The sequence below is a fragment of the Pan troglodytes genome, chromosome 1 (genome assembly GCF_028858775.2).
Source record: "Pan troglodytes isolate AG18354 chromosome 1, NHGRI_mPanTro3-v2.0_pri, whole genome shotgun sequence".
In the NCBI taxonomy this organism is placed as follows: Eukaryota; Metazoa; Chordata; class Mammalia; order Primates; family Hominidae; genus Pan; species Pan troglodytes.
The window spans coordinates 199,513,792-199,567,518 of record NC_072398.2 but is presented as its reverse complement, the minus strand read 5'-3'; the positions used below and the strand labels follow the sequence as shown (position 1 = coordinate 199,567,518).

Here is a 53,727-nt window from a genome sequence, read left to right as displayed (position 1 = left end):
GAGGCCAAGGCAGGAGGATTGCTTAAGCCCAGGAGTTCGAGACTAGCCTGGACAACATAAGGAGACCTCATCTCTACACAAAATTTTTAAAAAATTAGCTGGGTGTGGTAGTACACACTGGTGGTCCCAGCTACTTGGGAGGCTGAGGTGGGAGGATCACTTGGGTCCAGGAGGTTGAAGCTGCAGTGAGCCATGATTGGGCCACTGTGTTCCAGCCTGGGTGACAGAGTGAGACCCTGTCTCAAAAAAAAAAAAAAAAAAAAAAAAGAGGAGGGCATTGTGTGGGCAAAAGTGCGGAGGAGGGAAAGTGTAAGGTGTGTTTGTGGAACAGTCCTGGTGCAATTAATGGCTAAGCCTGGCGCCCAGTGAATCAGCCAAGGATGCAGTCAACCAGCTCTTTGGCCCTGGGGCCAGCTTCGAGGCACAGAGACTTCTTTCCCTAACATTATCTTGTCCAGAGGTGGCTGAGGACAGGGCTAAGGGTGAAGGGAGACTAATTACAGAGCCCTACTTCTGGGTCTCTCACACCTACCCCTGGAAAGCCATCTGTCAGGAATGTGGCCGCCCCTCCCCGCCTTCTGACCTCCTTAGCTAGGGACCAGTTTGGGCATCCCTAGGGAGTGATAAGCCACCAAGCAGGGGTGGCTGTAGGGAGTGTGTAGCTCCCAGCAGGCTGTTGGGAGTCAGTGGAGTTTGAAGAACAGATGGAGAGAAGGGAGGATGGGTTTAGAGTGAGAGGCTGGGGTCTTAGAAGAAGCAGTAGGTGGGCATGGTGGCATGCACCTGTAGTCCCAGCTACTCAGGAGCCCGAAGCAGGAGGATCACTTGAGCCCAGGAGGTCGAGGCTGCAGTGAGCTATGTTTGCACCACTGCACTCCAGCCTGGGTGACAGAGCAAGACCCTGTCTCTTAAAAAGGAAGAAGAAAACAGTGACGATGGGGGCTTACATTTGTCAAGCACCTACCATGTGTTGTAACCACCCTGTGAGGTATGTATCCTCACTTTACAGACCGGGAAACTGAGGCTCATAGAGGTGCAGTGACTTGCCGAAGTTTCTTTATCCAGTCGTTCAGCATTCAACCTCAGCATCTACGTATTGAGCAGACGCCCTGCGCCAAGCACTGAGGAGTCAGCGGTGACCACCTCTTGGCTTCTGTTCCCAAGGGTGACAGTGTCCTGAGGTCACACGGGCTCAAACCGAGGTCGATTTCCGAACGCTCACTTTGGAGCAGGATGCGAGCCCGGGCCACGGTTGGGTCAGGTTGCGCCGCTCGCGTGGCCGCGGGAATCCCCGACCGCCCCCTTCCCTAGGGTCCCTCCTGGCGCACCTGCCCCAGGTGAGTCTGGGGAGGCCCCGAGCGCCGCCGGAAAGCGTCGAGCGGCTTCGGTAGGTGGGGCGGGGCCGGGGCGGGGCCGGGGCCGGGGAGGGGCCAGGCCTGGCACCCGGATCCCGAGGTCCGCTCCCCGCGCCCAGCGCCGGGCGCTCGAAGCCCGGAGCCGCCGCCATGGGGGCCTGCCTGGGAGCCTGCTCCCTGCTCAGCTGCGTGAGTCCCGACCCCGGCGCCCGCCCGCGCGCGCCGCCCGTTCCTGCTGCGGGCCCTCACTTTCTTCTGTTCTGCTCCGAGTAGTTTCTTCTTTTTCCTTCCTGCAAACTTGTCTTTCTGGGCCGGTGCCCCGCCTGCTCGCCCTCCCGGACCTTCACTCGGCACCCGGATCCCGCTGCCCCCGTCCCCCTGCTCAGTCCTGGCCGGCAGGCGCCGGGCAGCTGCGGTCCCGGCTCGGGTTTCCGCGGGCAGGAGGGGAGTGCCCTTGGCGGGCGCCCTCCTGGGACCTGGAGAGACTGAGCCTGGAGCCCGGGGTCGGGGCAGCTCTGTGGGCCCTCGTCGCCCCACTTGGGGCGGTCCTCGGGGTGGCCTCTGTCCCCGTCCCGGACGCCCTGGTTCTCTGTGTGGGTCGGCCGGGCCCCGTCCCTCCTGGCGAGTGCCCTGCCCTACCCCTCTGGCCGCCTGCCAGTCCGCCTGTTCCTGTCGCTCGGGCTCCGCCTGTCCGTTCGTATTTGTCTGGTTCCTGTCTGTGTCCGTCGTTCGTCCGACTATCTTTGTCCGTCTGCTGTCTTCTGTCCGTCTGCCCGTCCGCCCGTCCGTCCCTCAGTCTCTCTGCGGCCCCTTTACCGTCCTCAGTCTGGCTCGCGCTGCCTCTCAGGCACTTCCCCAGCTCGCCCCGGACCATCTGGGCCCCAGCGCGGAGACTGGGATGGGAGGGGAGGGAGCCCCGGACTTTCTTAGCTGCCCTCGAGTGAGGCGGGTGCGGGTCGTCACGGACCACCTGGCGGAACTCTGGGTTGGGAGAGCAGGAATCGAGGGAGGTTCGGGTGTGCGCGGGGAGTGCCCGGTCGCGGGTTCGGGACCTGTGGGGAGGCCAACCTCTGTTCTGTAGCTGCAGCCGCAGAGGGGAGGGGCTCCAGCAAGACCCCGGCTGGGAGGCCCGTTCTCCCTTCCCTTTCCCCAGCCCCCCTCTCCTTCCCTCTTCCCCTCATTAAATCTGAGGTTCATTCAGGCAGCCCCCTCCCCCTCTGGCCCCACACAAAGAGGCCCTGAGAGGGAGAAGGGGCTGCAGCGGCTGCTGAATCTCGGGACTCGCTTTCCTTTGTCCCTGACGGGTGTGTGTGTGTGTGTGTGTGTGTGTGTGTGTGTGTGTGTATGTGAGAGAGAGAGAGAGAGAGAGAGAGAGAGAGGAGGGGGTGTAGGGGAGAGCTGAGGGTCTAGAGATTTACTTTACAGCCATTTTCTGAGAATGAGATCAGCATAGACAGCACAGAGAGGCAAGAGAGTATCTCGCCTCATTAGGCCTCCATTTTTCGTGTGTGTGTGTGCGTGTGCATATGCGTGTGCAGGAGGAGGAATCAAGCTGGTGCCTGAAATCCCTCCCAGCCCAAAGAATTCAAGGTTTGGGCCAGGTCTCTGCCAACAAGGGTTTGCTTCCTGGTGAGGGAGGCAGAGCTTCCACAGTAGACCTGATTTCCATCGGTTGCACCTGGTGAGGCACAGGCCTTGCTGGGCTGGCCTGGGGGTGGAGATGTTGAGGGGCAGCCTGCCAGCCCTGTGTGCCTTGGTCACCCCATCTGGCAGTTGACAGTAACAGGGCCTTTCTCACAATGCTGTTGGGAGATGAGGCACAGCTCCTGGCATATCGTGAGTGCTCCTTGTGGGAATTATTGCTAACATCAAAGAAAGGTGGGTGGAGAATTCCATTTGGAGACAATGCAAAGCCAAGTGCTGGTCTCTGAGTTACAGCATTCTACAATGCTGAGAGCAGATAGGACTGCTCAAACCGTCTGTTTACAGATGAGAAGACTGCCGCCCGGAGAAGATAGCTGACTTGCCTAAGGTTGCACAGGGAAAGGATGAAGAACTGCATAGTTAGGATCAACATCTGATTCCTGGTCCAGGCTTCTGCCCACACCTTCCCTCCCTTCCCCACATCCTGGCTGCCTGAGGCACAGGGCTGGTCCAGGGAAGAATTGGGAGATAACTTAGTGAGTAATATCAGCAAGGGACCCGGCCCTCCCTTCAGTGCCATCCCCTTGGGGTTCTGGCCTCCGACATTTACTGAGGTTCTGGCCTCTGACATTTACTGAGCCAGGTACTGTTCCGAGCCCCTCACCATGCCATCGCATTGGCTCTCCCCACCTCCTCTACCCTATGACATCGTTAGCCCATTTTACAGATAACTATCCCAACACTCGCGGCGTGGAGCTGTCCAGGAGTGGCCTAGGCCCCATACAGTAGTGAGCAGTATGTGTATGTGTGTGTATATATATATATCTCCTTCCATTTAATCCTTACAAAGACCCCACTGGGGCAGTTAATATTGTTCCCATTTCACAGATGAGGAAACTGGCTCAGAGAGTGAAGGTGACTTCTCCACAGCCACACAACATTAAGTGGTGTAGTTGGGCACTACTGGACACCAGTACCATCCTGTTGCAGTGAAGAGTTGCTGCACAGGAGTGAAGTTCTATGTGGGGTTTCTGGGCAACTTCAGGAGGGATTTTTTTGCATGCATGGGTCAGTGGGGAAGATTTTTGTACCCTCCCAGGTGTGACTCATCTGCTGATTGTGCTTCTCAGCATTGGAACTGGGCTGAAGGTGAACTGGGCTGAAGGTGGGTCCTGCTTTGGATGGGGAGGTAAGATGGGTCCACAGGGGATGGGGCCACCAGGCAAGCCGCCGGCACATGATGACTTGGCTGTCTGCAAAGATTTCAGGAGGGTCTTGCACATCCTAGGGAGTGTGAAAGGCCTTTGGGTCAGACCACTGGACTCGGATCCTAGCTTTGCCTCTTCGCATCTCTGTGACTGTGGGCAGTCACTTTGCCCATCCCCTTGTCTGTAAAGTGGAGAAAACAACGGTGTCTGCCCCTTAGCCTGTTGTGAGGATTAAATGGGACTGAGGTTAGCACAGCTGCATATTTAGCACCAAGCTGGTGTGCAGTGGCCGGTCCATAAACACCCCACAGTAGTACATGACTCAAGACTACATGCAAGGAAGTGCTGAAGCCAGTGAGACCCAGGGCTGCCTAACTATAGAGCCTGGGCTCGGAGCCCCTGTACTCTCCTACCCCAGGAGACCATTTTACAGATGAGGAAACTGAGTCCCATGGAGGGGAGGAGAGACTTGCCTGAGGTCAGATTACAAGCTGTGGCAGAGCCAGCATTAGGACCTGCATTCTTGGCACTGCATGGGGGAAGTAAGTGCACCTTGGGACATTTCCGGCTGACCTCTTCTCTGCTGTTTTGACTAGCCCTGGGGCGGCTCAGCCAGTTACGGAGTTGTTCATGAAGGCGGCAAGGTGCATGCTTGCCTGGGCCAGTTTTGCATTTTTTAAACTGTGACGAAATATATGTTAAAAAATTTACTCTTTTAACCTTTTATTTTAGTCTTCAAGGAGTTTGTATGTTGTGTTATTTTATTTTATTTTACTTTATTTTTTTGAGATGAAGTCTTGCTCTGTTGTCCAGACTGGAGTGCAGTGGCACCATTCTGGCTCACTGCAACCTCTGCCTCCAGGTTCAAGTGATTCTCCTGCCTCAGCCTCCCGAGTAGCTGGGATTACAGGTGTGCGCCACCATGCCTGGCTAATTTTTGTGTTTTTAATAGAGACGGGGTTTCACCATGTTGGCCAGGCTGGTCTCGAACTCCTGATCTCAAGTTATCCACTGGCCTCGGCCTCCCAAAGTGCTGGGATTACAGGCATGAGCCACCACACCCAGCCTATAATTTATTTTAGAAGACAAGTATATTAAAATAGAGATCTAATAAATACAACCCTAATAAAAATGAATCCCAAATGAATGGCATTGTCAGAAGGAGTAGTGCCAACTAAGGCCCACGGTAACTCCAGAACATCTTCTTACTGTCAGCCCTCATCTGGATTACTGACAACAGCCCCTGACTCTCCTGCCTTACCCCAAAGATACCACACACTACCCCATGACCTGTCTTTTTGTGATCAAAGTGATATTTCTAAAATGCAAATCTGCTGTCATTCCTCTTCTTTCGCAATCATTCCCCATTGCTTTCAGGGTGAAGTCCAGACTCCCTGGCATGGCATACAGGGACATTTACCACCACTTCCGTGACCTCTGTAGCTTTTCTCACCCTTTCAGCTGCCCTGAAAATACAGTGTCCCTGTAGCTCTGCACGTGTCATTCTCTTTGCTGGGAATACCCTTCTCCCCTCTTCCTGCTCTTCTTTGAAAACTCCCTGCCCCCTCCCTTTTAAAAAAAATTGAGGTAAAAGATGCATAACATAAAATGTACCATTTTAACAACTTTTAAATGTAGCATTAAGTACATTGACACTGTTATGCAACCATCACCACCATCCTTCTCCAGAACTTTTTCATCTTCCCAGACTGAAACTCCCACTAAACAGTAACTCCCCAGCCCCTCGTAACCACCAATTCACTGCTTTTCTCTATGAGTTTGGCTACTCTCTCCATCTAAGTGGAGTCATACAATATTTGTTCTTTGGTGTCTGGCTTATTTCACTTAGCATAATGCCCTGAGGGTTCATGCATGTTATAGCATGTGTCAAAATTTCATTCTTTTTTTTTTTTTTTTTTTTTGAGACAGAGTCCTGCTCTGTTGCCCAGGCTGGAGTGCAATGGCACAATCTCGGCTCATTGCAACTTCCACCTCCCGGGTTCAAGCAATTCTCTTGCCTCAGCCTCCTGCGTAGCTGGGACTATAGGCACACACCACCATGCCCAGCTAATTTTTTTGTATTTTTAGTAGAGATAGGGTTTCACCATGTTGGCCAGGCCGGTCTCGAACCCCTGACCTCAGGTGATCCGCCCGCCTTGGCCTCCCAAAGTGCAGGGGTTACAGGCATGAGCCTCCGCACCTGGCCTCATTCCTTTTTAAGAACAAATAATATTCTATTGTATGGATATGGATATACCACATTTTGTTTATCCATTCATCTCGTCCACCAATGGACATTTAGCTTGTTTTCACCTTATGACTACTGTGAATAATTCTGCTATGAACATGGGTGTGTAAATATGTGAGTCCCTGCTTCATTTCTTTTGGATATATATCCAGAAGTGGAGGGCCACTTTGTTTTATTTTATTTTATTTTATTAAATTTTGAGACGAACTCATGCTCTGTCACCCAGGCTGGAGTGCAATGGCGCGATTCAGCTCACTGCAACTTCTGCCTCCCGGGTTCAAGCGAGTCTGCTGCCTCAACCTCCTGAGTAGCTGGGATTACAAATGCCTGCCTCCATGCCTGGCTAATTTTTGTATTTTTCATAGAGACGGGGTTTCGCCATGTTGGCAGGATGGTCTCAAACTCCTGATCTCAGGTAATCTGCCTGTGTTGGCTTCTCAAAGTGCTGGGATTACAGGCATGAACCACCACGCCCAGACAGCCAGTTTGTTTTAAATAGAAAAATTCATCCAGCCCTCAGCTACCTCCCTTACCCACCCAACACCCTATGAGTGGTTCTAAGAACTTCTGTCCCTGGCTCTGAGGACAACCAGGAGACAATGTAAATGACTCAGTGACAGCCTGTTCACATAATGCCAAACCACTCATGGCTCCAGAGCTATCTGCCTTGCCTTGGGAGGTAGTGAGCTCCTTGTCATTGGCAGTGTGCAAGCAGCAGAGGATGGCCAGATGCTTTCTGGGTGGTTCTTCATTGGAAAGAGAATGGATTGGTTGAATGCCAAGGAACCTTGCAGCTGTAAGGCTCTGAGGCCTGGGGCTTCTTAAATTCTGAGTTCTCCATTCTGAGAACCTGGGCTGGTCCTAAGATTCAGCCACTGTAAGTGTTCTGGGGCTTTTCTGTTGCTGCCCTTGAGTGCATCTGCAGGAAGAGGGGAGTGGTTGTAATCGTAGTGTGGGAACAGCTTTCCAGTCTGCCTTCCTTTCACACTGCATTACGAACATTATTCCATGTGGCTCTGTAGCCAGGGAATTCATCTTTCCGGCTCTGTAGCATTCCATGGAGTGAAAGGGCCACGGCTGTCCCCAGGTGTTAGACATTTAGGTTATTTGTAGTTTCTTGAGACTCCAATAGGCTCACAAAACCTAAAGCTTATTTAAGTTTTTTCTTTATATAAAAATCTTTATTTTTATATTTATAAATTTAACTTAATTGAAGTATTATTTATATACAATGAAATGTACCCAAGTTAAGTGTTACCTACATATTTGCCCCGTTCAGCAGAGAAATCCGTTTTATGGAGTACCATGATGTATTGATGGGCGTTTTGTTATTTTCAATTTTCCCCTAATGGCCAGGCATGGTGGCTCATGCCTATAATCCCAGCACTTTGGGAGGCCAAGGTGGGAGGATCCCTTGAGCCCAGGAGTTCAAGACCAGCCTGGCCAACATGAGAATACCCTGTCTCTACCAAAAAATACAAAAATTAGCTGGGTGTGGTGGTGCATGCCTGTGGTCCCAGCTACTTGGGAGGCTGAGGTAGGAGGATCGCTTGAGCCCAGGAGGTTGAGGCTTCAGTGAGCTGAGATCACACCACTGCACTCCAGCCTGGGTGACAGAGCCAGACCCTTTCTTGAAACAAAAACCAAGAAACCAAAAAGAAAAATTAGCTGGGCATTGTGGCTGGTGCCTGTGGTCCCAGCTACTCAGGAGGCTGAGGTGGGAGGATTGCTTGAGCCTCAGAGGTGGAGGTTGCAGTGAGCTGAGATGGTACCACTGCACTCTAGCTTGGGTGACAGAACGAGACCCTGTCTCAAAAAATTTTTTCCCCCTATTGTTTTCCTATTATGATCAGTGCCACAATGAATTTCCGTGTGTTTGTATATATGTGCACACATCTGCCCTTACTCCAATGGTCTGGCATTTCTGTAGGAAGAGATTTAAATATATATAAAATGACATTTTGGTCAAATGGAAGAGGTTCTTGTAGGAGCCATTCTGGGGTGGGGTGAATGGAGCAAGGTGGATAAACATTTCCAAGGATGCTCTGGAAGCAGTGTGTGTTTTTCTCTTTGACCTGGTCTCTCTGGCTGCTGATCAGGCCCTTGGAAATCCTGAGGTTTCAGGCATTAGGAACACCTGGATTTTGATGTTTAAGAACCAGAGCGAACTGAAAGGCCAAGCTCTCTGAAAGCGGAACAGCTTTCTTGTGTCTCAGATGTCTCAAATTGAAATTAAATGGTAACAAGCCAGCATCAGGACCTGACAGGGCACCTGGGAACCTGGCTCCTGAGATCAGTACCCACTGGCCTCCCTTGGTTTTCTGGTATTGGGTTTTTTGTTGTTTGTTTGTTTTTTCATCACTGGGATGTATTTAAATTAAATAAGATGACCATCAGTGAATTAGCGAGCTGGAACTAGTGTAGTCCTATAGGCAGAGCCTGGCCCTTGGTGCACACAGATCTGAATTTGCATCCCAGCTCCTCAGCTTACTTGCTGTGTGACCTTGGTCATGCCACTTCTCTGTCTCAGTTTTCCCATTTGAAAATGGAAAGTTACCACACAATTCATAGCATCAGTGAAGCTTAATGTAGATAAAGTGCTTATCACAGTGCCTGGGACTGAGTAACCCTTTGTAAATGGTAGCTGCCACTAATACTACTTGAATCTCAGTGCTGTTATCAACTTGCTGTGTGACCTCTGGTAAGTCTCTTAGTCCCTCTGGTCTCAATTTCCACATCTGTAAAATGGGACTAATAAGCTGCTCTAACTGATACCCAGAATGTTCTTTATAGCAGGGGTCCCCAACCCCTGGGCCATGGACCAGTATCTGTCCATGGCCTGTTAAGAACTGGGCCACACAGCAGGACGTGAACAGCAGGTGAACAAGCATTACCGCCTGAGCTCCACCTCCTGTCAGATCAGTGGCAGCATTAGATTCTCATAGGAGTGCGAACCCTATTGTGAACTGTGCATGCGAGGGATCCAAGTTGCGTGCTTCTTATGAGAATCTAATTCCTGATGATCAGAGGTGGAACAGTTTCATCCCAAAACCATATCTGCCCCCTGCCAGCACCCCTGCTGCCATCTGTGGAAAAAGTGTCTCCCTGAAATTGGCTCCTGGTGCCAGAAAGGTTTGGGACCACTGCTTTATGGCCTCTAAAACATTTTTCAGGCTTTTCTTATCCTCTCACCCACCAAGGACAGCCATGGATAGGAGGCAGGTCTTGGGGTGGCAGCTGCAAGATGTAACCAGAAGTTGCTGGACAGGTGGACTGTTTCGATTTAGATCATGAGGAATAGTTTCGTTTCCAAAGCATTTTGTTTAGCATCTATGTGAACGAGAGATAGGCGAGGAGCATTTCCAGTCTGGGGGAGAGTAAGAGGGGAGGCAGATACCCTCCAGCAGGGTGTGCTGTGTGCCTGGTGACCAGTCCAGAAAGAAGAGCAGAGGTCTCTGAGGAGCAAGGGACCCCTGCCAGCCTGCTCTTTTCAAAGCTCATCTTTCAATTCCTGACCCTTGGCTCCAGCCCCTCGAGTGGGTGCCCACCACTCTTAGGATGAAAACCAGTGTCCTGTTCCTGACTGCTGGTGCCTATGTGGTCTGGCCTTGCCAGCCTATCTGACCTCATACTCACCGCTGACTGTCTGCTCACCAAGCTTTGGCCACGAGGGCCTTCTTAAATTCCTCAAATGCCCAGCCCCTACCCACCCCAGAGCCACCTGTCTGGAGCTTTCTTTCCTCCCTTTGGTCTGGCAGTGTCTCCTCATCCCTCTGCTCTCAGCTTATTATTTTATTTTAAAATATTTCTTTTTAAAAGGCCAGGTGCAGTGGCTCACGCCTGTAATCCTAGCACTTTTGGAGGCTGAGGTGGGCAGATTGCGTGAGCCCAGGAGTTTGAGACCAGTCTGGGCAACGTGGTGAAACTCCGTCTCTACAAAAAATACAAAAATTAACCAGGCATGGTGGTGTGTGCTTGTAGTCCCAGCTACTCAGGAGGCTGAGGTGGGAGGATGGCTTGAGCCCAGGAGGCAGAGGTTGTAGTGAGCTGAGATTGCGCCACTGCACTCCAGCCTGGGTGACAGGGCAAGACCCTGTCTCAAAAAAGAAAAGAAAAGAAAAGAAAAGAATAGAAGAAAACCCTTCTTTTTAAAAGATACGGTCTCGCTATGCTGCCCAGGCTATTCTCTAACTCCTGTGCTCAAGCGATCCTCCTGCCTTGGCCTCCCAAAATGCTGGGATTACAGGTGTGAGCCACTGCACCTGGCCTGCTCTCAGCTTAAAAGTCACTTCTTCAAGGAGGGCTTCCCTGACATGCCACCCTCAATCAAACCTAGGCTGCATTAGCACTCTTCTGGCAGTGGGTACGTGTCCTTCTTAGCGCTTGTCACGATGTGAGTCATGATTTGTTTAGTGTTTTTCCTGCTTGTGTAAGCTCCAGGAAGGCAAGGCCTATGTCTCTTGCTCTCCAGGCTCTTAAATCCCTGGGTGAGGAGTAGGGGCTGTTTGGGGGAAGATAAAGTTTACCAGAGGTATCTGGATGTGGGGCCTGTTTCTTTAAAGGCTGGGCTGTGGACTGGGCTCCCAGGAGGGTGAGTCTCCTTTTCAGGTGTGGCATAGTGTGTCATCACCAGCCCCTGAATGATTTCAGCCAGGCCAGGGGAAGGGCTGACCGCAACTGGGGCAGAGGACCCTGGAGAGGGAAAGGGTTAGACCGCCACCTGCTGTCTAGTGCTGGTATAGCCTCAGAGCCGAAAATCATTCCGTTCATCCAACTGATGTTTATTCTGCACTTGCTGTTTTCTGAGGTCTTAACATGTGACTGGTACTATGCCAAACACTTCATATTCCTTCAACAGATAGCCTGTAAGCTCCTGCTGTGTGACAGGCACTGTTCCAATTTCTAGGAATACCACAATGAACAAAACGCAAAAATTCCTGCCCCGCTGGAAAGCGGAGGCCGACAAAACATAAAGCCTCGCTGATGGCAGAAGTCCCGCGGGGAAAAATTAAGTGGGGAAGGGGAAAGGGAGCCCAAGGGGGCTACAATGTGGAATTTCTATTTCACTCTCACAACTGCTTTGTGAGGAGTACATACCACTATGTTACAGAAGAGGACACTGAGGCACAGAGAGGTTGAGTGAGTTGTATAAGGTCACGAAGGTAATCGGTGACAGCTGGCCTTGTGATTTTTTTTTTTTTAAACTACTCTCCCTCCCTGTAAGAAAGAAACAGCGTGACCTCGGCTAGCTCTCGCATTCAAGCCACAGTATCACTGGAGATAGACCCAGGTTTGAATCTGGGTTCTGTGGTTACTGGCTGTGTAGCCCTATATGACCCAGCCTCCCTCTCGGACCTGAAAGTTCAATGGGCTGGTGTCTGGGGAACAGTGTGCTCCTGCCTAGCGCAGCACAGATGCGCCGACCTCTGGGCAGGTGGTGAGAGGTGCGCGCTTGGGCGGTGAAGGGGAGAGGGAAGAGTGACAGTGCCCTCCCGCAGGCGTCCTGCCTCTGCGGCTCTGCCCCCTGCATCCTGTGCAGCTGCTGCCCCGCCAGCCGCAACTCCACCGTGAGCCGCCTCATCTTCACGTTCTTCCTCTTCCTGGGGGTGCTGGTGTCCATCATTATGCTGAGCCCGGGCGTGGAGAGTCAGCTCTACAAGGTGAGTGCCCCAGGGGAGGCAGGGCGGCCTCCAGCGAGGGGCCTCAGTGGCTCCAGGATAGAGGGCCCAGGCTTGGGGTCACAGCTTATCCAGAAGAGGAGGCAGGGTGTTTGGGTGCACTGATGATCTGAGGTTGGAAATGAGGGGAGGAGGGCTTGAGCCTCTTGGGGGGATTCTTCTTTCTCTTAGGCCACAGTCTCCTTGGAAAATCTTATTAATCATTATCGCCCCCTGGACACTGGCCTAGGGGATGCTCTTCTCCCTCTTAGTGCTTAAGCCCAGGTTGGGGCTCCTAACTCTTCCCTTCATCTCAGTGTTTTACAGCCTAGCACAGACCCAGGGGGATGTGGGCATCACCGTAGGTGCCTTATACACATTTTAGTGTGTATAAAGATGAGATTCCCTGGGGAGTTTGTAGAAATGCAGATTCTCAGACTCCACCTTGAGGCTCTATTCCATGGGAGAGGGGCCACAGAATCTCTGTTTTCCCAAGCATCTCAGGTGGTTCTGATGTAGGTGGTGGGTGGAGAACACTTTGGGAACCACTGCTTTAGACAGCGCAATAGTTTCTGAGGCTGTGGGAAATAAACAATAACAAGATGTAACTGGGGAGCTCCCTCCCAGGGCTTCAGGCCCAGAGAGGGCTAGGAATGGAGGCGGAGGCAGTGGAGATAGAGGTGAGGGGCTCCCCTCCCTGTCTGGTCCAGCCCCTGCTGGGAGAGCCTCTTTCCTGGCCGGCCTTGGGAGACCAGGGCTCTGGTTTATAAAGGGAGCTGCCAGGGTTCTGTGAGGGGTGGGGCTTTGACGCTGCTCTGTCTGTCTCCACAGCTGCCCTGGGTGTGTGAGGAGGGGGCCGGGATCCCCACCGTCCTGCAGGGCCACATCGACTGTGGCTCCCTGCTTGGCTACCGCGCTGTCTACCGCATGTGCTTCGCCACAGCGGCCTTCTTCTTCTTTTTCACCCTGCTCATGCTCTGCGTGAGCAGCAGCCGGGACCCCCGGGCTGCCATCCAGAATGGGTGAGAGAGGGGTCCCTGCCTGCACCCTGGGACCTTCCCCCAGTGCCTTGCCCGCTCCTCTGCCTGTCCAGGGATCTGCAGACCCTACCCTCGACTCAGGAGCCACGGGAGGGCACAGCATGGAGAACAGCTCTGAGTTATATCCATTTCTCAGATGAAGAGTAAGGCTCAGAAAGGGTGGCAGCAAGCCTCAGGCCCCGCAGCACTTCAGTGACACAGCTGGGGCTGGACCTGGGTGACCACCCTCACCACTGCTTGGTCCTTCCTCCTGCCCCTTAGGGTTTTTTCCAGGGCCAGGAGAGACTTCCTGTGCCCATCAGACCACCAAAAAGCCCACCCTTACCCCTCCCAGCACCTGCTGTTTGTGGGTGGGGGCTCTGGGGCCAGGCCCAGTCTGGCTTCCGGTTTCCCTGCCTGCACTCAGCTTCCTTGTCCATTCCCCCACCCCTTCCGTAGGTTTTGGTTCTTTAAGTTCCTGATCCTGGTGGGCCTCACCGTGGGTGCCTTCTACATCCCTGACGGCTCCTTCACCAACAGTAGGCGGACTTGGCAGGAGGCATGGGGGGCTGTGGGGAGGGAAGTGGGGCGGCAGGTTGGAGGAACGTGGTGGGGCTGCTGTTTGCTGGGGCACACAGACCCCAGGCTGCTGGCTGGGTCCTCGCTCCCCACCCGTGAGACAGCACTGTGGTGCTTGGCCACACGGCCTTTGTGCAACCCAGGGGTAGGGGGAGCTGTCTTGCCCCGACCCATATCCTGCCCTCTGTGCATAGCTAGGGGCTCCCTGAGGGCAGGGACTCTGTTCTTCTCAGTGTCCCCGGTGCAGGGCGTAGCAGAAAACGCTTGTTGAACGAGTAGATGTGAGAGAGGGACCCTCCTCGCCTCACTCCCCTCTCCCCACCCAGTCTGGTTCTACTTTGGCGTTGTGGGCTCCTTCCTCTTCATCCTCATCCAGCTGGTGCTGCTCATCGACTTTGCGCACTCCTGGAACCAGCGGTGGCTGGGCAAAGCCGAGGAGTGCGATTCCCGTGCCTGGTACGCAGGTCAGTGCTGCCACCCTGCCTCCGTGTGGGGACTCGAGCCTGGGCAGGGCTGGGGCTGCCTGAGAAATCGAGGGTCCCTGAAGCTAGATAAAACTGGGGGGCATCTCTAGCAGCCACTGCCTTAGGTCAAGATTCCAATTGTCCCAGGGAGATGGGGGGCACCAGCTGATCCTGGGATGACTTCAGGGAATCCGAGGAGAGCTGACCTGGAGAGGCCTTGGAGGGGTCTTGTTTGGGGGTTCCTGCAGGGTGGGCCACACACAGCCAGTAGTGTGGGACGCCCTTTTGGTGGTGCCCAGGCTGAACTTCAAGTGACACCTGGTCCCTGAAACCCCAGTAGCAGGGTGAGTCCCTGGTCCTTTCAGTTCTGAACACAACGAGGAGAAAGGCTCACCTGGGTGCTGTTTGGTTTCCACACCTCCCTAGACTTGCCAGTATCTCTCAGACAGGGAGGGCAGGTCAACAGCCTGTGCCTCGTTCAGTTTTTGCAAGACTGTTTTGAGTTCATTGTATTTATTGTTACAATTCCCTTATTACAAGGTAGCAAGTGAATCATGTTAGCTCAGGGTGGGGCAATGACTCACAAAGGTGTTGGTGAAAGGCAGTGACGTCATTCTTCAAGTGGGGAGACTGAGAGCTGGAGAGGGGGAGAGCTGCCAACAGGGTCCCTCCAGGGAGTAGGGATCCCTGTTCCTCCTGCCCCACCCACTGCCTACCCTCTCACTACCCCTCTGGCCCAGGCCTCTTCTTCTTCACTCTCCTCTTCTACTTGCTGTCGATCGCGGCCGTGGCGCTGATGTTCATGTACTACACTGAGCCCAGCGGCTGCCACGAGGGCAAGGTCTTCATCAGCCTCAACCTCACCTTCTGTGTCTGCGTGTCCATCGCTGCTGTCCTGCCCAAGGTCCAGGTGAGCCTGCCTGTCCCTCCCTGGCCTGAGGCCCGGCCCCTTAGTGGGTGGGACTTCTTGTAGGAACCTGGGTCCTGGGGCTAGGGCTATCATCACAGAGGCACGGCCTGAGTGTGTGGGCTCCCGGGTCAGCCTCCCCAGGTTATAGTCAGGCTCTCACGGCTTCATGCTGGGTGTCTTTAGGAGGTGCCCTAACCTCTCTCTGCCTCTCAAATATTAAATGGAGATAATAAGACCTACTATTGGAGTTATTCTCAGGATTGAGATCCTATTTGTAAACACTCCATGCCTGGCCTGTAGATTTCTCTCAGACATTAGCTATTATTATAGTTATTATTGTTGTCATTTTTGTTTTTATGCAAATCAGTAGAACATTAGGGGCAGTCCCTGAGTGGTGATTCCTAGACACCTCTGGAAGTAGTGTAGGAAGGTGCAATTTCACATTTCCAATCCAAGACCATCTGGAATAATGGGCAGGAGCTCCCAGAGGAACTGCGTGTTCTTCAGAAAGTACCGCTGGAGCCCCTTGTGAGTCCAGTGGTGCTTTGTGGTTTGAGATCTCAGCACACCAGCAGCTTCAGGGGGCTTAGGTAGTCTTCAGGGGTCTTTAGCAGAAAGGCTGGGAACCTCCCTTCTGGTCAGAGCCTCAAATCCCAGTAAGAAAAGTTGAAGCCCAGAGAAGGCGATGTCTGTGTCCCAGGTCACACAGCAATCAGTATTTATCCAGCAAATACCTCTTGAGCACTTCCTGTGTACCAGGCCCTCTTCTAGATGTTGGGGATATGGCTGTGAGGAAGGGGAGGAAGAATAATGATGATAGCCAGTAGTTAGTGGCCTCGGACATGTTATTTGATCCTCACAGCATCCTCATCCTCACTTTGCAGATGAGGAAACGAAGGCTTAGAGAAGAGGCCTAGCCAAGGTCACATGGGGAGCTGGGATTCAAACCCAGGCAGGCTGGCTCCAGAGTCTGTGCTCTGGTTTTCTTTTTTCTTTCTTTCTTTCTTTTTTTTTTTTGAGACAGGGTCTGGCTCTGTTGCCCAGGCTGGAGTGCAGTGGTGTAATCTCAGCTCACTGCACGCTCCGCCTCCCGGGTTCAAGTGATTCTTGTGCTTCAGCCTCCCAAGTAACCAGTGAGCTGCTCACCTCAGCCTCCCAAAGTGCTGGTATTACAGGCATGAGCCACCATACCCAGCCTAAAATTTTTTTTGTTTTTGTTTTTTTGAGACAGAATCTTGCTCTGTCACTTAGGCTGGAGTGCAGTGGTATGATCTCAGCTTACTGCAACCAACCTTCGCCTCCCAGGTTCAAGCAATTCTCCTGCCTCAGCCTCCCGAGTAGCTGGGATTACAGGCACCCGCCACCACACCCAGCTAATTTTTGTATTTTTAGTAGAGACAGGGTCTTGCGATGTTGGCCAGGCTGGTCTTGAACTTCTGACTTCAAACCATCTGCCCGCCTCAGCCTCCCAAAGCGCTGGGATTACAGGCATGAGCCGCCATGCCTAGCTACCTGTGCTCTTAATCACAGAGTTTAGGTTCATGTTTTTATGTGCATGTGTGGTGAGGGGTGGGGAAGGACAGGCAACGGGACTAGGCCCAGTGAGGTGATTTTGGGTAATATGTGCAATGTGGAACATGAAAGAGGGTGTGGGCTGAAAGGTAGGTGGCTGGCAGGTGCAGGGCCGCCGTAGTTCAGGTTCCCAGGGCTCTGCGGGAGCCCTGTCTGAATACTGAAGAGGCGCTGCCTGTGCGGAGATGCTGGGAAGGAACATGTCAGAGGGAGGGCACAGCGACGGCAAAGGCCTTGTGGTGGGAGAGGCTGGGCAGACTCTCCAGACAGAGAGCAGGGAGGAGGGGGGCAGCGGGCCAGGTGGAGATGAAGGAATTCAGTGTGATGAGATGGGGTTTCAGCAGGGGAGGAGGGCAAGTAATCTGAGGGGTGTTAAGAGAAAGAAGAATTAGGACTCAGCCTTTGGTTAGTGAGGTGGGTGGTAGGTGGCCTGGTTGGTGTTTTCCCTGAGTGGGGTGTGGTGGGGTATCCTAGGTGGGTGGGAGTTTCTGAGGTCCCTTGGCTGGTGTGAGTGGGCTGGGTGGGGTGGGGTGTCTCTGGTCTGGCAGGGGTCTTACCAGGGGTCCTCTTGCCAGGACGCCCAGCCCAACTCGGGTCTGCTGCAGGCCTCAGTCATCACCCTCTACACCATGTTTGTCACCTGGTCAGCCCTATCCAGTGTCCCTGGTAAGTATGGGCCCAGGCTCAAGGAGGCCTGGCCTCGTTCCTGGGTCAGTATCAATCTACTGTGGGGCTGGGGACCCTCACAGGTGACAGGGACATCCCTGCTCCAGCCCATTCTGAGACTCAGTCCTCCCATGAGGTGGGAGGGCCCCGTCTGTTCCTGAGTTGTCTCTCTGCCCTTGTGACTGCTGAGCGCTCTGTTGCTGGGACTTGAGTGGTTGGCTGTGTATCTGTCTGTCTATTAGGGGTGGCTCTCTAGCCATCCTCAGGGCCACTTGGCTACCTAGGCCTGGCCTGCATGGGCTGAGGGTGATTGTGCTCCCATCTCCAGAACAGAAATGCAACCCCCATTTGCCAACCCAGCTGGGCAACGAGACAGTCGTGGCAGGCCCCGAGGGCTATGAGACCCAGTGGTGGGATGCCCCGAGCATTGTGGGCCTCATCATCTTCCTCCTGTGCACCCTCTTCATCAGGTATGGCCAGGTCTGGATTCTGGGGAAGGATCATGATTGGGCGCCCTGAGCCAGAGTGAGGGGAGGGTGTGGGAGCCAGGATACCAAACTGGAACGTGCTCTTCACATTCAATATATCCAGGTCTTGCATTGTGTGGGAGGGGAAACTGAGTCCCTCAGAGGGCATGGCATGAGTGGGCAACAGAGGCAGGCGTGACCTTGCCTCCTGGCTCACAGCCCTTTCCTGCATACTGGGCCAGTTCAGTTGGGTGCAGACGGCTGTGGGGTCAGGGAAGGAGCATGGACTGGGGTCAGTGGGTCCAGGGTCTGTTTCTCACCTGCTGTGTGGCTTGGGGTAAGTAGCTTAACCTTTCTGAGCTCCTGTTTCCTCCTCAGTAAGAGGATGACAACCTCCATTGTAGTGGATGTGGCTGTGACCCCACACTCTCCCCCGAGAGAAGGCAGCTCATGCTGAAGTTCACATAGCGGCTCTTTTCAAAGGGGCATCTTAGTAGGTGCTTATCCATGTGGACTCTGGAGCCAGACTGCCTGCATTTGAGCCTGGCATTGCCACTTACTAGCTATGTGATCCTGGGCAAGTCACTTAACCTCTCTAGGCCTCCATTTCCTTGTCGGTAAAATAGAGATAAAAATAGTACCTTCCTCATTGGATTGTTGAAGGGCTATAGATGAATCAGTATGTGTAAAACACTTAGAAAGGGGCCAGGCATGGTGGCTCACACCTGTAACCCCCAGCACTTTGGGAGGCCGAGGTGGGAGGATCTCTTGGGCCCAGGAGATTGAGACCAGCCTGGGCAACATAGTAAGACCCTGTCTCTTTTTAAAAATTAACAAAACAAAACAAAAACACTTAGAAAGGAACTTGGCAAGTAGTAAGTTATTTGTAATCCAAACACTTTGCCAGACTGAAGCAGGAGGATTGCTTGGGCCCAGGAGTTCAAGGCCAGCCTGGGCAACATGGTGTCTCTGAAAAAAAAAAAAGGTTTTGTAATTAGTCAGGCATGGTGGTGTGCACCTTCTAGTCCCAGTGACTGAGGAGGCTGAGGTGGGAGGATCGCTTGAGCCTGGGAGTTTGCCAAATTAAGTGTTGCATATTATTGTGAACATTTGCATAATATTGTGAACATTTGCACAACTAGGTAGCTGTAGGTGGTGGCTGTTCTTACAAGTCACTAGATCATAAGATTAGGTTTAATTATTGTTTACACGGATCAGGCAGACCCTGAGTTTGCCTCCCTGTGGCCCTGCATTTCTCCAAGCACCACTTTCCATCTGCCCTTAACTCTAGAGGGAGTCTTGGCTCTGCTCCCCTGATCTCCCCCATCCATCCATCCCAGTTCCAACAGCACCCCTGCCTCCAGGCCCCTGGGCTAGAACATTTTAAAGCTCTTTCACATTTTCTTCTGTTTTGGCCTTTTTCAAAACATTTTCTCCAAGTCAGTTCTGCACAGTTCATAAACATCTGTCTTCTTTGTCACATTTGATTCCTTTTCAAGCTGGAAAGGCTTGAATTACCTCTGTGTCCTCTCCTCTCCCCTCTCCTCCCCTCCCTTCCCCTCCCTCCTCCTCTCTCTTTTCTTTTTTGAGACAGGGTCTTCCTCTGTCACCCAGGCTGGAGTGCAATGGCACAATCACAGCTCACTGTAGCCTCAAACTCCTGGGCTCAAGTGATCCTCCCACCTCAGCCTCCTGAGTCATTGAGACTACAGGTGCATACCACCATGCCTGGCTACTTAAAAAAACATTTTTTTTTTTTTTTTGTAGAGACACTATGTTGCCCAGGATGGCCTTGAACTCCTGGCCCAAGCAATCCTCCTACCTCAGCCTGCCAAAGTGTTTGGGTTACAGGAGTGCACCACTCCTGGCCTGATTACCTTCATTTTACAGATAGAGAAACTGAGAGCCGGGGAGGAGGCCATGAGCACATGGTGGCTGGTGGCCAAGGAGCTTGGAACTCTTTCCCTGCCCCTGGTTCTCTGTCCCTTCCCCTCCCCGACCTGGCACAGCTGTTTTTCCTGCTGCTTCCACACCCACAGCTCCCTGGCGCATGCATTGCTGAGAGCCCAGGGGCACAGGTCTGTTCTTAGCATGGTTCTTACAGCACAGGCAGCAAAGAAGCATATGCAACCCATGAGGGCCGGGACCACCCAATCTGGGCTCCCATGCATGAGATATCCATACAGTATTTGGTAGATAGGGTGGAGAGGGTGGAGAGGGTGAATAGGGTGGTTAGGGTGGATAGGGTGGATAGGGTGGTTAGGGTGGACAGGGTGGATAGGGTGGATAGGGTGGAGAGGGTGGGTAGGGTGGTTAGAGTGGAGAGAGTGGAGAGGGTGGAGAGGGTGGATAGGGACCCACTGACTCACAGCAAGGGGTGATTTCTCAATTTGCTGGGGTGGCAGGGCTGGAATCCAGCTCTCCTTCTTTTCACTTTTGTTTGGAAACGCGAGTTGGTTTTTCAAAAATTTTTATGTCTCAAACTATCAAATTCTGTTAAAAACATCAAGGCTTATCACAGAAAAGCATGACATACAATCATTACTGTTGTTCTTTTTTTAGTGTAAGCATGAAGGAAAGGGAGGCCATTGGTAAAACCACCTGACACTAATAAAATGGAAACTTGAAATCAATGGCAAACGAGCGTGATTAATTATTAACATTCTTAATGGATGTAGTACCTGGTATGGTACTTTGTAGTATTAGGTACTCGATACGTGTTTATGGAAATGGCAAAGGAACAATCCTAACAATAGTGACTGTTGATGGAATTTATATTCTGTGCCAAGCACTATGCTAGAGACCTTACATCATTATTCCATCTAGACCCCCCAGCAGCCCTCTAGAGGCGGTACGATTATCCCTTATTTTACAGACAATTAATCAGAGGCTCAGAGAGGTTAAGTGTTTTGCTCAAGGTCACACAGAAAATGGGAGTAGGGGTAGGGGTAGAGTTGAGAGGCAAAGCAGTTTGTTAACTCCCAGGCCCAGTAACCGGGTCACTGGTCTCTGAGGCTCTGGGACCATTTGTGTCCAGTGTTATGACCAACGCCAGGGCTATCTATTTGCCCACCTTCCTCCCTCCCCTGCAGTCTGCGCTCCTCAGACCACCGGCAGGTGAACAGCCTGATGCAGACCGAGGAGTGCCCACCTATGCTAGACGCCACACAGCAGCAGCAGCAGCAGATGGCAGCCTGTGAGGGCCGGGCCTTTGACAACGAGCAGGATGGCGTCACCTACAGCTACTCCTTCTTCCACTTCTGCCTGGTGCTGGCCTCACTGCACGTCATGATGACGCTCACCAACTGGTACAAGTGCGTAGCCGGTGGGGCATGGACAGAGCCCGGAGGTGCAGGGTGCAGGTCCACACATCTCTCCTGCGGCCCTTCACTGGGTTTTCCTGATGTCTGCTTAAGGCTTGGGGGTGGCGGTGTGTATCAAGGACCCTCCATAGAGCCTGCCCCTTCCCTGCTACAGTTTCCCCAACAGTGCCTTCATCTGCTCAGCTCCCACACCTTTACTAGGAGACTGAACCGGGGAAGGCACAGCAGCTGGGGCTAGACCTGTACAGTGCAGGCGGGGTTTACAAATCAGGGGTCATGGGGTCAGATTTGGGCTTCATGGTTGGAGGGTTAGGATCAGGGTGTGGAGTTCAGAACCAAAGTTACAAGGTCAAGGATAGAAGTCATGAGGTCTAGGGCTGGGATTGTGGTCATTTAGTGTCACAAATTTGGTCATTTGGTTAAAGTTAAAATTGAGAGTAGGAGGTCATAAAGCCAGGATTGAAGTGGCAAGGTCAGGGAGCTAAATGACAGTAATAAGGTCAGGGGCCACCCCTAAGTTACAGGATCAAAGGTCAGAATCAAGGGTAGCGGTCAGGACTAAGGTCAGGAGCTCCAGGGTCCCAAGTTCAGAGGCTAGGATTGAGGTCCCAGAATTAGGATCACAAGACTGGAGACCAGGAGTCAGGTCATGATCTCATGGACTAACACTGGGCTCAAGATGGGAATCGAGGTCAGGAGCTATGTCCACGGTCACAAGGCCGGGTGTTAAAAATGTCAGAGATGGACTGGAGTTACAGGGTAAGAGCCAGAGTTGAAGTCAGGGGTCATAACTGGGTCATAAGGCCAGGGGCCAAGATGGAAGTCACCAGACTGGGCACCGGGCTCATGGGGAAGATGGTGTGTTCCAGGCCCGGCGAGACCCGGAAGATGATCAGCACGTGGACCGCCGTGTGGGTGAAGATCTGTGCCAGCTGGGCAGGGCTGCTCCTCTACCTGTGGACCCTGGTAGCCCCACTCCTCCTGCGCAACCGCGACTTCAGCTGAGGCAGCCTCACAGCCTGCCATCTGGTGCCTCCTGCCACCTGGTGCCTCTCGGCTCAGTGACAGCCAGCCTGCCCCCTCCCCACACCAATCAGCCAGGCTGAGCCCCCAACCCTGCCCCAGCTCCAGGACCTGCCCCTGAGCCGGGCCCTCTAGTCTTAGTGCCTTCAGGGTCTGAGGAGCATCAGGCTCCTGCAGAGCCCCATCCCCCTGCCACACCCACACGGTGGAGCTGCCTCTTCCTTCCCCTCCTCCCTGTTGCCCATACTCAGCATCTCGGATGAAAGGGCTCCCTTGTCCTCAGGCTCCATGGGAGCGGGGCTGCTGGAGAGAGTGGGGAACTCCCACCACAGTGGGGCATCCGGCACTGAGGCCCTGGTGTTCCTGGTCATATCCCCCAGGGGACACTGCCCCCTTCCTGGACTTCGTGCCTTACTGAGTCTCTAAGACTTTTTCTAATAAACAAGCCAGTGCGTGTACCATGTTCTGTGCCCCTCACCCTCAGCACGGAGCTCCACTGCATGGGGGCCGGTGTGGGGTTTGGGAATAGAATGTTAGGGCTGAGGAGGCTGGGACATCAGGGCCAGACCAGGAGGAGCCTCAAAGGCAGACAGAATGGCCTGGGCTCTGTCTTCTGGGTCATGGAGCGCCTGAGGGGAGGGGGCCAATGAGGAAGGAGGGGCAGACCAGGGTTTTGGGAAAGTGGGGTGTGTCTGGTGGTCAGAAAAGGAGACCCTAGAGGCAGTGGGGCCAGCAGGAGGCTGCCCGACCATCCGACCATCCGAGGGAGGGCAGTGAAAGAGAGTCACGGTGGGGAGGAGGGGGCGATGACAGGGCCAGAAGGTGGTCTTCAGGTCCCCTCTCATCAGGGCCTGCCTCAAGGTCCTGCCCACCTCTGACCTGCCTGGAATTGTTACCACCGTTGGTACCTGCCCTGACCAGTCAAGCCCCAGGCCTCGCGGTGCTGTGGGGAGGAGCATGTGCTCTTGAGTCAGCCAGGCTGGCCCAGATCCCTCTGTACCACGGCAGCCGCGGGGCTGCTGTCCGGCTCCGGATGGGTCCTTCTCTTCTCTGGGCCCTGGTTCCTCATTCATTCAATGGGAACAATGCCACCCCTCCTAGGCCATTGTGAGGATCAGAGGAAGCAGCCCATGCAACCTGCCTGGCACAGCGAGTTCTTGAGAAATAACATCAGCCCCCATCTCACAAGGGCAGAGAGATGTGAGGGAGACTGACAGGCTCCTGGCTAGGGCCCCAAGGCCTGGTCTTGTTACGATGATGGACTGCAGGCCATTCATCCCTTCCGTTTGTGGGGATAAAAAATAGGTATGAAGGTGCTGGGGATGGGTGCTGGGGACACAGCCTGTCTCTAAGGCTCTCCTGGGTTCTGGGGTGAGTGACTAGTGGGGCTGCATGGGGACCTGTGGGGTCACCGAGGAGGCAGGACAGGCATCTGGAGGATGTGTAGGAGTCAGCTGGGCCAAGAGGAGCCACAGCACTGAGGGCAGGGGGACAACACAGGAGTCGGAGGGTGTGGGGTTCAAGGACCAGGGAGAAGCCAAGATGGCCAGGGCACAGAGAGGGGTGGGCTGGCGAGGTTAGTATGAGCTTGGAGACATGGGCCAGACCAAATCACACAGGCCCCTGAGAGTCATGGTGGGGAGACCAGACCTAATCCTGCTGGTAGTGGGGAGCCGTGGAGCGTTTTAGAGCAGGGGAGAAGTGGTGAAGGTGTGGGCTGACCATGGAAAGGCCCTACATGATTTCGAGCACAGCAGGGGCATGTCATTTTAAGATTGCCATTTTAGAAAGGTTTCCCTGGATGAGATAGAGGGGAGTGCAGCAGCTGGGGGCAGGTGCCAGGGCTCAGGGCAGAGGGAGTCGGGGCCTGCTGGGGCAGGGGCCGAGGAGGGCTTCTCTTGCCGCTGGGATGGATCTTGCAGATGCTCTTGTCCCTGGTGCCTTTCAGCTGAGACCCCTGTCTTCAGAGCAGCCTGAATCTCCTTCGCCCAACCACAGATTTCGCTTCTTTTCTCATTTCACCCTTGGGAGAAAAAGCCCACGTTGTGCTCTTGATAACCTTTCCTTTGCATTTGTGCAAGTGGGCAATTTTTTTTTCTTTTTTTGAGACTGAATCTCACTCTGTCACCCAGACTGGAGTGCAGTGGCACGATCTCAGCTAACTGCAACCTCCGCCTCCCAGGTTTCAGTGATTCTCCTGCCTCAGCCTCCCGGGTAGCTGGGATTACAGGCATGCACCTCCACGCCCAGCTATTTTTTTTTTTTTTTTTTGTATTTTTAGTAGAGACAGGGGTTCACCATGTTGGCCAGGCTGGTCTTGAACTCTTGACCTCAGGAGATCCACCTGCCTCGGCCTCCCAGAGTGCTAGGATTACAGGCATGAGCCACCGTGCCCAGCCTAAGTGGGCAATTTTGTCCAGCTTTTGTAGCCTTGTTGCTCTATAGGTTTTAAATTATTCATTCAACAAATGTACTGAGCATGAGTTCTTTGCTGGGCTGGGCTGGAGCAGGACTGGCTGGGAAGGGTCAGGGGCCAGGCTGAGAAGCTGGAATGCCTGGCTAGGGAGCTGCAGGTCCCCAGTGTGGACGTCACCACCTTTGGGAAGCCACCTCTAATCCCACAGGTCGGGCTTCCCCCTGTGTCTCCTCAGCCCTGTTCTTCCTTCCAGGCATTGGCTATGCTCATGAACCTGCTGGTCGATGTCAGGCCTGACCAGCTGCCCACCCAGGACCCAGGACATCCACTTAGCCTCTCTGCTGGGTGCTCCCTTGTCTCCTGCTGCCTAGCATTGTGGTTTCCACATATCCTCCTGTCTTCCCTTCTCCTCCCTCACCCTCATCTTTCCTCCACCTCCTGTTCTCCATCACCTTCTCTTTCTCAGTCACCTCCTCTTCTCCATCATCCTCTCTGTCACTTCTCTTTCCTTTACTCTCCTTGGTCACCTCCCCTCCTTTGTCAGTAGGTGGGAGAGGCCCATAGGATCCCACTCTTTTTGTCTGCCAGCCCCTGACACATTGGGCTTCCCTGCTCGACTGGTAATGGGGAAAACGCTGTCCTCAGCCCTGAGGGCCCATGCTGTGCCCCTGGACACTGTGCCGCAGTCCCCAGGCCTGGGCTGCTGTCACTGCAGAAATACCAGTGGCAGCCTCAGCCCTGCCTGTCCTGGAGCATCTTTGGACCCAGGCTGTGGAATGAGTATCTGGGCAGAGTGAGTGCAAAGCTTATAGATCATGTCAGGAACAGAGGCAGTGTGGTGCATGTGACGAGCCTGCCATTCCCAACCCCCGTGCCCTTTCCTGCCTCCATCACTGAGGCTGGAAAAGCCGGGTGGTCACTTTGCAGCTTCCCTCAGAGTTAGAAGCCTTCAGGCTAATTAGATCTAAGTGGAAATGTTCATGGATATTTCCAGGAGTTCTTGCTTTCGTATTACACAGCACTGCTTCTTCCTTCTCCTCTTTGGACACAACCACAGTGCCTGGGGCTGCAGCAGCTGTCTTGGGACAATGAGGCAACGAGTCTGAGGATGAGAAACCAACCTGGTGAAGATGGTGTTCAGAAAAATAGGAAGTTGGCTGGGCGCGGTGGCTCATGCCTGTAACCTTCAGAGCAGCCTGAACCTCCTTCCCCTGTAACCCCATGCCTGTAACCCCAACACTTTGGGGGGCAGAGGCAGGAGGATCACTTGAGTTCAGGAGTTCAAGACCAGCCTGGACAACAGTGAGACCCCATCTCTATGAAAAATAAAACATTTGGGCTGGGCGTGGTGGCTCATGCCTGTAATCCCAGCACTTTGGGAGGCCGAGGTGGGTGGATCACGAGGTCAGGAATTTGAAACCAGCCTGACCAACATGGTGAAACCCCATCTCTACTAAAATACAAAAATTAGCTGGGTGTGGTTGTGCACACCTGTAATCCCAGCTACTGAGGTAGGAAAATCGCTTGAACCCAGGAGGCAGAGGTTGTAGTGATCCGAGATTGCGCTACTGCTCTCCAGCCTGGCGACAGAGCAAGACTCCGTCTCAAAAACAAATAAACAAACAAAAAAGAAACAAAACACTTGTAATCCCAGCACTTTGGGAGGCCGAGGCAGGCGGATCAAGAGGTCAGGAGACTGAGACCATCCTGGCTAACACGGTGAAACCCTGTCTCTACTAAAAATACAAAAAATTAGCTGGGCATGGTGGCGGGCACCTGTAGACCCAGCTTCTTGGGAGGCTAAGGCAGGAGAATGGCGTGAACCCGGGAGATGGAGCTTGCAGTGAGCTGAGATTTTGCCACTGCACTCCAGCCTGGGCGACAGAGCAAGACTCTGTCTCAAAAAAAAAAAAAAAAAGTATTAGCCAGGTGTGGTGGCGTGTGCCTGTAGTTCCAACCACTTGGGAGGCTGAGGTGGGAGGATCGCTTGAGCCTGGCAGGTCGAGGCTGCAGTGAGCTGTGATTGTGCCACTGCACTCCAGCCTGGGCAACAGAGCCAGACCCTGTCTTGAAAAAAAAAAGGAAGAGTCTAGGTCTTTGATGCATCTTTAAGTCGCTACATCATCTCTGCTGTCCTTGACTCCAGATGCCTGTTATGTGAGGAGGAAAACAAACCCCAATACATGCAAGCCCCTCTTAGTTGAGTATTATGTTCCTTGCAACTGAATGTATTGCTAACTGATATGACTTGTGAGATGGTCATTCATTTTAGTGAAAATAAAAATAAACAGGAGAAACCTGTCTCCATTACTCAGGGACATTGGCTGCCAATAATGTATTGTGTGTGCACAACCTCCCCATATCAATGTGTATATTTATAAACATATGTGTATTATATATGTTTGTATAATATACATATGTATTTACCAGTAGGATAAATTATGACAAGATAGTTTTTTGAAGGTTTTGGGCCTCCTTCCCCCTTCTGGGGGAAGTTTGTGGAGGTGCAGCAAGCAGGAGAGAGTTACCTGCAAAATATAACTCCTCTCCTAACTCTGGTTTCCAAAAGCCTGGGTTCACTGAGGAGTTCCTGGGTAGTGAGGGATGGGGCAGTGATGGAGGCAGCACAGGGGCTTCCTGGAGGGAGAGGAGAGAGTGAGGCACAGCTGGAGACCTCGAGAGAGAGAAGCATAGTCTCCAGCCCAGCCCTACAGTGCGCCCTGGTGGGCTGGGACAGTGGGTATTTTGGCAGTAACCAGTGTGGATTGGTGTCCAATGGTGCTGGGTTCTTCCCACTCTGCCCACTGACTTGCTGCCACAGGTGACCCCAGGACTTTTGCTCTGTCATGGTGAGGGATGTGTGTTTGTCAGAGAGAATGATGAATGGGCTGAGGTTGAATTTCCCACCAGCATGGTGGGATGGAAAATTTGGATAGAAAGTTGATGCAAAGCAAATGGGCCAGGTGCAGTGGCTCACGCCAGTAATGCCAGCACTTTGGGAGGCAGGGGCAGGAGGATCAGTTGAGCCCAGGAGCTTGAGACCAGTCTGGGTGACATAGCGAGACTTCATCTCTATTAAACACAAAAAAATCAGCCAAGTGTAGTGGCATTCACCTGTAGTCCCAGCTACTTGGGAGGCTGAGGTGGGAGGGTCCTTTGAGCCCAGGAGGTCGAAGCTGCAGTGGGCCGAGATTGTGCCACTGCACTCTAGCCTGGGCATCACAGTGAGACTGTTTCCAAAAAAAGGGAGAGAAAATGTTGATATAAAGCAAATGAATGATGCTGTTTCTTGCACACCTGTGAATTGAGTGTCATATCCACTTTATTTATTTATTTTTAATTTAATTTTATTTTTACACACGGTCTCACTCTGTTGCCCAGGCTGGAGTGCAGTGGTGCGATCTCTACTCATTGCAACCTCTGCCTCCCAGGTTCAAGCGATTCTTATGCCTCAGCCTCCCGAGTAGCTGGGACTACAAGCGCATGCCATCATGCCTGGCTAACTTTTGTATTATTATTATTTTTCTTTGGTAGAGACCGGGTTTCACCAAGTTAGTCAGGCTGGTCTCAAACTCCTGACCTCAGGTGATCCACTCACATCAGCCTCCCAAAGTGGTGGGATCACAGTCATGAGCCACTGCGCCAGGCCTCATAGCCACTTTAAAATAATTTTAGATATAATGCAAGTTTATGGTTTGTTTGTTTTTACTTTTTCTTTTTTGAGACAGAGTCTCACTCTGTTGCCCAGGCTGGAGTGCAATGGTGCGATCTTGGCTCACTGCAACCTCTGCCTCCCAGGTGCAAGTGATTCTTATGCCTCAGCCTCCCGAGTAGCTGGGATTACTGGCATGCGCCACAATGCCCGGCTATTTTTGGTATTTTTAGTAGAGACAGGGTTTCACCATGTTGGCCAGGCTGCTCTCAAACTCCTGACCTCAAGTGATCTTCCCACCTCGGTCTCTCAAAGTGTTGGGATTACACGTGTGAACCACCACACCTGGCTGCAGGTTTATTGTTTTTAAATAAAGCCCCACTTAAACAGTATAGGAGTATGAAAAGCATTTATCTACTTGACTTTTTTCAAGCAGCAGCATAGGATTCTATGGAATGAATATTCCATTGTTTATGTAACTAATCCTCAATTGATGGGCACCTATGCTGCCTTCAGTGTTTTGTTGTTTTGTTTTGTTATTGCTACCATCTGTGGCTGTGGTGATTCTGGAAGCTTGCCAGGCTCCAGGAAGAACATGGGCTTCAGAGCCGAGATCCTGTACGTTCTCATCTCTCAGCTTTGCCCCCCAGCTGCTAGGGACTCTCTGGGCCTCAGTTTCCCCATCTGCAGAATGGAGATTGTAGTAGCATCCACCCCATGGCATGCTGCCTGTGTCAGTGAGAGCATGTCTGTAAAGGGCCTAGCACCATGCTGGGGAGAGTGGGGGCCAAAGAAGATATAGCCCCTTCCTTTCCCCGGCTATCAGTCCTCAGGTACTAAGACAGAAGGCTAGGCTGACCGATGAGGTCACCTTAGTCTTTCCTCTCCCTCCAGGGACACCTGCCTTTTGCCCCTCTGGAGGTGGCTGTGAATGACAGATGGCAGGATGTGGGGGGAAAATGATAACAGGAGCCAATGTTTATGGAACAGTTCTGTGTGCCCCCCCTTGGAGCAAGGAGCTTTAATCCCTATAGCAACCCTGCTAGTGTACAGAGAAAGGAATTTGAAATAGAAGAGGGAGATGGAGACCCTGACCCCTAGTCTAATTAGCCCATTCCGTATTCTCTGCATAGCCTTTTTTCCTTCTTGTTTTGAGATGGAATCTTTCTGTCACCCAGGCTGGAGTGCAGTGGTGGTATCATAGCTCATTGCAGCCTCAACCTCCCAGGCTCAAACGATCCTCTTGCCTTGGTCTCCTGAGTAGCTAGGACTACAGACACACATCACCACGCCTGGCTAATTTTTTTATTTTTATTTTTAGTACAGATGAGGTTTCACTATGTTGCCCAGGTCTGCATGGCCTTTGTTACTGGGTGTAATTATGTATCTATTTATATTCTCTGACTCCTCATGTGGTCGATGAGGGTGAGAATCTATCTTTGTTGTTTATAGTTTCCCAGTGCCTAGAACAGAGCCTGATAAAGAGAAGGTATTCAGCAAGCGTCGGGTTCCTTGATTGACTGGCTGACCATCTGAATGAACATTAGTTGATTCTGCAGCAGCCATGGGAAAGCCTGGGGGCAGGAGTGGTGAGTTTATAAAGGAATTGGGAGAGGAGGAGCCCTGGGCTGGGTCAAGAGGCCTGAGCTCTATTTACTGAGGTGTGCAGGGTCAGAGAACAATTCTGAGAAATGACTGTGAAGCTGAGACTTGCAGAAATGGTGAGAGCCCAGAGGGGCACAGAGCCTGGGGAGAGTGCAGGCAGGGAACAGCACCTGTAGAGGCTCTGCAGGGAGAGGACAGAGCCGGTGCAAAGTGTAGGGGCTGGAGCTCTGCGGTTTGGGGTGAAGCTGCAGAAGGGAGAAGGGCAGGGTTATGTGGTTCAGAGGTCACAGGCTGGGCCCCAAAGGCATGTCTGGTTTGGCCCTCGCTGTGTATAAAAAAACAAGAACAGGCAGGGCGCGGTGGCTCACACCTGTAATCCCAACACTTGTGGAGGCCAAGGTGGGAGGATTGTTTGAGGCCAGGAGCTTGAGACCAGCCTGGGCAACATAGCAAAACCCCACCTCTACCAAAAAATACCAAAATTAGCTGGGCATGGTGGCTTGTGCCTGTAGTCCCAGCTACTTGAAAGGCTGAGGTGGGAGGGTCGCTTGAGCCCAGGAGTTCAAGGCCGCAGTGAGCTATGATTGTGCCACTGCACTCCAGCCTGGACAACAGACTCTGCTTCTGGAAAAAAAAAAATCAAACAAGAACTCAACACAGACTGTGATACCTGGCCACGGAGCACTTTCTCCATCTGCCCCACTTCCCACTGCTCCTCCTCAGTGTTCATCTGGTGTTTCATCCTTTAAGGGACCTGTCTGGCCCATGAAGACATTTGTGTTTGCAAGCCCTGACGCAGGGCCAAGTACTGTGATCAGGCTGTTGAGAGTGATGAAGATGTTGTCATGGGGTCACCAAAGAGGCCTGATACCACCCTGCTCTGAAAAGGCTCAGCCTTTCTCCATTTGACTTCTCAAGAGGTCCCAGACTAGTGACATCTTAGCTTGTGAGCATAGAAGGGCCCTTGGGAGAGGACAGTACCATATGGTGGTCAGATCCTGAGTGTGGAGTCAGGCAGGCCCGGGCTCACATCCGGCTCCTCCCCTTACCTCACCTCTTTGATCCCCAGCTTCCTTGTCTGTAAAAGGGATGATGAGCTCCTACCCCACAGACTTGCTGGAGAGACATAGAGACACACTGCACTTAAAGCATTCCGTGCAGGGTTTGGATACATTTTCTTTGACCATGAGCTGTTCTGGACAACCCAGTCACTTTCTCATTTGTTTAACATGCCAGGGTGTAAGTGTTTGGCCAACTATATAGCTGAGAGGGAACACAGTTCACAAGATCACCCTCACTTCTTCTTCTCTTCCTTTTTTTTTTTTTTTTTAGCTAGAGATGAAGTTCTGCCATGTTGCCGAGGCTGGTCCCCAACTCCTGGGCTCAAGCAATCCACCCACCTTGGCCTCCCAAAATGTTAGGATTATGGGCATAAGCCACCATGCCCAGCCAACCACTCTCTCATCTTCTTTTTTTTTTTGAGACAGAGTCTTGCCCTGTTGCCCAGGCTGGAGTGCAGTGGTGCGATCTCGGCTCACTGCAACCTCCGCCTTCTGTTTCCAAGTGATTCTCCTGCCTCAGCCTCCCAAGTAGCTGGGATTACAGGCACCCACCACCACACCTGGCTAATTTTTGGCTAATTTTTAGTATCTTTAATAGAGACGGGGTTTCACCATGTTGGCCAGGCCCACCTTCACTTCTGACACCAATTGCAAGTCCAGGAATTTCCAAAACCATCCTTAAGTTTTATTATTCACTAGAAGGACTCACAGAATCCACTGAAAGCTATTGGGCTGAGAGTTATGGTTTATTACAGGGAAAGGATAAAGATTAAGATTAGTTAAGGGAAGATGTGCACAGAACAGAGTCTAGGGAAGTATCAGATGCAGAGTTCCCACTGTCCTCTCTCCCTGAAGCCAGGATGCGTTAGTTCCCAGCATCCATGTATGATGATGTGCATGGAGTATTGTCAACCATGGAGGCTCTCCTGAGCTCTGGAGTTCAGAGTTTTCATTGGGCCTCCATTATGCAGGCATCATTGATTGATTGCCCATGTGGTTGATTTCAGTCTCCAGGTCAACCGAGATAGTGTGACCCAGAGCTCCTACCCTAAATCATGTGGTTGGTCTTTCCACTCTACATCAAAATGTTGCTATCTGGCTAGCCCAAGATCCCCAGACAAACAGAGATTACTTACCAAGGACAAAGGCCAGAACTCTTTTTGGCAAGCTTAAAGTCTTTCCTGTACCCAAGGTCAGCCTGGAAGAGGGACCTGACTTGTGCCCCTTGGAAGATCCTGGAGGAGCCACCTGGCCTCTACCCTCTCTTACAGTCTGAAAAATCTGGGGCTGGCGGGTTGAGGGCATAAGGTAAACAGTTCATACTTACTGAGCACTTGTTATGTGCCAGACAGTGGCTCAACCACTTCCATGTGTTATCTCAACTAACTCTCCCACCCACTCCCTGAAGTAGACATATTCATGGTTCTATTTCATGTATGAGAAAACTAAGGCAAGGAGAAGTGTCACCCAAGGCACACAGCCAATAAGGTGCTGAGCCTAGGATTTGGACACAAGTCTACGTGACACCTAAGTCCACACTGTCTGCTCTGCTACCTTCTATATTCTAAAAGCATGGGTTTGGACTCAAATATGTTGGGTTTGTTGACTGAAATTAAGGCTCTTGAGGCAGAAGTAATTTGGTAAAAGTTTGTCAGAAACCAAATGTGAAGATTGACCTGGAAGACACACCAACACAATTAGGCATCTTACCAAGTCTGTAACGAGTGGGATTGCTTTTATAAGAAAGTTTAGGAAAAGGGGCAGGGGGTTCCTCATTTTAGATTTGCCCTTTCTCATTGGAGGGCATGATACAGAGGTTACAATGATTGACCACAGGTTATATATCACATGGATGAAAATGCTCTACATGTAAGGCAGTAAACTTCATGACTGAGACACAAATCAGTATCCTTTTCCATGTCAGTAGGTTACATATTAATCAGCACGTCAACAGTTGGAGGAAGTCACGTAAGATTTGAGGGACTTGTGATAAGATTCTTTATTCAGGGACAGGATATTGCCATGAATCACAAGACCTTCCCCTGGATTTGGAAGCCTGCCAAATGTGACCTGTAAGTTATCAGGTTCAAATTCTAGGCTCAGCTGCATCCGGGTTGGGTGGCCTCAGCCAGGTCAGGGATATTCTGAGACTCAGTTTCCTCTTTGATAGCAGTCGAGATGCCCTCTCAGGGGCCTTTGCCTCCTTGTTGGCCTCTTGACTCTGATGAGATTGTTTACCTAATGCCCCCACAAGCCTAGGGATTGCACAAGTTTGGGGAGGAATCATAACTGATGCATTCTGTCACCTTCCACTCCCTGGGGACTGGCAGAGAGCAGACATCTGTAAATGTTTGCTGTTGTTGAAGTACATTGGAACATGCCCCCGAACCACCAGGATCCAGGATCTGCTGAGCAGCCAGAGGGCGGTGGAGGCCTGGCACTGTTGGGTGTCCTCAGGGCTGGGTGCCCAAAGTGGGAGGACCCCCCCCCCCCCCGCCACATGCCGGGTAAAACCTAGGACCCTAGTCACACCTCGAGTGGAAAACATGGACCTTAATCCTGGAGAGCTGACTGGGGTTTAAGTCAGTGCCACTGACTTGCAGTGTGGCCCTGGGCAAGGGGTAGAACTCTTCTGGCCTGGCTTTTCTCATTAGTAAAATAAGGGGTAGTTTTAGGCAATTTGACAGCTAACGTCTGTTTCCTGTCTTGGCCCAATGGCCCTTAGGAGCTCTGGTCCAGGTCCTCACAGAAGAAGAGTCTGTGGTGGTCTCTTTGAGAATGCCTCTTTCCCTCTGGTCTCAATGGCCTACTACTGGCCCAAGTGCCCTCCCACCACACACACACACACACACACACAGATTCACACACACGCATGCATGCACATATGCACACACATGCACATAGCATGTGTACACACAGGGACATGAGCATACTTGCACACAGCAATGCATTCGATGGACTGACATTCGATATCCATTCACCCCACTTTTCTGTGCCTTTGCCCCATGCTGCAGGGGGTTCTGAGTTAGAGCCAGGGTTCCCCTCACATAACAAAATTTACCATTTTGAAGATACAATTCAGTAGTATTGAGTACATTCACAATGTTAAGCAACCATCGCCTCTATCCAGTTCCAAAACATTCTCCTCACCCCAGAAGGAAACCTCATATCAATGAAGCAATCACTCCCCATTCCCGCTCGCCTCAGCCTTTGCAATCACTAATCTGCTTCCTGTTTCTGTGGGTTTGTCTATTCTGGATATTTTATATGAATGGAATCATACACTCTGTGACCTTTTTTGTGCCTGGCTTCTTTCACTTAGTATAATGTTTTTAAGGTTCATCCATATTGCACTACTTCATTCCTTTCTTTTTTTTTTTTATTTTTTTTTTGAGACGGAGTCTTGCTCTGTTGCCCAGGCTGGAGAGCCGTGGCGCGATCTCAGCTCACTGCAAGCTCTGCCTCCCGGGTTCACGCCATTCTCCCGCCTCAGCCTCCGGAGTAGCTGGGACTACAGGCGCCTGCCACCACACCTGGCTAATTTTTTTTTTTTTTTTTTTTTTTTGTATTTTCAGTAGAGACGGGGTTTCACCGTGTTAGCCAGGATGGCCTCGATCTCCTGACCTCGTGATCCGCCCACCTCAGCCTCCCAAAGTGCTGAGATTACAGGCATGGGCCACTGCGCCCAGCCTACTTCATTCCTTTCTATGGCTGCATAATATTCCACTGTATGAATATCCACATTTTGTTTGTCCATTCATCGTCCTTTGATAAATTATTGGGTTGTTTCACTTTTTAACTGTTATGAAAAATGCTGCTGTACACATGCATGCACAGGTTTTTATTTGAACATCTGTTTTCATATCTCTTGGGTACACACCCAGGAGTGGTATCTAAAATTGTTTTTGTGAATGTGTGGATGTCTCACATGGAAATCAGGCTACACCATCCACTGGCTGCTCAGAGAGGTGCAAGGGAGGACACTGTGACCTCCTTCACCCTGACTCTCCCCTGAGCAGAATGTCCACTAGGCAGGTCTCTTCCTGAATTGGACCACAACAACAAAATCTTAACTTGGCTTGTGCCTAGGACAGATCAGCCTGAGCCACGCCCTCATCTTACTATACTTACAAGGCTTTTCTGTTCAGATCACCTAGGAACATCTGAATAAGATGCCTCCCCCACTGAGAGTCTTTAGAACTTTCAGTAACCAAGGCAGGACAACTCATCTACTCCCTAGTAGGATCTGAACCCTGAAGTGCATTAGTAACCACGGGCGAGTAATGGGACTTTGGACAAATTTCTCAAACAAAGGAGACTCAGTTTCCTGACCTGTAAAATGGCAATGATAGTGCCTTTTTCATTCCTTCATTCCTTCCTTCATTCATTCATCCACTAGCTGTGGGTCACACACCTATTCTATAGCAGGCCTTGTTTACACAAGGATCAGCAGCAGATGTCACGCTTGCCATTAGGGGGCTGAGATCTGGTGGAGGAGGTGGACGTAAATCCAGTAGCCACACAAACATGTGTACGTTGTAAATGTGTCAAGGGCCATGATAGAAAGACAGCCAATGTCACGCACTTCCATAAGGGGTGAGCTGAGGTCCAAAGGAGGGGTATAGAAGTGTCTCGTGATTTTAATTTGCATCTCCTTCATGACCACTGACGTTGGACACTGTTTCATATGCTTATTGGACTACTGAATATCCTTTTTTGCTGTGTGTAAAGTGCCTATTTAACTCTTTAGCCCATTTTTAAATTGGGAGGTTTTTCCCCTGCTGATATGTAGCAGATACATGGGAAGTGAGTCCTTAGTGAATATATATTTCGCAAATATCTTCTCATAGTCTCTGTCTTATCTTTTCACACTCTTAATGTTGTCTTCTGATGAACAGTGATTCTTAATTTCAAAGAAGTCTAATTTTTAAATATTTTCTTTAGTTTTTAAAATTATTTATTATTATTATTATTATTATTTGAGATGGAGTTTCGCTCTTGTTGCCCCGGCTGGAGTGCAATGGCGCGATCTTGGCTCACTGAAACCTCTGCCTCCCAGGTTCAAGCAATTCTCTTGCCTCAGCCTCCCGAGTAGCTGAGATTACAGGCACGTGCCACCACACCCAGCTAAATTTTATATTTTTACTAGAGTCAGGGTTTCACCATGTTGGCCAGACTGATCTTGAACTCCTGACTGCAGGTGATCTGCCCGCCTCAGCCTCCCAAAGCGCTGGGATTACAGGCGTGAGCCACTGCACCTGGCCTAAATCTTTTCTTTTCTGATGCTTATTTTGCCCTTATTAAGAAAATTTTGCCTCCCTCCAAGGTCGGATATTATTTTATTTTTTCTTCTGGAATCTTTATTGTTTTGTTTTTACATTTAGGGATATGATTATGATGTATCTCATTACTTCTTGTTATAGTGTGAAGTAGAAATCAAAGTTCATATTTTTCCATATCGACCCAGTGCTACTTATGGAAAAGACAATCCCTTCCCTCCCACAGGAGAACTGTCATCAATCAGGTAGTTGTATATGTATTACTGTGTCTGGGCTCTCTGTTCTGGTTATTGGAGGATTTTAAATGAGCCTCAGATTTTCCTTCAGAAATGCTCACTCTGGATGCATTGTGGACGAGGGATTGGTGGCGGAGTGGATCCAGGGGAATGTGTAGAAGAATATTGGCAATCCAAGAAGAGATGATGGTGGCCTGGATGAGGGTAGTGGTGGTGGAGGAAGAGGATGGAGGTGAAATCAACAGGGCTTGGTGATGGATTGGAAATGAGTGGAGGTAAGCTGGTGAAAGGGAATGTCAACGGTTTATCCAATGGTGTGGCTTTGGAAGGTTAAATGGTGGTGTCATACAACATGATCCACATTAGCTGGTTTAGGTAGAAAGGAGTTTATTAGGGTGTTAAATAATTAAACATGTGTTTTGGCTCATGGCTTTGTGTATCATTTAGGATGCTTTGAACTATAGCCAACAGAAAGCCCTATTCAAACTGGTTTAAAAAAATAAAGACTTCACCAAAGGCTGAAGAAACAGACTTTGAGTTGAAGTTTCAGGAATAACTCCCAGGACTAGGTCATCAAGAAAACTGCTGTAATCAGAAAGCCACCGGCTCCAGAATGCATCACAGCTACCACCAGGGAGCCGCCATTATCAGGAGGCTGCTACTGATGTGCCACACCATCACACCACGCCTGCCACAGTCCTTGGCAGCAGAATAAATGCGTGTTCATGTCTTATTCTTGATGTCCACTAAGCTAGGAAAACCACATCTTTACCAACTGTACGACAGAAAAACCAGATGTCTTCACAACTGTGTTGTTAGCAGAAATGGCAAAAGCAACAGGAAGATGGCCTTCACCTTCCTTCCATTTTCTACATCTTGTGTGACTGAATCTGATTGGCTGAGTCTTAATTGTCAGAGTCCTGGCTGCCAGGGACCCTGGCATAGCATGCTAGAAGGAGGTGCTGACCCAATGTATCCATCACATCACATCACACCACACAAAGTATGGTGATATTATGTTCTTTTCTGTCTTTCTTACTGGATGGAGTGGGTTCCAGGAGGGCAGAGTTCTATTAACCTTCTTTTTTTTTTTTTTTTTTTTTTAAGACAGAGTCTCGCTGTGTCACCAGGCTGGAGTGCAGTGGCATGATCTTGGCATCTTGGCTCACTGCAACCTCAACTTCCCAGGTTCAAGCAATTCTCCTGCCTCAGCCTCCTGAGTAGCTGGGACTACAGGCGTGCACCACGGCGCCTGGCTAATTTTTGTATTTTCATGTTGGCCAGGCTGGTCTCTAACTCTTGACCTCAAGTGATCTACCCACCTTGGCCTCCCAAAATGCTGGGATTACAGGCACGAGCTACTGCATCTGGCCTCTATTAACCTTTGAGTCTGTCTAATGACTTGGTATAGTGTAGGTGCTGATTAAATGTTTGTTGTATGGATTGATTAAACATGTGTTTTGGCTCATGACCTTGTGTATCACTTAGGACACTTTGAAGTATAGCCAACAGAAAGCCCAATTCAAAGTGCTTTAAAAAATAAAGAAAATTTATTGATTCGTGTGACTAAGAAGGTCAGAGGTAGGTCTGGCATCAGATGAGACTTGATTAAGCTGTTTGACAGTGTCACCAAGAGCCTGATTTCTTGTCATCTCCCTGTTCTGACATCTCTGATGTTGGCTTTATTTTTCCTCTTCTTAATTTCAAATGCAAGACTTTATGACTAAACCTATAGACTTATAACAAACACCACATACCACATATGATTCTTCATAATAATCACTACCACTAGTTGAGTGACTTCTAAGTTTCAGACACTGTGATAAGCTCTTTATGTGACATGTCTCATTAAATCCTCACATAATTCTGTTAGTAAGTACTATACAATTTTCTCTTTTATAGGCAAGGGAACTGAGGCTTTAAAGAATATTCATTATTACAAAATGCCAGTGTTTTATCAGGCTTCAGTTCCTCCTTACAGAGGAAGCTACCCAGGAGAGCTAATGTGTCTATTATACATGTTCATTCATTCACTCATTCATTTTTTTGACAAGTATTTCTTTTTTTTCTTTTAGTTTTTCATTTCCATAGGTTTTTGGGGAGCAGGTAGTATTTGGTTACATGAGCAAGTTCTTTCGTGGTGATTTGTGAGATTTTGGTGCACCCATTCATAACCTGAGCAGTATACACTGAATTTAATTTGTAGTCTTTTATCCCTCACCCACTTCCTACACTTTCCCACTGAGTCCTCAAAGTCCTTGTGTCATTCTTCTGCCTTTGCATCCTCATAGCTTAGCTCCCACTTATAAGTGAGAACACACGATGTTTGGTTTTCCATTCCTGAGTTACTTCACTTAGAATAATAGTCTCCAATCCCATCCAGGTTGCTGTGAATGCCATTAATTCATTCCTATATGGCTGAGTAGTATTCTGTCATATATATATATACCACAGTTTCTTTATCCACTCATTGAATGGTGGGCATTTGGGTAGGTTCCACATTTTTGCAACTGTACTCCTATAAACATACGTGGGCAAGTTATCTGTTTCATAGAATGATATCTTTTCCTCTGGGTAGATACCCAGTTGTGGGATTGCTGGATCAAATGGTAGTTCTACTTTTAGTTCTTTAAGAAATCTCCACACTGTTTTCTATAGTGGTTGTACTAGTTTCCATTACCATCAGCAATGTAGAAGTGTTTACTTTTCACTGCATCCACACCAACATCTGTTATTTTTTTATTATGGCCATTCTTGCAGAAGTAAGGTGGTATTGCATTGTGGTTTTGATTTGCATTTCCCTGATCATTAGTGTTGTTGAGCATTTTTTCATATGTTTGTTGGCCATTTGCATATCTTCTTTTGAGAATTGTCTATTCATGTCCTTATCCCACTTTTTGATGGGATTGTTTGTTTTTTTCTTGCTAATTTGTTTGAGTTTGTTGTAGATTCTGGGTATTAGTCCTTTGTCAGATGTATAGATTGTAAAGATTTTCTCTCACTCTGTGGGTTGTCTGTTAACTCTGTTGACTGTTCCTCTTGCTGTTCTAAAGCTCTTTCGTTTAATTAAGTCCAACCTATTTATCATTGTTTTTATAGCATTTGCTTTTGGGTTCTTGGTCATTAAATCCTTGCCTAAGCCAATGTCTACAAAGATTTTTTCTGATGTTATCTTCTAGAATATTCATAATTTCAGGTTTTAGATTTAACTCCTTGATCTATCTTGCGTTGATTTTTGTATAAGGTGAGAGATAAGGATCCAGTTTCTTTCTCCTACCTGTGGCTTGCCAATTATCCCAGCATCATTTGTTGAATAGAGGGTCCTTTCCTCACTTTTTGCTTTTGTTTGCTTTGTTGAAGATCAGTTGGTTGTAAGTATTTGGGTTTATTTCTGGGTTCTCTATTCTGTTCTATTGTCTAAGTGCCTATTTTTATACCATTGCCATGCTGTTTTAGTGACTATGACCTTATAGAATAGTTTAAAATCCGGTAATGTAATGCCTCCAGATTTGTTCTTTTTGTTTAGTCTTGCTTTGGCTATAAATGAATTTTGGTTCCATATGAATTTTAAAATTATTTTATCTAGTTCTGTGAAGAATGATGGGCTGGGCGTGGTGGCTCATGCCTGTAATCCCAGCACTTTGGGAGGCTGAGGCAGGCAGATCACAACGTCAGGAGATTGAGACCATCCTGGCTAACACAGTGAAACCCTGTCTCTACTAAAAATAAAAAAAAATTAGCTGGGCATGGTGGCGGGCGCCTGTAGTCCCAGCTACTTGGGAGGCTGAGGCAGGAAAATGTCGTGAACCCAGGAGGCGGAGCTCGCAGTGAGCCAAGATCGCACCACTGCACTCCAGCCTGGGTGACAGAGTGAGACTCCGTCTAAAAAAAAAAAAATGATGGTGGTATTTTGCTGGAAATTGCATTGAATTTGTAGATTGTTTTTGGCAGTATGGTCATTTTCACAATATTGATTCTACCCATCCATGAACATGGAATGTGTTTCCACTTGTTTGTGTCATCTATGATTTCTTCCAGTAGTGTTTTGTAGTTTTCCTTGTAGAGGTCTTTCACCTCCTTGGTTAGGTATATTCCTGAGTTTTTTTTCAGCTGTTGTAAAAGGGGTTGAGTTATTGATTTGATTCTCAGCTTAGTCACTGTTGATGTATAGGAGAGCTACTGATTTGTGTACATTGATTTTGTAACCTGAAACTTTGCTGAATTCATTTATCTAGCTTTTTGGAGGAGTCTTTAGGGTTTTCTAGGTATATGATCGTATCATCAGGAAACAGGGACAGTTTGACTTCCTCTTTACCAATTTGAATGCCCTTTATTTCTCTCTCTTGTCTGATTACTCTGGTTAGCACTTCCAGTACTATGTTAAATAGAAAAGTGGTGAGAGTGGGCATCTTTGTCTTGTTCCAGTTCTCATAGGGAATGCGTTAAACTTTTCCCCATTCAGTATTATGTTGGCTGTGGGTTTGTCATAGATGGCTTTTATTACATTGAGGTATGGCTCTTGTATGCTGATTTTGCTGAGGGTTTTAATCATAAAGTGATATTGAATTTTGTCAAATGCTTTTTCTGCATTTATTGAGATGATCATGTGATTTTTGTTTTAAATTCTGTTTATGTGGTGTATCACATTTATTGACTTGCATATTTTAAACCATCCCTGCATCCCTGGTATGAAACCTACTTGATCATGGTGGATTATCTTATTCATATATTGTTGGATTCGTTAGCTAGTATTTCGTTAAGGATTTATGCATCTATGTTCATCAGGGATATTGGTCTGTAGTTTTCTTTTTTGGTTATGTCCTTCCCTGGTTTTAGTATTAGGGTGATACTGGCTTCATAGAATGATTTGGGTAGGATTTCCTCTTTCTCTATCTTGTGGAATAGTGTCAACAGGATTGGTACCAATTCTTCTTTGAAAGTCTGGTAGAATTCATCTGTGAATCTGTCTGATCCTGGACTTTTTTTTTAAGGTAGTTTTTTATTACCATTTCAATCCTGTTGCTTGTTATTGGTCATTCAGGGTGTTAGTAACAAATGCTTGTTCCTCGATGCTGCAAAGAAATGCACTTGAACGTAAATTTAATTTTCTCAGCAAGGCAATTTTTACTTCTATAGAAGGGTGTGACTTGCGGATGGAGTAATGGCGAAAGCATGCCTGAACAAGGGAAGGGAAGTGGTTCTTATTCCTGATGCAGGTAGCCCCTGCTGTTGTGTCATTCCCCTATTGGCTAGGATTGGACTGCACAGTCTAAGCTAATTCTGATGGAGTATTTTAAAGAGAGCAGGGGTATGAGCCAGAGTGGCAGGGTGAGTAGTTTGGCAGGAAGGGCAGTTATAGAACAGGTGACTCAGGATGATTCAGGTCAGAGCAGGTGACAGGGGTGACTCAAGATGGAGCAGGTGGCCAGGGGTGACTTGGGTCAAAGCAGGTGACCAGGGGAACAGATGTGAACTACTGATTAGAACTGGCAGGAAAGTTGTTTACTGAAACTAGAGGCAAGGCGGGGGGCAAGAGAACCAGGAAGTTAGACATAAAAATGGAGAATAAAGAATACGAGAGCTGAACATACTGACATACTGATTCTTTGAAAAGAAACTTGGAGTTCACTATCTTTAACAATCCCCCATCTTGAAATTTTACAGTTGTTTCTCTTCAAACTTCTTTAACATGTCTTGGCTTAGTTGTTCTGCTTGATTCTCTGAAAGAAAAAGCTTCTCTGAATAAGGTGGAGGAGAATTAAGGGAGGTTTTAGTAAGTGCTGCCTTTATGAGCCTCTGCACCAGCCTATGGATGCATGGTATGACACAACACCTGAAAAGAATGACTATACCTATTATGGCTGAAAGAGAAGTGAGAATTGAGGCTGTGATTCCTTTCCATTTACCGAATCATTTTTCTAGCCACCTCGTGAAGTGGTCATTTACTCCTGAGTTTTTGGCTAACTCGTTAGATAGAGCAATTAGACCTTGCAATGCCTTTGTTATACTTCCATCAGGAGCGATATTGTTTGGGATGAAGGTACAACATTGAGTTTTAATCATGATGCAATCTCCTCCTTTTTCTGCTAACATTATATCTAAGGCTATTCTATTTTCCCAAGCCATCTGGCTAGTAGCCCCTAATTGCTCAGCTATTTCTTTAATAGCATCTCTAGTGTAGTTTATAATAAACTACTGTTGGTTGTAATAAATGTAATTTATCCAATCTACATTTTTATTAATTGTTACCCACCAAAATATTGACTTACATCCTGCAGCTATTTGATTTCAGGCTTTAAATTTATCTGGTACTCCTGGTGGAACTCCAATAGCATTTATATAAACATGGGAATCAAAGGACCCATGTGAAGCACTTCTTTTATGATTTTCTTTTTTTTTTAATCGTGTTGACGGAATGCTAGGGTGAAAGGGATGGCCAATTGGACTAAAGCATGAGTGCTGCTCTAATTACTTGGCAGAGTACCCAGCAATAGTCCCCTGCAATACCACTACACATCTGCTCGGGGATGAACAAGGGCAGACTGATGGGTAACCTCTTGAAAAGGCTTGGTTTCACTGCACCCTGTTAAGTCTCCAAGGAATGCTAACTTTTTCCTCTGCCATGAAAGGCAGGAGGTGAAGTAAACACCAGGGGCTGGAGGCTGGATGGACCTCAGGGGCTGACCCGCAGGGCTCTTAACCTCGGGGAACAGCAGTGAAAGAGTCTTCCATCACTCATCACCCCAGGCTGTGGGGTTTTGGAAGAGAGCTACCATAACAGCTCATGCCCGGTCCGTGAGAGGACCACCCAAGTGGAAAGGGGACAATCTGGGTCTCTGGCCTGCCTGTCACACAAGTCTAACAGTCACTTTTGTTTAGCATGAGAACAGAATATTTAATCCATTCAAGCCAAGCATTTGTGTCCTGATACCCTGTGTCAATTGCTATAGTTTGTTTTAAATCTTTAACCTCTACAACTACTTTGGTACTATCATTGGGTATATAACAAGAGAAGGTTTGGTTAGCGGAGAACTTAAGAGAGGGAGAAGGGGGTGCAGGAGGTGAGGCGGCAATGAAGCGCATTTCAAAGGATCCTATGGGGGTTGTTCCCTGAGACTTCTGCCCCTATACCATAGAAATGGCTTAATGGAGGGGAAGAACTCTGGGGAGCAGCGATGGTCATCTGTACTGGATTCCATTGGTTCAGCTGACAATGTGGAGGGATAACTCCTTTAGTAAAATGAACATATGGTTTTAAGAAACTGCAAGTACTAGTTGGAGCAGTCCATCCTCGCTCTTTAGTATTTTATAGGTCCATATAGTATTTTATATGGACCAACTTCAGCAGAGAAGCTCTGCTCTAGAAGGACAAGATTCCCAGTTTATACTGGAATCTTCGTCAAACTCTTCTCAAACTAACCTATCCCAGTTAACAGATTTCCAGTCTAAGGAGAGCTAGGGAGGATAAATATACTTTTCTGAAGCAGAGAGTTGCTTCTGACTTGGCAAGTCTCCACAGCGTATAACAAAGCAAGCATCAAATGTAATATTTTGAGGCAAAATTGACTTGGTTACATTAATAACTAGGTGGTCAGCAATAGAATGAGGAAAGAAGTAATAGAATAGATGAAAGAGAGTTAAATTTTTCTTAGCTTTAGTTTGGTAGGGTTTTCCTCTGGGACTATGGTCCATGACCGTGGAGGGGGCAGTGCTTTCTTGACTCAAGTGTGAGGGGTCCACCCTTTTTCTGCTGTCCGGACTGCAGTTTCAGTAGTTAGGAGCACTAGGTAAGATCCTTCCCAGGCTGGTTCTAATTTTTCCTTTTCTCTAACTTTTGACAGGGACGTGGTCCCCAGGCTGATGTTGGTGTGCTGGAAACTCTAGGGGTGGCACCTGTGCTAAAAGACCTTTAGTTCTGAGGGAAGGGAAAGTAGACGATAAACCAAGTATATAATTTCTGAGAAATTGTTCTTTTGTTTTAAATGTAGAGAGATCAGTAGTAGAATGTAGATAAGGCAATCCATAGAGCATCTCATAAGGGGACAGGCCTGTCTTTTGGGGGAGCAGTTCGGACTCTTCACAGGGTAATATGCCTTCCTACTTTCCCTGATGAAGGTGGATGCCAGGGAGTATGATATCCCCATGTTATATCCAGTATCTGCGCTAATTTCTTAGTGACATGTGCTGTGAAATGAGTCCTATTATCTGAATCACTGTTTTCTATTAATCTAAACCTGGGTATAATATTTTTAACTAATGCCTTGATTATATTATTAGCATTTGTACTTGAAAAGGGAATAGCTTCTACCCAGTGAGTAAGGTGATCTACTATTACTAATAAATACTTTAGACGACCAGTTGGAGGCTTCTCTGTGTAATCGATTTGGATACTGTGGAATGGGCTTAAGCCTGGACTCCTTCCCCCAAGTGGTAATCTTTTACTAAGCAATTGTCTGTAACCTGTTTGGCCAGGGTACACATTTCTATGCACTTATAAACTCTGAGGACTGTGTTACACATGGCTTGGGGCCCCCAGTGGGTCTCTTGATGTAGTTGGGACAAGATTTCCCTCATAAGGGGTTTGGATAACATTTCTCTCTGGTCTAGCAATATCCATTTTCCTTCTGAATTTTCTTTAGCACCATTTTTGTTCGTTTTTAAACCAAAGAAAGCCAAACACCACTTTATATTTGACAATGCTTCCTGTATGATTTTATACCAGATAAGCTAAATTTTACCTTTATATTAGTGTGCTATTAATGTTAAGCTCAATTTTAATAAAATCTTGTAGACATTATTTATCCAATTTTAATGTCTGACCATAAGGTAAAATTTTTACTCTTTTTAACCCTTTATGATTTTTGTTAAAGAGCAGTTTAGTGCTTTAAGAAAAACCTGTTGTGCTTTTATTTTAATGTCCAGTTCACAGAAAAACTGGATGATACCCCCTTCACTTTAGCCAATATGTTTACACACAGAATTTCCTTTACAATTAACGTTTCAAAGCTTGCTTAAACCTTCAAAACACATTTTTTAAGCTTTTAATGTAGGTAAAAATCCACATTATTATGCTTTCTTATACTCCTTTTACCAAAAGTATATTTTACTTTCCTTACACACCTTGCATATAAACTGTTTCTTCAATAGTTTTACATTCAGGAGGCCTAATTACTTTTAAATTATACAACATTTCTTGCATAAATTCCCCTTTATAACATTTTTCACAACTTTCACAGATAATCTTCAACATGCCTCAACTTTCTGACTTGTTGCAAACATCCCTTTCTTTAAACAACCAGTTAATTTATTTTAGGACAAGAATTTACCATATAAGATTCTTTTTATATAAATTCTCCTTTTTTAAATGTCAGAGATGATAACCGGTTTTCTCCAAAGCAAACTTCCTTCATGTCTGTGGCCTAGACTGCCTAAGGCCACAAGATTAGAAGTTAGGATAATACATGTTATACTGCTAACTTTTAGCAAATGTGGAAAGTAAAAAGTTCCTCTTCAAAGTTTCCCTTCTTGTTAAAGAATAAATAATAAATGTTAGAAATAATAGTTTCTTTTAAAGACTAACTTCCTTCAAAGCCTTCTTGCTTTTTGCTAATAACCCTTTATTAAGCCCTATCCTATGCAGATGTTAGATATAAGGGAATAAGTACATCCTGTGTCCTTGTACTTTAACCAAGATATTGGCATGTCCCAGTTCACAGCCTATGCCCCTTTCTTATTTGGAAATGTTATTACTTCTCTAAGTCCTTTTGCAAGCAACTTCCTCTTTTCCTTTTGTTCTTCATTGCCTTTACCTATTTAGGAAAGTTTTGTTAGCCAATCGGGTTTAGCTTAGACTGTGACTGTTAGCCAATCGGATTTAGCTTAGACTTAGACTCCAACCAATGGAGATAGGACACAGCAGTAAGGATCCAACATGTAAGGGATAAATATTCCTGATTTGTTTGTTCAGTGTGCTCTCATGGCGAGATTGCTGATAAGTAGCACCCTTTCTGCAGAAAGTAAAATTGCCTTGCTGAGAAAACTTTTTGTCTGAATGCTAGTTTTTCCTCGTGGCACTGAGGAATAAGCATTTACTTCTAACAATTCTGGAGGCTCCTCTGGGGTTCCCATTCTCCTTTGGGAAGGGGTCTTTGGTCACCCCCTCAGGGAGGCATACCCCACTGCCTTGTTGTGGTGGCCTTAAGGGCTGGAGATCAAAACCCACCCTTTGTAATGAATAAACCCGGGCTCTTAGCAACACGGGGAAAGAAGGGCTTGCAACACTGCAGTGACCAGGTAATTCTGTGCACATACCAAGGTAAGAAACATCACAAGGGGGTGACAAAGTATTTCCTTGGTGGTCAAAATTCTGGAGGTTGAGTGTGAGTGTGCATGCGTGAGTATGGTGTGAGTGGGTCCTCTCTGCAAATTCTGTAATCATTTCATATGGCTTAGAGGTAAGAGAGGGCAAAACAAAAGGAAAGGAGTGAAAGAGACCTCCAAAAGGTGGGGGGGAATAGTTAGAATCCTCCCTGGGAAAAGAAGGGTGAAAAACCTCAAGCACATGAGGTTGTTTGTTTGTTTGTTATTTTGTTGTTGTTGTTGTTGTTGTTTGAGATGGAGTCTTGTTCTGTCACCCAGGCTAGAGTGCAGTGGTGCGATCTCCACTCACTGCAAGCTCTGCCTCCCAGGTTCATGCCATTCTCCTGCCTCAGCCTCCCAAGTAGCTGGGACTACAGGTGCCCACCACCATTCCTGGCTAATTTTTTGTATTTTTAGTAGAGATGGGGTTTCACCATGTTAGCCAGGATGGTCTCGATCTCTGGACCTCGTGGCCCACCCGCCTCGGCCTCCCAAAGTGCTGGGATTACAGGTGTGAGCCACTGCACCCAGCCACACATGAGGTTGTTTTAAGTAAGCCTCTGGAAAACGGGATAAGCAAGAAAACTCTGGGTCGAGAGGTTGAGTCTAACTGGTACTCAGTATGGGGAATGTTTCTAGTAAAACAGGGAAGGGAAAGAATGCAGATGGTCAAATCCCCCCCACCGATAGTCCTTTAGGGCTTATGTTAAAGTATTGGAAAGACAATGAGAGGACTAAACTCAAGGGAAAGCAGCAAATGATAAAGTATTGCTGCTTTATTTGGACTAAAGAGCCAATCCTCAAGCCCACAGTTTTCTGGCCAAAGTTTGGGTTGGATGAGGACTGGGTTTGTCAACTCCTAATAATGTATGTTAATGACAAGAGTCCTCTCTCACAAGAAGAAATAGACTATGCTCTGTGCTGGCGGCAGGGGCCATTCTTCTCTACTCGCTAAGAATAGGTGGGAAGGAAGTAGAAGGTAAAAAGGACTCAGAGGCTGTCTCATCTGAGAACAAAGTTTCTACTTCTAAGACATCCACGAGTAAGTGGGACCCTCTAGACCACCTTGCCCCATTTCTCAAAAACCCACCACTCCCTCCTCAAGCAATTGCCACTGCCCCAAACCCCATCCAGTTCCCCCAAACCCAGTTCCAGACTCTCCTCTGGATCCTCATACTCAGGTTATTCCTCCCCCATACAACCCGGACTCATGGAAGTTATTGTCCCAGGGACCCAAGTTTTGTCAGTCTGAATATCCTTCTTTAAAGAAAGGACTTCAACGGGAAATAGAACAATGTAGAAAGGATATTCAGAGTCTTCCTTTCCCCCTCCCCACTTCTAAGGATTCATCTTCAAAGTTCTTTCTTTTAAGGGAGGTACCACAAGGGGGGGCAATTTGCTTTGTAAATGCTCCCTTAACTGGTTCCGAAGTCCGAAGTCTTAAAAAAAAAAAACTCCAGCCATTATTAGATGATCCTTATGGAGTGGCAGATCAAATTGATCAGTTTTTAGGCCCGCAGTTATATACCTGGGCTGAATTAATGTCCATCCTAGGTATCGTCTTTTCAGGGGAAGAGCAGAACATGATCCGCAGAGCTGCTGTGGTGGTCTGGGAGTGTGACCATCCTCTGGGCCAAAATGTTCTGGCAGCAGACCAAAATTTCCAGCCAAGACCTGGAGTGGGATAACAATATTGCAGCCCACAGGGATAACATGAGAGATTTAAGGGAAATGATAGTTAGAGGAATTCGGGAATCAGTGTCCCGACCTCAAAATCTCTCTAAGGATTTTGATACACAGCAAGAAAAAGATGAAGGGCCTATGAAGTTTCTAGACAGACTGAGGGAACAGATGAGAAAATATGCTGGTTTAGACCCAGAAAGCCCCCTTGGGCAAGGATTGTTAAAGTTGCACTTTATTATTAACAGTTGGCCAGATATTGCAAGAAAATTGCAAAAACTGGAAAATTGGAAGAATCGGTCAATAGAAGAGCTTTTGAGAGAAGGCCAAAAAGTATATGTAAGTAGAGATGAAGAAAGGCAGAGACAGAAAGCAAAAATCTTTTGACAGAGTTCACCAGGACAAATGATACCAGGGGCTAAGTTTAGACACACACCTGCAAAGTTTTCTGGAGAAGGTGAAAGAAGAAAGTCAGGGAACTCAGGAATGCAAAGAGAAAGAAGGCAAGATCAGTACGTTAAGGGAGAAGGTCAAAGTAAGTGCTGTAAGGGCTGTGGATGTGAAGGTAAGGAGGAAAGACAAAGGGGCCCTGGGCTTGGGAGAGAAGAAGGACAAGACAGATGTTACAAATGTGGAAGACCAGACCATTTTAATAGGTAATGTCCGGAATTAGAAAAAGTAGAAGAAGCTCTTCCACTCATGACTACCTTTGAAGAGGAATAGGGGGGTCAGGGGCTCTGTCTTTTCTATTTTGAGTCCCACCAGGAACCCTTGATACATTTAGAGGTGAGACCCAAACATGAATTAATCACCTTTTTAATTGACTCAGGAGCTGCTCGCTTGTCTGTTTGTTTTCCCCCAGCTGATCTAACTTGTTCTACAGAGGAATTGCTAGTTTCTGGGGTAAAAGGAGAAGAATTTAAGGAGAAAGTTTTAGAAAATACAGAAGCAAAATACCAAGATCAGTCAACTTGTATTCAACTTTTATTAATTCCTGAAGCAGGAACCAATCTGTTAGGGAGAGATTTAATGTTAAAACTAGGTATAGGTCTGCAAGTTGGCCCAAAGGGTTTTCTAACTTCCTTAAATTTGCTTACCACAGCAGATGAGAAGTCCATTCATCTCGATGTCTGGTCAAGGGAAGGAAACCGAGGAAAGCTACGAATTCCTCCAATACATATCAGATTAAGGACTCCAGGGGAGGTAGTGAGAAGAAAGCAATACCCTATCCCTTTAGAAGAAGGGTAGGGTTAAAGCCTGTAATTGAGAGTCTTATTAAAGATGGACTACTTGAACCTTGTATGTCCTCATATAACACTCCAATTTTACCAGTCAAAAAATCAGATGGGTCATACCAACTAGTGCAGGACTTTACAGCTATCAATCAAATAGTCCAGACCACTCATTCTGTTGTACCCAACCCTTACACCATTCTTAGTAAAATTTCACACAGTCATCAGTGGTTCACAGTAATAGACTTAAAGGATGCGTTCTGGGCAGGTCCCTTGGCTGAAGACAGCCAGGATATATTTACTTTTGAATGGGAAGGTCCCCATTCAAGATGGAAACAACAGTATAGATGGACAGTTTTACCCCAAGGATTTACAGATTCACTCAGTCTTTTTGGTCAAATCTTAGAGCAAGTATTAGAAAAAGTTGTTGTCCCAAAGCAGCTACGTTTGCTCCAATATGTGGATGATATTCTTATATCTGGAGAAGACATAGAGAAGGTAGCTGGGTTTTCTACACATGTTCTTAACCACTTACAGTTTGAAGGGTATGGGTCTCAAAGGGAAAGCTTCAATATGTAGAACCTGAAGTTAAATACTTAGGCCATTTAATAAATGCAGACAAAGGAAGAATAGGACCCAAATGGGTCAAAGGAATTGTGTCTTTGCCCTTGCCTCAAACCAAGCAAGAACTCAGGAAATTTCTAGGGTTAGTTGGATATTGCCATTTATGGATTGACTCATATGCATTAAAAAGTAAACTTCCATATGAGAAGCTAACTAAAGGAGAACCTGATCCCTTCATATGGACTTCTGAAGAGGTTGATCAGGTTGGGGAGTAAAAGGAAAGACTCATAACTGCTCCTGTCCTGGCCCTACTCTCTCTAGAAAAACCATTTCATCTTTTTGTTAACGTAGATAATGGAGTGGCTCTAGGAGTGCTTACCCAAGAACATGGGGGCTGCCGACAGCCAGTGGCCTTCCTGTCAAAAGTTCTAGATCCAGTCGCCTGCAGATGGCCTCAGTGTATTCAATCCGTTGTGGCCACGGTGATATTGGTTGAAGAAAGCAGGAAATTAACTTTTGGAGGATATCTGACAGGGAGTACACCTCAACAAGTCAAGCTATCCTAAGCCAAAAGGCAGGAAGATGGCTCACTGACTCCAGAATTTTAAAATATGAAGCTATCCTATTAGAAAAAGATGATTTAACCTTAACTACAGACAATTCACTTAACCCAGTGGGTTTCTTGACAGGGAACCCACTGCTAAAAAGGGAACACCTATGTCTAGATTTAATTGACTACCATACGAAAGTCAGCCCAGATTTAGTAGAAACCCCCTTTAAGACAGGGCAGCTTTATTTACAGATGGTTCCTCCTAGGTGATTGAGGGAAAACGACATAATGGGTATGCAGTAATCGATGGGGAAACTCTCAAAGAAGTAGAATCAGGAAGATAACCCAATAGTTGGTCTCCCCAAGCCTGTGAGCTATTTGCACTTAGCCAGGCCCTAAAATACTTATAGAACCAGGTAGGAACCATCTCTACTGACTCTAAGTATGCTTTTGGGGTGTCTCACACATTTGGAAAAATTTGGGCCGAACGGGGCCTTATTAATAGTAAAGGTCAAGATCTTGCTCATGAAACATTAATTGTGTCCTGAATAATCTTCAGTTACCAGAGGAAATAGACATTGTCCATGTTCCAGGACACCAACACAACTTTTATTTTGAAAGTTGAGGAAATACTCTCGTGGATCAAAGAGCCAAGCAAGCTGCTGTTTCCTCTGAGACACCATCTTTCACTTAACTCCTTGTCTTCCTTCTCCCACTGTAGTTCCTATTTTCTGTCATACTGAGAAGGAAAAATTAGTAAAAATAGGAGCTCAAAGGAATTCAGAAGGGAAATAGATACTCCCAGACCAGAAAGAAATATTATCTAAGCCTCTTTTGAGGGAGGTTTTATCTTAACTACATCAAAGAACTCACTGGAGCCCCAAGTTATGTGTGATGCAGTTCTCAGGGTTTATGGGTATATTGAGATTTATACTTTAGCAAAACAAGTTACAGACAGTTGTCTAATTTGTAAGAAAACAAATAAACAAGCCCTAAGAAAATTACCACTTGGAGGAAGAAATCCAGGACTAAGACCATTTCAAAGTGTCCAAGTTGATTACGCTGAAATGCCCCCAACTGGTCAGCTAAAGTATTTATTGGTAATAGTAGATCATTTCACCCATTGGGTAGAGGCTATCCCTTTTTCAAGTGCAACCGCTAGTAATGTAGTTAAAGCAATAATTGAACATATTACACCCAGGTTCGGACTAATAGAAAACATTGATTCAGACAATGGAACCCATTTTACTGCACATATCATTAAAAAGTTGGCTCAAGTACTAGACATAAAGTGGGAATATCACATTCCTTGGCACCCATCCTCCTCAGGGAGAGTAGAAAGGATGAACCAAACCCTTAAAAGCCACCTAACTAAATTAGTCCTAGAGACCCGGTTGCCATAGACTAAATGCCTTCCTATTGTTTTATTAAGGATTAGAACCTCCCCTTGGAAAGATGTTGGCCTGTCCCTTTATGAAATGTTATATGGGTTGCCTTACTTACATTCCACTGCTCATGCCCCCACATTTGAATCAAAGGATCAGTTTCTCAGAAATTATATACTTGGTCTCTCCTCTACCTTTTTTTCGCTTAAAACCAGAGGTCTTCTAGCACAGGCACCACCCCTAGAATTTCCAGTACACCAGCACCAGCCTGGGGACCATCAAAGGACGGAAAGAAGCAAAACTCGAGCCAGCCTGGGAAGGACCCTACCTCGTGCTGCTAACCACCGAGACTGCCATTGGCACAGCAGAAAAAGGATGAACACATCACACCCAAGTCAAGAAAATGTCATCACCTTCGGAATTGTGGGCCATTGTTCCAGGATCAAGCCCTACCAAATTAAAGTTAAGAAAAGCTTAATCTATCTATCTTTTATTTTTCTTTTCTTCCCTTTAACTACTCCCCATCTTATTATTAACGTAACTAGATCTAACTCACCTCAAGTTATTACTTTTGATGCCTGTTTAGTTATACCCTGTGGAGATTTGCATAACCAAAGACAGTTTACTACTTCGGAAAAATATCTCTGTCCCTCTTGGACTTCCTCAGATTGGGAAGACATATTGAGTTCCTGCAAGGATACTAGTAATCCAGAGAATACTAGTTGTATTAAGTGGTGGGAATCAGACTCTTGTCCCTCTAAAACAGAATCTCTATGTTCTGCTTGGTCTAATGTCCTATGGAACACTAAAGGTCTAAGATAGACTGCTTCCACGGGTCTTTTTCAGTCCTTAAAACCATATATTCATTTCACCAAAAGAATTACTCCTTCTAGCTGTCAATACAACCAATGTAATCCTATACAGCTTACTATTACTATTGCAACATCTGAAAACTCTTCCCCTTCATTAAGTCATATTTATGGTATGGGAGCTGACATTTCAGGAAAGATAGTAAGGGAATTTTTGAAATATGCTTTATTGCTTCTTCAACCTCTATCAATCACTTCTCCCAGACACAATGACAAAACCAAAATCTCCATAGTAAAATTAGAAAACCTAAGGCAAACCATAGCAATTGAGACAGGGTATCAGGATGTAAATGCCTGGCTAGAATGGATTAAATATTCCATCTGCACTTTAAATAAAAGCGATTGTTACGCTCCTACACATGGTAGACCAGAGGCCCAGATTGTCCCCTTTCCACTCAGATGGCCCTCTAATCGACAAGACATGGACTGCATGGTAGCTGTTTTTCAAAATCCTACAGCCTGGGATAATGAACTGTGCCAAACTGTCTCTCTGCTATTTCCTGAAGTGCAGCATCCTGCGGGTCAGCCCCCGCAGGCCATCCAGCCTCCATCTTCCAAGAGCAACTTTACCTCATGTCTCCAACGACAAGGGGAAAATTTGGTGTTCCTTGGAGACTTAACAGGATGCAGTGAGGTCAGGCACTGCCAAGAGCTGACCCATCAGTCCGTCCTTATTCATCCCGGAGCAGATGTCTGGTGGTATT

At 48.1% G+C, this 53,727-nt stretch overlaps 1 protein-coding gene and 1 long non-coding RNA gene across 3 annotated transcripts; one reads left to right on the top strand and one right to left on the bottom strand.

Moving 5' to 3' along the window:
* The first annotated feature begins 1,409 nt into the window (after nucleotides 1-1,409).
* SERINC2 (serine incorporator 2) lies at nucleotides 1,410-22,596 on the top strand. Of its 2 annotated transcripts, none has more exons than XM_016957919.4 (10): nucleotides 1,410-1,544; nucleotides 11,954-12,115; nucleotides 12,944-13,134; nucleotides 13,591-13,670; nucleotides 14,037-14,174; nucleotides 14,915-15,084; nucleotides 17,232-17,322; nucleotides 17,651-17,792; nucleotides 20,882-21,103; nucleotides 21,982-22,596. In XM_016957919.4, exons 1-10 carry the CDS (start codon nucleotides 1,506-1,508, stop codon nucleotides 22,115-22,117), a joined length of 1,371 nt encoding a protein of 456 aa, XP_016813408.1. In that variant the 5' UTR covers nucleotides 1,410-1,505; the 3' UTR covers nucleotides 22,118-22,596. The 2 variants fall into 2 exon arrangements, with proteins under 2 accessions (XP_016813408.1, XP_016813418.1); XM_016957929.4 differs by lacking the exon at nucleotides 1,410-1,544 and adding an exon at nucleotides 1,947-2,304.
* LOC134807299 (uncharacterized) lies at nucleotides 11,216-14,692 on the bottom strand. The gene is made up of 2 exons (XR_010147395.1): nucleotides 14,569-14,692; nucleotides 11,216-12,690 (listed from the first exon to the last, which is right to left on the bottom strand). It is a non-coding gene; the product is annotated as an uncharacterized LOC134807299 (long non-coding RNA).
* Nucleotides 22,597-53,727: the final 31,131 nt, after the last annotated feature.

Excerpts from the sequence above, each read along its gene's own strand:
- SERINC2 (XM_016957929.4), top strand. The coding sequence starts at position 2,254 with ATGGGAGGGGAGGGAGCCCCGGACTTTCTTAGCTGCCCTCGAGTGAGG. Across the intron at positions 2,305-11,953 it reads GCTGCCCTCGAGTGAGGCGG|GCGTCCTGCCTCTGCGGCTC; the intron begins GTGCGGGTCGTC and ends GCCCTCCCGCAG. Across the intron at positions 17,793-20,881 it reads CTGTGCACCCTCTTCATCAG|TCTGCGCTCCTCAGACCACC; the intron begins GTATGGCCAGGT and ends CCTCCCCTGCAG.